We start from the raw sequence: 72,089 nt of genomic DNA on the forward strand, positions 1-72,089 counted from the left end.
CACATAAAAATTCTGGAAAATAGGACTTTTCTTGACTCAGTGAGGAGCTCAAAAATATTAATGAATAGTAAGGTAGGCGTCTATAATCACTAATTTATGTTATTTTTTTTTTACAGTATATATTTGGTTAGTAGTAACGGTAATGTTAAGTTAGTAGTTAGTAATAGTAGTGATATGTGTTAGAAATAATGGCGACAACACAGTGAATACGCAAAAATCTTAAATTCCAAATTTGCGTCACCAATTACCAATTACGTATAAGCTAAACAAGCTATAGCTAAGGCTCTCACTCCTTTTCAGGGCCCAAAAAATTAAATAGAAAAACTGACAGTAATGTTATATCAAAATATTACTAATAATAATAATAATAAGCAAATACGATAAAACGTAGCCCCTACATACAAGAACGGTGATATGTATTATGTACTAGTTTGTTATGAATGGGACCTCTGTAACAAGGGCCCCATATTCAATAGATAAGGATCCCAGTGGCGGCTAATGTTAGTGTTACAGCGTTGCGCAACGACCAAAGTATTTCAAGAAAAAAATAATATTATCAATAATAGTAAAGAACAGATAAATACTTTTAAATACTCGCATATATACACTTTAAATAACGTATTTTTTTACTTCTGTAACTGTCCGTTCTGTTAATCCATTTTAAAAAGCGAAAAATAATCCGTCACAGGGTCTCTAATTTATATTGTGTTGCAGCGAGCATACAACGACCAGATTCCTTCAGCGCGGGAATTGGAACGAATGTTAAGTCTCCTTTTCCCTATCTCAGAAGTTAAAGGGACTGGTCGTTGCAGTGCTTCTGCAACACAGCACGGTTTCCAGTGAATAAGAAGGTTTTTCGCGCTAAATAAGATTTGTAAATTTTATTTCACTAGCAATTAACAAATGAAATTTATTTTTATGCATTCATATTTTTAAATTACATTACCATACTGAAGCAAATCAATATAATGACAATTAAAAAAAGTGATTGCAGAATTACAAAATAAGAAAGAAAATATCTAGTAGAGCAGAAAACAAATGAAAATAGACCCGCATTTAGAAGTTAATTCTTAGCTTATATTGATAATGAAGGGTTCTTCCACAGTAATTTGTGATTCAAATATTAATAAGTCAGTATGTAGAATCGCCCCCTCCCTCTGTGGATAGCCTTGTATTTTAGTATATACATATTTCTTTTATAAAATAAGTATATTTTATACTTTTTATAATTTCCACATAAAACTGTATGATGGGGAACGCCACCTTGAATTTGGGACTAGTTAGCAATGCTCAGGGGCGTAGCCATGAGGGGGGTCCACCGGGTCCGGACCTCCCAAAAATTTCGAAACTTGACTAACATTTGTAGACTTTCCTAACGAACTATACTTGTTTAACAGAGAAACGATTGATGTAAGCTAAATATTTTATTTTACGCCTTATCATGTACAATCTCTCTTTTCTTAAAAACAATTGTTCTATCATTCTTTTGCTAAGAATATAGGTGACAGTTATTACTTATCGTCTTTTCGAATAAAGACTAAGAAAGATATATATTGCATAGACGTATCGAACCCCTCTCAACACACATTTCTGGGTGTAGAACTGGCTGTGCTGTTTCTTTTGATGTTCTTCGATTTTACCTTTTGTTATATATACATGTTGGTGGGTTTCGAGGTTTCCTTTCCAGAACATATCACATTGGTAAGCATTGTTTCCCCTCATGTGGAAGTATATTGTGTTCATTGTGCGTTGCGTAACAACCAAGACGGATGATTTGGAATGTCATATTTTCGTTTACGCACATGTGTGTGTGTGTTGATGTATGAATATGTGACATTTGGAATTCATATACCAGTACCTATTTTGTATCACTGTTTGGGTTTTTATTTATTTATTAGATTTAATTTTATTGTGTGTGTTTTAATTCTGTAAATAACCTACAAATTCTGAATGAATTGTATACCGTGACTTCTGTAAATAACTTACAAAAAACATTGACCAGCTTTCAACTGAGGAAAAACTTGCAATTAAGGCTTAGACAAAACAAGCAAAGGACAATTCAGGAGAGTGTTCGAAAAAAAATCCAGTTTAAATTTACAGGATGTTTTATGGCAGTAATGTTATTTTCACTAGATACATTTCCTCAATTTATTTTAAATTTTCGTGGATAAACTGTGAATAAAGTGTGTTCAATGGACATTTTTTATAACACTAATCTCTGTTACGAACTCTCTTCAGTCAACGCTGAAGAGGAATTTTGATCACTGTCAGGGACTGAGTTTGCTAGAATGAATCGTTCGCAATAATCTAGGAAAAATATTTAGTGAATCTACAAAGCTTCTGAATTTAATATTAACTTTACCTATGGCGTCAGCAAAAGACGAAAAGTATTTTTCTACATGAAAAAGAATTGACACTCTCAAGGAATTGAATGTCCCAAGAAAGGTTATCCCATTGGTTATGCTTTCCATCGAAAAAGACCTGACAATAAGAATACCAGAGTTCAACCAGCATGTATTAGACAGATTTGCTCTAATCAAAGAGAGGAGAATGAACTTACTAATTAATTAAGGTGATTAATTGGATAAAATGTTCTGCATTTTTTATTTTTTAAAAACAGAATTTTATTTAATTTCACATGTCACATTGCATTTGCATCTAAAGTTATGCTGTTTAGTCAATGAGTCCACTTTATATCTTCTGTCTCTTATCGTTCGTACTGCAACACCCAAAACCACAATCCACCGGCCGCCACTGAAGGATCTCATGAAACGTAAATGGTTTGGTCTGCAGCCTACTCGTGCAAGCCTACAGATTTAACTTTGAAGGCTTGGTTAAAGCTATTAAAAGTGCTGAATGCTATTAGAAAATTTTAACTAATCTTTTTGAACTGAAGGGGGCGCGGTGGCTCAGTGGTAGAGCGTTCACCTCCGGTGCTTGGGGTCCCTGGTTTGAGCCCAGCTCGCGCCGTATGGACTTTGTGGAGGACAAACACCGTGCTAGTGGGTTTTCTCGGGGTGCTCCCGTTTCCTCCCACTTTCTTCATTTCACTCATCTCTCATCATCACCGTTTCCTTTAGCCTAACCGGCATAACCGTGGGACGTAAAACTTAAAGATTTCATTTTATTTTTTTCGAACTGACTAGCTTCAAAAATTGAGCAAACTATATATGACTAACTAGCTTCAAAAATGGACGAGCCTCGTACAACAGTTTTAGCTACATTTTAACTGCCTAGGATAGAATCTGAACCGTTAATGCCTCTACCGGGAATCATATTTAAGACAGCACAGGAAACATTGATTTTATGTGTCAATCCGTTTCGATTAATTTTACCACTACTCAGTATGATCAACTTATTATGTGGGAGACATTGAAGAAATCCGAACTAGATCAATTCTATCTTTTTTATAACGTCTCAAAATTCTGCTTCTAGGCTAATGGAGACCATAATTATGATAATTAACAAAATTGTGGAATGAAGAAAATGAGAGAATCACGAAAAAACTCATGCATATGATGTTTGTTTACTATGAAGACCACTTGGTGGAAACTGAGATCGAACCAAGAACCTCATACATAGCATATGAGTACCCTACCACTGACTTACCGAGGTACTAACTAATTTAGATCACTGTATGCAATATATAGATAGTAAGGAATTATCGGAATAATTTGATCGCAATAATTTATACCTTTGTCTTTCCTTTTTGTCTCTATTCTTTGGGTGAGATAGTGCATTCTAAGAAATAAATGTGTATTTTGAATACTCAATGTGTACTCAAATAAATGTGTACTCAAACTAATAAGTATTACTTTTTACAGTTTCTTTTCGTACATTTCTTTAGTATGATTGTATATTGTAAGAAGTAAATTAACACAGATTGTCATATCTCAATATATTTATACTTTTTATTCCCTTTTAGTTTTTTTTATTGTGTAATTTAAGAAACACTCGTACATTTAAAATATTCTGAATATCTCAATCTAATTCATATTTTTTCCTTCCTTTCAGGGTCTATTTTGGCATGATTGCGTATTACAGGAAGTGTATGGCATATATTTTGTATCTTATGATAATAACAAAATTTCTTCTGTTCCTTTATCTTCTTTTGATATGAGTATGTATTATAAGAAATACATAACATAATATATTTATAGCAGGGCCAATAAGAGATGGTCTCTGAAGTTTCTTACCACATGCGGAGGGAAAATGCAGCCCCTACTTTAGTGCTAGTATTACTAACCATGGTAACTTTGTCTTTCACCATTAATTAAACTGCCATTATAGATGAACTGAAAAACGCCTCGACACGTAAGTTGTGGCAACGTCGCTGCGAGCTATCAGAGACCTTCTCTTACTGACCACTCTTTACAATATTTCAATCTAGCATATAATAATTTTTCCCTTCTTATTGGCAATTTTTTGATATGATTGTGTATTGTAAGATATTAATAGTAGACCTATATATTTTGTATGTCTTAAGTAAAGTTTTAAGTAAAGTTTTTCTTTCCTTTTTTTAAAAACAAAACAAGCTGTGCATATAATAATAATAATCAAACATAGTAGAACTTTATCGCCATTTAAGTTTTATAAAGACATAAATCCTGTTTTGTGTATCAAATGAAACACTATAATTATTATATAAAACAATAGAATTATTACTATTGTAACAAACCTTAGGAAATTCCTGTTGTTGACTTGACGTTATTGGAAAACATAACTGAACCAGTAGTTGAAACAGCCATAATAATTTCAATGTTTTTGATAAAGGAAAATTCGATGGTCTCTGTCGAAATTTGTGGCCACAAGTAATAATCATCTCAATTCAGTTACACTGCACTGGTCGATTTCTCGGGTACCAGAGATTCCTGAGACACTTTTATAGTCCCACCAAGCTATCGCAAAATGTTTGCGTGACATGGAAGGAATAAGTGACACCTTTAATTGTAATTCTAGATTGTCTTTTTAAAATTTCGTTAGACATTACGTGTGATCTCTTTTCTTTTCTTGCGTGTGCAAAATGTTTGCAAATATGTGAACGTTAGAAATTGTGCAAAATATATTGTAATGAATATTCTGTCATCTCTCTATCTCTCTAACAACACAAAATAATTCGTAAAAGTTCCTTCCTTGGTTCATAAAAGTTTTGAGAAATATTTTTGAAGTGTGCACTGCTACATACATCAGTTTCCCATCTATGCGTATTTCTACCAACACACAAATTATACGTTCTCTTCTTTAAAAAAAAAAAAACTAAAGAAAAACAAGAACAATTTCTCTCGTGTTTTTATTTATTTATTTATTTAATTTTATTTTTAAAAATATGCGACAAACATTGTAAACATGAGAATACAGTCCTTTCCAAAATAGCATGTTCACCCCCATTTCTCTTTCAGAAGTAAATTTATCCGTGTGCAAATTTTTAAGAAAATATTTTATTCTTGAACTCATATAGAACAACATGCAACCAACATATGCAAATAATTTCTGCAATGGTTGAAGAAAGTAAGTGAGGTGAGTATTCGCTTTTTCTTTTCTTTTTTTTTTAAAAAAAGCAAACTGTGCATATTATTAATAAAGTATATTGTGATTTAGGTTAAAAACACAATGCTAACTGTTGAAAGTAAAGAAACAAATATAAGTGTATAGAAGTTAAATGTATGCCTTATAATCTCAATAAATTCTATAATGTGTATTACTAACGTTTAACTTAAAAAAAAAGTCTAAAAGATGAGACATATAGCAATCAATAGGTCTTATTAAGTTCAACATAATTATAAATGTGAGAATAAAAGCTAATCCGTAGTTTTTGAGAAAATAGACAAAAATAAATTTATTTGTAAACATAGAAGTAGACGCTATACTACATCCAAACCACTTATTGGGGTGAAGTTGACATTAAAATATACCCTTATTTGACTTTCAATTATGATACTAGTAAAACAAAAGCATGTATTATGAATAATGTAGCCTACAGTTATTGTAAGTCTTAAATTTTTATTTTTTAAATTTAACTAAAATATTGTCCAAATATAAGACTTGAATCCGTCAACAGATGACATCAAGCTAAACAAAATTACATTCGAAATCGGTTATAACAACTCCGAAGGGACCAGAAATTGACGGTCGTTATAGCCGATAGTCGCACAAATCGGGTTTTCTATTTCTTGCTCAAAATTTCCTATCGAAGTTTTATTCTGTACACTTAGCACACTTATTCTGAACGAAATAAAGAGTAACTGAGATACAGTACATACAATACAATATTTTTGAAGTGGGACTAAAGGGAATTCTCTTCTAATGTTTATAGAGTATGTACAGCAATAATACTGTGTGTCAATAAAATATAAAAACTTATAATAAGCGAGGAAAATGTAACAACAGTGTAAATTGTTCAATAATGTCGTACACGGTCTTTGCTAATGAATGAGATAAAATGTTGAGCATGCTATTAAACTTACCGTATGTGTTGTATGGTATAAGTCATGAATGGTACATTCTCATTTTAGTTACTGTATTACAAAAAATAATTTATTACAGTACAAAGATGATAAAAACAGTAATCTCTATATAAATTATGTACTCTTGTAAAATAAATTCAATGCTTTTTCTTTTTAAAATGTTGTACAAATGTAATGCACTGTACGTTACACATTAGAAAAATCCAAAATACGTAACCACAAAATATCAAAAAGTAATACTATACGTACAGTATTATTCCAAGTCTGTACTTTAGAAAAAATATTGTAACACATTATCGGAATTTAATTTTGTTGCCTTCCTCTATAACAGCTAAGACAATACTGTTTATTTTTTTAACCAGTTGCTTTAACTTTAGAAAGCAATGCAGTAACGCATATTACAGCATACAGTGCTTTACTACTTAAGGTAATCAGTTATCTTTATTTCCTTCTTGCACTTAGGATGTGCGTACACATTTTGCATTTGACGATGCATTAGTTTCAACGACTCACTATTCGTAAATTCTTCTTTGAATTAACACATTTTTGTAAAGTTTTCATTGCACTCAGAGCTTTGTTAAGTGGTGGTACAACAAATTGTTCTTCTTGTTCGTTTTCATTTTCGTCAATTACCTGTTGGCTTTGGATGTCAGCTACAATTTTTTCTTCACTCGCTGAGGCGCACACTGCAAGATTGTTGTCTACCTCGGCAAAGTTCTCTATTTCACAAGTTGACAAAGATGGACCAAGTTCTTGCACTAATCGCGCCAGAGGAATATCATCCTCCACATCTTCATCATCATCAGCTGTTGCTGAAAACGTGTCGCCCTCAAGTGGTGAAGAAAAGTCTCTGAAACCTGTATGTTTAAATCCTTTAAGTGACATTTTCTTACTCTTCAGATATAATTAAAATTGCGTCAACAACGTTGAAAACTGGTTTTTCATCTTCTTCAATTTTTTGTAACATGTTCATCACCTGAACTTCCCTCTACTGCATCTTAAGAGATTTTGTAACTCCCTGGTCCATACGTTGTAAAAATGAAGTGACCTTTGGAGTTAAAAACACAAGTTTTATGTATTGCAGATTGTCAACTACAGGATGATCTGGGCAGTTATCGACCAGGAGAAAAATTTTTCGTTTCTTTGATTTCAGCTGAGAAGCTCAGTTACGCAAGAACAATTTGAAAATTTCCGATGTCAACCAAGACTTTGCATTATCTTCATAAACTACAGGTAGGGAGTGAATGTTTTAAAAACATCTTGGTTTACTGGATTTGCCAATCACCGAAAGCTTTTCTTTACAAAATCCTGTCATATTTGCAGCAACCATAACTGTGATTCTTGTTTTAAAGGTTTTCCTACACGAAAACAGTTCACCTTTAAATTTCACAGCCTTATATGGAGTCACATTTTAAAACAATCCAGTTACATCTGCATTGAATATATTGTCTGTCTTGTAATCTTCACACAAAGCAGGCCACTTCTTAGATAGCCATTCGTCTGTTACGCCATCAAGTACATCCGCAGCTTCACCATAAATTTTCCCAGCAACGACATCATAACGAGCTCGGAAACGTTGTATCCAAGAGGAAGAACAATTGAAGTTCGAATTATCCAACCGACGAGCAAATTCATTGGCTTTCCCTTGAAAAATAGGTCCATTGATCGGGACATTATTTGTTCTTTGTCGTAAGTGAGACATTAAATTAAAAGATTCCATTTTATTTTACAACTTATCTGGATGGCATCTCACGGAAAGTTAAAAGTTTGGATGAAATATGGAAAATAAAACACGCAGAAAATTCGACTCCTTTGTTCTAATCACCCTGCCTTTTCTGATTTAATTATTGGTTGGAATTTTCAATATTAGGAAATATAAAAATATGAATATTCTACTCTGAATAAATCAAAAGTAGCTAAAACAAAATAAAGATAAAACTACATCACTACTAGAGTTTATTTCCAGAAAAGAGTTTCTTAATAGAATCGTATATAAAATTATTTAGAAACTTAAAAATTAATGTATTTATAAGTCGAAGGTCTCAGTTTTGTTTCCACACTACAAGTATATAAGAATGCAATGTAACATTTCAGTACATTTCTTTGACACCTCATTACCATCAATTTTTTCTGTCAAATATTTTTGACCACTAGACTACAGCCCACCGGCGCCACTGGACCATCGAGGAAAGATCGAAAATTGAAGAAACATGATACTGAAAATACAGTCTTGTCCAAAAACAACCCTCAAAATTCACATATATTTGAAAAAAACACTGTACCCAGAATTTAGTTGGAATTATACCAGACAATGGTGATTTTTTGGGCCATTTGAGATATTTATTTAGAGCCAAAGTATTAGAATTTCCTACGTTTGCCAGAACATAGATATCTAAAAGCAAGGTGGGTAGCCAAGATCTTTTGAACAAGACTATATGTTTAACAAGAGATCAAAGATCAATTCGAAATACCAGTAAAATATAATACTATGATACAATGAAATTGAAAATTTTACCATATTTCAAGAAAGCTAGAAAATGTAGACCCTTGATAAATAATATACGTGATAGCAAATATTGGTTTAGACAACATTAAAAGAAGTAAAGTTCTGCAAGTGCTATTAAATTGAATGCTTTGAGAAGAACCCATCTCCCCATGGAGGAGAAAACGGAGACAAATGAGAAAATCTCGTACTCGTCGGAGGAGATTTAATAGTTCCTGGCGGTGGAACAAAATTGTTTTCATAAATTGGTTTATAGTAATTAGGTATGTGCTGGACATCCTCCACATACATAGCAGGTGGTATGACATGAGGATATTCAGAATGAGTATGTTGGTTGGAATTTTCGATAGGATATGTGACCAAAGGAATTATCCCAACGCCTTTAGTGCTCATTAGCTGAACTGATGATTCAATCCCAGAACCACTGTAACCAAGGTGTGATGTCACATCGTATCCTTGCATAAACTGTCTTTGTATTTCTTGTATATATTCCAGTGCAGAGACCATACGATTTAACCCTGAAAATGATAATGAACTAATTAATATATTAGAAAATATATTACATAGGATGCAAATCATATAACTCCCTTTTTGGTAAGCTAACAAATTTAAACCAAAAGAAGATAGGCAGTTTTTAAAAATATATAGAATTCCGTTTTAAATCAGCGTGATTTAAACAAAATATAATTTAAGTCGTGCCTTCAATTATATCGATACACTGATGTTTCTTGTCTCACTGATCGTTCATTACGTGGAGAATTATTTCAGGTGTGATGGCAACAGTTTCTTGTCGTATCGTCTCCTTAGTAGTATTAGTCCACCATTGATTCCATTTTCCTGTCTAGATTTCCGGCAGACGAACTTGGTGATTTTTCGCGGAATTGGATGGAGTTCTTCACGCATTTCTAGTAAATAGACAAATTTGGTTATTTTCCCCGTAATAATTTGTGTGAACAATGTAATATTTAAAAAAAACACGAATCCTTTTTGAGGAATCCATAAAAAACATGATTTATTTGTTATTAGCCCTTATTCGTTCTTAGAAAGCCCTTAAAAACACGATTAAGTTTCGTTGACGGTTGCGTATATCTTTTGAACCAAGTACGATAAAGACTTAGACTTGAAACAAATGTAAGTGTGTTCTATGCAGATATTTTCGAGATCATGATAAATGTGGAAATTTGTGACGTTTTTGTGTCGAAATAAAGTACTGAAAGTAAAATTTAAAAATGAAAAAAATAAAGAAAATCAATATTCAGATGCAGAAAACTGATTCCTGCGGGTAAATCCCTGTGTATATGTGCAATATGCATCAACAGTTATTCATTGGTGCGAAAAATGTGACAAAGTTGATGCAGTGTTGTTATGTAAAAAGGTTATTTAATGCAAGTCCGTAAAATGGGTATTTTTTGGCAAAAACGCGGTCCCTGCCAACACTGTTATCGTAAAATTACTGCAACAGGTTATGTTTTAGGTTAATTAATGATAAGCAATGAGAATTTGCACATACTTGACGAGTTTTTATGCAAAAATTTGCTATAAAAAATTACTCATCTACAGCTAGCAATCCTGGAAGTCTCGTGGAAAGAGAAGGGTCTTTTACTGCAAATGCTCGAAGTGGCTGCTGCGTTCTTGTAAATACTAATTTACACGCTTCACCATGTTTCTGGACATTTTTTTAAGAGTGTTCCTGGTGATTGATTGAATTATTGTTTCAATGTTCGTCTTCAATTCCTCAATGGTCCTGGGGTTATTCTTGTACGCCATATTTTTTAGGTAACCTCGTAAGAAAAAGTCAGGTGATGTTAAGTCCGGAGAACGGGAGGGACACAAATTTTTGGAGATGATGTGGCCACCAAAAAAGATCCCCTAACATTTCTAATGTTTCGTTGGAAGTGTTGTCATGATATATCGCTCTAATTTTGGCAATTTGAATATTTAATTTACAAATCATATCGGAAGCAGCCAATATATTGAATGATTGCAAACGTATACACACAAAACTGTGAATAGTATAACAGCACAAGTACTGTTACAGTTGTACTCGATTCACTGCTTTGTCTTGCATGGACGTTAGTTTTTATCGTGTCCGAGTAATTTGATGGTCATAGATGTCAACATTTTGACACGTATCTTTTGTCGTTTTACTTTTGGAAAATGGTTGTATCGAAGTAATGGTGTAAAAATAGGTCGCAATAACTATATTTCAGGAATTTTCGATACACTTATAAACAACAATATTTTCGAAGGAAGAAGTGAAGTGTTAAAATTGTTTTAAAATTTGTAGAAACGGGGCATCGAAGAGAGCATTACAGTGGATTATTAGAACTTAATAATGTATTCTTAGGTACCAAGCTTCTTCAATACATATTCTTTCATTTGTTTGAAATAATTCATTATACAAGCTGGAGGGAAAAGAAATCTATTGTCTGAAAAAATATATAATTTATTCTTTATAAACAATTTTCGTTTAATGAAGTAAGAAGGAACAGAATTTCGAAAAGTTTCTTTTGTGGTTCAAGTTCACGTGTCCAAACATTCCATTCACCGTTGAGGAATCTGAAATTTTAGAAAAGGTGTGAGCAACTATGGGAAATACATGGTGAATTATTTAATATAGAGTTTTCAAATTAGCATAGCATATAGTACAGCATAGTAGTATATATATTCCAAGATATTTCTTTCAGCGAACCTCAATTTTCATCAATTAAATTCTGAATTTACAACTGAACAACAAACGATACAACTGAAAGGTTTCGAAATTAATAGAAAAATACAATAATGTTCTCATTGAAAAAATGAGAAACAATAACAATTTCTTTTGTAAATAATTTAGTTCCATAGACAATCTATTCATGTGTGTGATTTTTTAAAAAGTAAATTGTGTAGCAAAACAAAATGGGAACCTTATCATAAAACTACAATATAAGGAATATATCAATGTATTCAATGTTACTTGTAATTTTTCACTCTTGCATGAAACGTTAAACGAACATCTTTATATGAGGAGCCTAGTATCAAAATCCGCCACATCCATTTCGCTTAGTTTTGAGTAATCTCGCAAAACATGCAGTGAAGTTCCATATACATGTGTACAAAGTTCAACATTTGAACTAGTTTTTTAGTATGAAATATTAAGCTTTTAAGCAAAATTCTGTTTGTATGAAATTCCTTTAGATCAAACATATAACAAGCGATATATAACTCAATTTCGGTAAAAAAAAAAAATGGATTTGGCGCCTTTTCATACTTGGCCCATCATATATTCTTATTTGTAGTCTATAACGAAACAAAGATTTCAATTTTATAACAATTTTAGGGAAGACATTTAGGTAGAAAGAAAAAAGGACTTTCAAAATGCTCACAAAACCAGTATCTGAAACTAAATGTAAAATAACAGAGCGTTTCGTTAATACAGAGCGTGTTAATTCTCACATGATTAAAAATATCTTGAAAATAATAGATTTATCTTTGTGGTGGAAAGTTGTCTTAAAAAACTATACGTCGCTTCACCTTCCTTGGATTTGAAATTGTTACATTACGTGAATCCAAGATGATGTACACTCATTTCCAAAATTATTGTCGCATGTCTATAAATATGTTATTGTAGGAATATAATTTGATAACGAATTCGCCCGGTATTTCTTACAATGTTAGTACGTGTATAATTGGCAAAGACATGTATGTGGCAAATTTCATGTCAAAAGAGCAGTAATTAAGAACAATAAAACAAAAATAAAACTTTCTTGTCCATTTAGCCAAATTTTGTTTTACTCACTCTAATTTTCATATTTATAATTCTATTCCTCTGAAATTTGCCACAAATATACATGTCCCGATTATACACATAGTATCAGTATTAAAAGTATCCTGCAAAATCATTATCTAATTATATTCTTACAAGAAGACAGCTATAGATATGCGACAATCATTTTGGACATGAGTGTACTTTAAGATGGTGGCGATAATGGTACTACACAAAATGAAGTACAGATGTATTAAGAGTAATTTTATTCAAGATACGATGTCATTCCCTTCAGCTGTTTTAAATAAAATGACAAGAATATATTCCAGATTTTAGTTATTTATTTATTTAGACTTATACTGTATACCATTAAAGCATTCAAAATTATAGCTCTTCTACGGTACCCATTAATATTATCCCATGGAGGTACTTTTATGGCTTACCACGATTCCATATGGAACAATTTAGAGGAACATATCAAAAGAAATTCCAAAATTTATTATTTTTCTCCACATAAGTAAGGACCATCCTATTTTATGCATGATTCACAAAGAAGTTTGTAATTCAAGGTAAATAAAATTTCTAAGCATTACATATGAGAGCAGTAGGTGAACATATTATTCAAGGAACGACTAGGAAGAAAGAAAGAGACTTGTGATCATCTTGACACATGCCGTGTGTGAACTATGTAATATTTCACATTCATAATGTTGCACAATATTCACGGGCACGGCAGGAATCAACCAGGGGACCCAGCACTACCAACTATAGTATATAACGGTGCAATCGGAGTCTATGAAGCTACATGTATTTGCATAGTATCATATTTAGTAATGATAATTCTTCTTTTCCTTAGCCTTTCATGATTTTGTATTTCGTTTTAGTATTATTTTAATGGATCATTTTCATATCTGAGAACTCAAAAGACAGAACCTATTTTTGATTTGTTTCCTTTGCAAACTCAGCACGAACATTATTAGGATCCGTAAAGTTGATCGTGAATTACTTTAACCTCTCGTTTCAAAGCTGAAACTCGTACGACAAAACAGTATACGATAGAAGTTTTGGAACATATTAATATTTCTTAAAGCGAATTAATAATAATAGTAAATTATTACTTGTTCACTGTCTACTGAATCTTGCAAAATGTACACACATCTTTATTATGAACAATATTGAACTGGTTATAGACATGGGGAGCATGTTTAGACACGAAACGTGTAAAATACACACATACTTATTAATAGCACGCACAATTTTTAAGTGTTGCGGTAGGCATTTTCTCGGATCTCAAGAGTTTCAGATATCCTCTGATCTTATTGGCAGATACAGATAGATCAAGAGCCATGACCTATATATAGCGGAAAGTAAAGATCAACGTCTGTCGGTTCTCGTAGCCGAGCGTGCTAGCGCAACATCCTAGTAATAAAGATCGTTTTCGGCGTGAGTTCAAACTGTGGCCAAGATTTTTTTTAAACTTTCATAACACTTTTTTTTAATATTACTCCAAAAAGTGATTTACCGATTATTTTTTAAATTTTCATAATTTTTTGATTAAAATAAGGTTGTAGTTTTACTACACGGACCCATAGTAAAAGTAGTAGTAGTATTTGATACTAGTAGTAATATTGGTAGTAGAAGTAATAATAATAATAGTAGTAGTAGTAGTAGCAGTAGAAATAATAATAATAATAGTAATAGTAGTAGTAGTAGTAGTAGTAGTAGTAGTAGTAGTAGTAGTAGTAGTAGTAGTAGTAGTAGTAGTAGCAATATTAGAAACAGGTTATAAGCCCCGCAGGGGTTGGGTAGGTTCTGTTCTCTTGCCCAAATTTTTCTGTACATTTTACATGACCAACTTCAAACAGCTGGCTAGGGTACCGCGCGAAAAACAATATAGGGTAGCGCGCGAATATTGAAACTCTTGGAATCGGCGTAAATGCTTACGGTAGGTTCTAACATCACATTTTCTTAGGATAAGTATGTCACACCTCTAAGGACAATGATAAAAACACGGATCGCCATAGTAAAAAAAAAAAAATGGTATAGTCATTCAGGGGATGACCGACAGTTGGGGAATACCGACACTTCTAAGATTAAAGCGCTGTCAATTCTACCTGAAAGTGAAGGAGTTGGCGTAATCAGTACTAAGTGAAACTATGGGGCATATGGAATGTATATCTGTAAAAGTTTTAAAATGAGTAGAATAATTTGACTAGAAAAGCTAAGTTTATGAGGTAAGGTGTGAGAGATACGTGAGAAGTGAAGGGTCACTGTAAAATTTGAGTATGTTTAGTTAAGGTCTTCTTTAGAAGTAAAAGTTGTATTGTTCAGCACTCATGGTGGACAAAATACGTTGAAAGTTGTGCAATCACAAGTACTTGGTTCATCAGTGCAAAAAAATATAGTTAAGTGCAACATATACATTCGGGATATTTTCGACACGCACATTTCGGGCACTTTCGGCAGATGCTTTTTTCCCCTTTTCGTTGTGATTTTTAATAACTATATATCAAAAATACTACATTAGTATTAGCATATAGAAAATAAAATATCTGCGTTCTTTTTCCATTGCATGAGATGCTCCTGGAATTTCAACAAAATAACAGTAGCCATAGAGGCCGTAAAGAATGCAATGCTACTTGCTACCACTTCAAGAACTTTTCATGTCCCTCGATACATTACGTGACAGGTTATTGAAAGTTAACTGCAAAAAACAGTTTGAAACTTACTGAAGAAGATGAACACGCACTAGAAGAAAAGTTAGTTATATTAGACGGGTATGAGTTCATCGTAGAAAATGAGATGTGGTACTGTAAAACGGAAGACAATAGTGTGAAACTTTTAACATCTGCACAGAAAAATAGTAAGGTAGAAAAATCAAAAGGTAGTGACACATAAAAGAATGTACAGACATAAAAATGTTGCAAAACACAGTGACAAAAATGAGAAAACTCAAAAAGAAAATTATTGTGCTATCTGCCGAGGTTAGTTTACGGCAAAAACAATTTCGCTGATTGAATTCAATGTACATAATATTTTCATCGGTTTAACGAGGACTGTGTTCTTCATCCAGACGATCCCTTCTTTGTGTGTCAATAATGTTAAATCTCAGACAAATATGAGTGCAATGTTTAGTCTTTCCTGTATATGTAGTTAACACTAATATTTTAATCTATAAACACACTTTTGGTAACATATGATTAACATAAATTAACAAATACTTTATCATGAAGTACAGAATTTTTCTGCTCTCTGCACTAGCTCACATTTAGTACATAATTTTTTAAAAGAAATTATTGTTTCATATATTTCTTGTAACTGAACAAATTTTGTGATTATTCTTTCCCTCATTTGTAACTCAGTGACATTTTTAAATATTTTTCGAGTTGTAAATAAAGCTATTCTACATTCCTAAACTTATAGATTCCCGTTTTGTTTAAAGTCCATGAACTACTTTACGAACAGTAATGTGCGTTGCGGAATTATTAGTGACACTATAATAGTAGGTAAGGTTTTAATGTTTATGTCGATATTATCCCAACAACCTGCTGTCTTCCCCATAGAGTTGGGGAAGTTCGACACTTCTTCATCGTTCATTTCAATTGTGCCTCCACAGCCACACATTGTTTTTGTGTAACATGTATTGTATCTGTCAACTAGCTGAAATTATATAGTTAATCATCGGCTATAATTCGTTTCTTTAATAATTCATTACAATCTTGTAGTAGCGTTAATGTCCTTAGGGTGTCGGTATTGCCCCAATTGACCATATTAGATATCAAGAAGCAGTTTCTTGATTCGGGTTCATTGGCACAATAATTGTGCAGCATAACAATGAATAGGGATTGAAAAGTACAACTAGCTCTCCGCCATGTATATTATGGTCTCGTTAGTTCTTGTATCTCGACGTAACAAAAGTAAAATCAAGAATTTGGGTTTGTGACCTAGGTTGCTTTTTGGTTCTTTTCAATTGGAAACAGATTTTAATGTGAGAGGGTGGGAAAGACAAACGATGAATTTTGGATAGGTATAAGTTTACACAGCACTTATCTGGAACACTTGGCGACTTTCAATTCATGACTTTCTCGAAGTAATTTTGTCTTCCTTCAGAACATGGAATTCAGGTTGTGGACAGCCGGACGGCTTAAATAGAACCTTGACACGGAAGTAAAATTAAAATACTATTATAGCGTTGAAAAGGAATCCACTACACTTATGGCTTTAATATTGATCATCACAACTATGAACGGTAAGAGACATTAATGTTTTTTTCTTTTAATATATATTAAGAATAAGTTTCTGCTTTGACTTATCACTCTCTTATATCACTTCCTGTATCAGTATCGAGTTCGCATAGTATGGAAATCTATAGTAGTTTCACAAGTGAAATAAAATTAGCTTGTACTTGAACAACGCTGTATATACTCCACCAGTTACAGTTCTGTTATATTACTACTAGCAGATTGCTCGTTCTTCGTACGCGGAGAATACGTATAATTTAGGACATAAAGGACAATGAGGGCTGAATTTGGATTTAAACAGCATTTTAAGTGTCACTGTACATCTCAGCGATCCCAGAAACTATGGATTCAACACTAATATCAGTCATTTTAGATCATTTTTTTAAATATCTCCCCGCTCTGCATCTCCCCTAAGTTGCACTGTCAAAGTGAAATAATAAAAACTATCCCAAGCCCGAACCTCATTTATGTTGAAAATTTGATCGGGATTAGTCGGATGGTTCAAGAGTTATTAACTTTATTTATTTTCATATATCTTCCCCTCTCCTCTCCCTTCCCTAAGTTTTACCGTCAAAGTGAAATAATAAAAAAAAACTTTCCAGGCCTGAACCTCATCAATATGGAAAATTTGTTCGAGATTAGTAGAATCGGCCGAGCTATCCTAAGAACAACAACACTTCTGAAACTTTTTTCATTACTGTTACTATATATTTACTTTACCTTCTTTGAGCACGTGAGTCTCTGTAGAAATGACCATACGGAACCATCCATATTCTGCCCAAAATTCAGAGCCTTTGTTCAAGATAACCCCATATTCTTTCAATGTATTGAACAAATCTGAAATGGAAAAGAGATTAAGAAACAGTAGGTGAAATGTAAGATACAGTTCCTGAAACAAAAACGTTTTCCTTGAGATGTTGAGGTCAGTTCCACTGTCGAACATTTGATTTTACAGACGATGTAACACTTTATAACCAGTAGTGCCCCCCCCCCTTATGTCCATGACGCACCCCCCCCAATTGTCTATCCATAGGTGTTCTTCCATGAAAAAAAAATATTTTCGATTAATTTTTACACCCCCTCAAACATATTTATATAGATTTTTATCCCCCCAAATATTTCAATGCCGCAGTTTGCGTCATAGCCCCCCCCCTTGTGGGCACCCCTGTTATAACTAAGTAACTCTATGCCCTATGAAAGCCAGAGGTTCAATGCTGCGTTCACGAAAGTTCTCCATTGACTTCTATCCTTAGCTAACTGGACCCAGTTTCTACTTTGTATTCCTATTTCTGTTAGATCCATCTTAATATTGCCCTCCCATCTAAGCCTGGGTCTTCCTAATGGTCGTTTCCCGTTTCGATTTTCAGTTAAAACTTTGAAAACATCCCTACTTTCTTTCATTCCAGCTATATGACCTGCCCACCTGAGCCTCCTAGATTTGATTATCCTAACAATGTTTGGTAAACTGTATAAATGGAAACGGAACGGAACGGTATTATGCAGTTCCTCGTTATGAAGTTTCCGCCATTTCCCATTCCCATTCCTCTTGGATCCGAATATCAGTCTCAGGATCTTGTTCTCAAATACTTTCAGTCTATGTTTTTCCTCCTGCCATAGTGTGATACTTTCTACAAAATAAATTTTGAAAATAGAATTTAAAAGTCTATTTGGAAAGGAACAAATAACATATGTCAATCAGTGTAGCTCCACTTTCTTTCTGCAAAGACATAAATTTATTGATCATCCCACGTAAATGTATATTTTACAAGGTGAATGTTGAGAAAGAGTAGAATTTTATTGTTGATTCTATAAGTACCTACCTTGGCTACTTTTCTACATAGTTGCCAGGAAGCTCCTACCATTTTGGTAACGTGGTATAAGCTTTTGTAGGCCCTCAGTATAGAAATCTGCCACTTGAAACTTCAGTCAGTCGAGAATTGATGTCTTAAGAACTATAGTGTCATTGAAACGTTACTGAACAAGCATTTTTTTTGGGGGGGGGGTGAAGTAAGAAAAGAAATCACTACGGGCAAGTACGATAGTACTAGTGGTGGGCACAAAAACCGGTTTTTCGGTTTTCGGTTTTTAGAAAAACCGAAACCGGTTTCTGAAAATTTTCAAAAAGCGGTTTCGGTTTTCACCGAAACCGGTTATCGATTTTCTCCAAAACCGGTTCGGTTTTTTACCTGGTGCGGTTTCGGTTTTCTTCAAAACCGATTCCGGTTTTTTTCCAAAATTTGTTCTATTTCTGACTAGAATGGTGTTTCGTTGTTCTCCGGAAACCGAATCCATTTCCACACAAATAGTTTTATGTGTTTTCGAAAAGTTTTCACCGAAACCAGTTTCGGTGAAAAACCGAACCGGTTTTGGAGAAAACCGAAGTCAGTTTTTCGGGTTTCGGTTTTTATAGAAACCGGTTTTCGGTTTATATAAAAACCTGTTTTGCCCATCCCTAGATAGTACATACTGGGTGATTTAAAAGTTTCCATCGAAATTTTTGAATTGTCTCAACACTATATACAGTTGTGTGTGGGTACGCGTTTATCAAGAGAACTCCAGACTGTAACATTCCTCTTCCCCGGTGATTATACATCAGCTGCATTCTCGACGGATATCACCTGCATTCTATTCTTTTACGTTGAGAAATCTATTGCACACCTCACCTCACATACGGCGGAGTTCTCTATGACGGCAATCATTTCTACTTACTATTATTCGCATGTATGCAATTTCGTACTGAGATGTATACTTCTGTCGTAGACACAGACTATTAAGGCATGCTTCCATGTACGTATACATTGAGAAAAACGTATGTATTGTTCGTAAAAACGTAGGTTACATATGTAAGTTCTGTAGTTTTTGGACTTAACGTACAGCAGACGTATAACTGAAAAAGTATATTTTATATACACTTTCCGTACAAGTGTTCTGGATAATTGTACTTCCCGTACAAACGAAAGAATATAGGCGAACAGAATCTTACACACAGATAGACGTATGTAACATATTATTATTATTATTATTATTATGACGTATGTAACATATTATAGCTTACGTAATTAACATACGTATATATATGTAATATACGGAAGACTGTTAGATGTCATACATCCTGCGACGGCACGATATAACATTTAAGCGGGAAAAGTATATAGCATATGGATAACGTATGCTCCGTACTGATTGCCGTAGTAAATATAAGGATTCTGTATATTTGTACAATATACCCTGTCTGGATGACGATTTGTTCTCAGTGTAGTTTCATCATTGTTTTCAGTTCCGAGTTTAAAAAAAGTTCTCCCTCTTTTCACATGCACCTCGTATATACGCATTTTGTATATAAAAATGCTATTTTGTTTTGTCGATGGCTCTACATTTGAAAATAATCATACTATTTCTTATAACAACCTTATTAAGGATTAATTTGCCTTAGCATTTGTCTGTTTTTTTCTTCTTCCGTTAATAAATTATTTATTAAAATGGTGACGTTAACACTAATATACAGTGAACTAGTACTTACATGTTTCACATGTTGAATTCCTTGGTAACATGATGTTACCAAAATCAGCCCAGACGAAAAAACCTGCTGAAGATGGCTTCAGATGTACTCCGTACGGTTCTAAAGCTGTACGCACGGTCTCCACAGCTTCTCTTAACTGACGGCGTACACAGGGAATGTAGGTGCCGTAAAGCCACGCTAAAAGTAAAGAAAATACGAGCATGTAAAGTATAAATATGCATGTTTTAACAATAAGAACATTCAAGACAATTGTATCCTTTGATTAACATTTACAATCGTGTCGTTGATATTGAATTCAAAGATATGTAGCCAAGTCATTCAGTGTAGTGTTGCCAATTTAGAGATTTTATCGCTAAATCTAGCGATTTGACAATATATTTTAGAGACAAGATTTGTTTCGTTTACTATTGTTAAACTAGAGATTTAGCGACTTTGGAAGTGTATAGCGAATAAACTAGCATTATTTCCATTACGATTAAGTTTTATAAAGAACTTTTCGCAGTACGTTTAGTGACGTTATTGTTAACGTTGTTGGCAACACTGATTCAGCGACTAATTAGACAATTACGTATCTTTGATTATTTGGTACAATGTTAGCGGAAGAAAAGAACTTATGGGAACGAATTGACTTCATTGACTTAGTATTCGAGAATTAAAAACTACAATAAATTTGTGGTTTGTTATGTTCACTATTCGACTTATAAAAGAATCATTAGCAACATCCTATTTTTGAAATGTATATGAAATTTCCAGAAGTGGCTTGTATATGACACTGGCTATGTTCCTTTTTTCTTAATTTTCTTTTAACATTTACGTTTGAAGTTGCGCGATCATTTATTTACTTATTTATACGTAGTAGGGTGGTCCTTAATTACACGGTGAATTTTTTTTTCGAATTTCTTTGCTCCCAACCCCTAAATTGGTTCCATGTCGGACCCAATTTATCCATGAAAAAATGGGCTCAATCGAAGAATATTTAACCGACCCCAAGCGACCTAAACTTTGAATGCATATCCAATATGTTAATATATAGGAAAAGTCTGAGATAAACCCTTCTTACTTTAAAGCGGCTGGAGGGAAAGGGACGAAATCTTGGATACAGCATTGGGAGTAATCCACATCTGACCCTGAGAAATAGCATGATGGCGGCCATTTTGAAGTCCGCAATTTTGTATTCGGACCCAAAATTTTAAATGGAAATAATGTTTTGTGACATCGTTTTTGGGTAACCTTTCATTATAAAAACATGTCTTCCTATATTTTCAACTTATCTCTGGTCAATGAAGTCTTTTTAGCTTTGAAATAATAGTTTATTATCTTTCAATATTGTTTTTTTTTCTTTATAGGTTACTGAAATATTAATAAACTATTACATATATGTTGTTATATAATTACATCCCATCGAAATACACACCAGCCTATATTGAAATTATTTATATGAAATGAAATTACATAAATAATATAATGAATGTTTAAAATGATAAAAGAAAGCTGAAGGCTGTGGATAACTAGCCAAATTTCACTGCATCATTAAGTCAATTTTTGTAGCATCTGGATACTTTTTTCTGTATTCACTGACTACCTGCAATATGTATTGTTTCTCTTTTTCGTTCTTTGTTAAAATGTTCCCGTATTCTTGTACCAGTTTCACACCTCTCTCTGCAACATCATTCACCACCACAATGTTTTTCAATATATTCAACCCACGTTGAAAGTTCACATCTTCTTTCCAAGTAGATGGGCATGTTTGCAAAAAATGTGTATTTATCGAAAATCTTGAGAAACATGTCTTCGAATCTGCGGAAACGAAGTCTGAGAATTCTTTTCTCTGAAGCTGTTGACTTCTGAACTATTTATAGAGTATCGCTTTATTTGGTTTTGTGCATCACATTCTTCTGTACTCCCTTTTATATTAAGAACCATTTTTTCTTTCAAATGTTGTGGCACTTCATCATCAAAGAATGCAAATGTCGCAGTTTCTGGTTTAAAATTCTGTGCCCGAATCCAAGATGGTGGACGTAAAGATATGCCTCATCTCGGTCACTACTCAGTATCAGGTATGGATCTACTTCTACAACCTCTATCCAAGATATGAGGTTTGGGTACAAAACCTCGAGGCCAGAACCTCGCGGCGACAACCTCGCGGACCAAAACGTCGCCTGGCCAAAACCTCGCCTCCCGAAACCTCGCGGCCCAAAATCTCGCCGGGCCGAAACCTCGCCTGGCCAAAACCTCGCCGCCCAAAACCTCGCGGCCCAAAGTCTCGCCGGGCCAAAATTCCGCCTGGCCAAAACCTCGCCGCCCAAAACGTCGCGGGCCAAAATCTCGCCGGGCCGAAACCTCGCCTGGCCAAAACCTCGCCGCCCAAAACCTCGCGGCCCAAAGTCTCGCCGGGCCAAAACCCCGCCTGGCCAAAACCCCGCCTGGCCAAAACCTCGCGGGCCAAAATCTCGCCGAGCCAAAATCTCGCCTTGCCAAAACCTCGCGCCCCAAAATATCGCCATACCCAAAATCTCACCTGACCAAAATGTAAATGTTCCAACAGATGATAAGGATGTCGGTATACAAGACGCTGTTTCAGAAGAAGTATCACGGGTATTTGACCAAGTCCCGCGATACTATATGAAAATTCTATTTCATTATTAGAAGATTTCAATGTGAAGGTAAGGCGAGATGATGTTTTTAAACTGGTTATAGGGAAAGAAAGTCTGCATAAGGAAAGTAATGAAAACTAACGGGGTTAGTTTCGTGAACTTTGGAACATCCAAAAACTTAAAATTTTAACAAAAATCTAATAATATTTATGAAAGTATGAAATAATATATGAGTTTTTGCGACGTCCCTTGATTATGTCCTGTAGATTAAAGGAGACGTAGATGGCCAGGATAAAGGAAATGATCGAATAAAGAAAGTGGGAGGAAACGGGAATAACCCGAGAAAGCCCACGCACACGATGTTTTGTTTCTTCTTCTTCTTCTTCTTCTTCTTGTTATTATTATTATTATTATTATTATTATTATTATTTTGATTATTATTATTATTTGTAATGTGGAATTGCATATTAAGAAACTCATAGAGTAAATTTTAAAGAAAAGTTTCATTCGCAGCGAGGTTTTGGCCACGCGATGTTTTGGGTGGTGAGGTTTTGGCAACGCGAGGTTTTGGCCCGGCGAGATTTTGTCCCGCTAGGTTTTGGGCGGCGAGGTTTTGGCCACGCGAGGTTTTGGGCGGCGAGGTTTTGGCCACGCGAGGTTTTGGCCCGGCGAGATTTTGTCCCGCGAGGTTTTGGCCGGCGAGGTTTTGGCCAGGCGAGGTTTTGAGCGGCGAGGTTTTGGCAACGCGAGGTTTTCGCCCGGCGAGATTTTGTCCCGCGAGGTTTTGGCCGGCGAGATTTTGGGCGGCGATGTTTCGGCCGCGAGATTTTGTCCGTATCCCAGATATGATTCCTTTCCCTCAGTCATTTTTAAGTTACAAGAGTTTATTACAAACTTTTGCCGTATACTATACATTGTAAATGCATTCAGATGTTTAGGTCGCTTGGGGGTCGGTTAAATATTCTTCGATTGAGCCCATTTTTTTCACAGATTAATTTGGTCCGACATGGAACCAATTTATGGGTTGGGAGCAAAGAAATTCGGAAATCGAAAATTAAGGACCACCCTAATACGTAGTTCTGAGCATTACCGGCACCTATGGCTTTGAGCCTATTACGTATAAGAAACGACGTCCTTCGGTGAGCACACTATCCGGAGAGGGAGTTGAAAGAGCAACATCATGTATGTTAGGCAGCATTCGCCTGGTGTGAATGAAGAAAACCCAGGTAAAACCTCATTTAGGGTAGAAGACCTGAAAAAGTTGTTACACCCTTTCAACCGAGTGCCCTCACCGGGAATCTAACCCTGGATCGCTCGCACTATAATAATTAATAATAACAATAATGAAGACAAGTCAAATTGTTTTAAATACCTATTCGAGTTGCAATAAATCAGAAAAAATACCGAGAAATTAAAACTGCAGTAATGGTTGAAGATGCAGATTACTAGCCTAACCAAGATTGACGGAACATGTAACTTAGGTGGAAAAAATATACGAAGAGCAATAACTGTTAGCTTGACACCCTGTAAAAAATATTTGATAAAGCCATTTCCACTTTCATCTCTCTGAGGATAAGGCAAGGAAACAATGAGGCATAAGAAATGGGAGCTGGATATAATACGCAATTTTCAGTAGAACCGGATAGGAACATTGACGAGCTTTCGTTTGTGCTGGAACGTACCTCTCAGGTGATACTATGGTATTAATTATTTTGCAAGGTTATACACATGTCCCAACACCACCTACAGGCTGAAACAAACTTCAAACAAAGAAGATATCGTCCACTATCATCAATGATTGCCAAGTAGTGAAGATTGGGTAGGTCCAAAATTCCCGTTTTACAATTGTAGCTCTACCCTAAAAAGACAGAATTTTATACTATGTTATCCCCTGGAGTTTCGTGCAGATGTTTAGGAGAGGTTGGTCCCACTTTCACGAGATTTTTGTTCTAGTAGTGCACTTGACACCTTAGCCATAACCTACTCCAGAAGCAAGTCCTTTTCTGATTTCCAGGGAGCCCCCGGATTTGGATTTGATTCTTCCATGTTGTGGTCTTACTGTAGGATTTAGTGTCTGGATGTGTCGGGGCATCTCCATAAAGATAATGTCATTCACATGAGCACTAACTATAACACATACACCAAAAATTAATGTTGGCAATATCGCATACAAAGAAAATTTGTTCTTTTAGCAGAAAGCCAAACAAAAATACGACAATACTCTAATGGTGGCATCACCAAAGAGAACATTTGATACTCCAATTTTCATGATGAGATACACAGCACAAATTTTCTTTCTATGCGATATCGTCAGCACTAATTTTTGCCGTATTGTTATAATTAGTGATCAAGTGGATGGCGCTGTCTTCACAGGTCCTCCTGACATCAAGAGAGGGCCGTGGGATTAGCTTCATGCTCCGGTGCCGAAATGAATATATCGGTACATTCCTACTTGCTTTCCCAGTATGCTGGGTGCAGGAGCCACGACCCTACCAGGGGAGCCGCCGCTCCCAAATGGCCATTGTCTTTAAAGGGAGAGTCTACATCAGCCATTGGGTCTGGTAATGTATGGTTATCCTCTCCCGTAAGAAGAGGTAGTTTCGTATTGTTCGAACGACCCTACCGAGGAAGGGTGTGGGTGTCCCTTCTAATTGTGGTTTACACATACAATTGGGTTTCTGACAAGTAGAATAGCTACAACGTGTAGGTGGTACCTAAACACGTAAAAGATAGGTAGCCCCATATTGTTTGGGAGGGTCTACCAAGGGAGACACGGCTCTCAAATGACAATGTCTGCCTTGAGCAGACTGTCTACATCAGTCATTGGCTCTCGTAATGTACGATGTACCTCTACCGTAATTAGAGGAAGTCCCGTATTGCTTGGACGACCCTACCGGGAGGGGAGTGTCCGATTCCTGCCTACCGGGGGACTGGAGGTGGGGTAGGGGCCAATCCCAGGAATCTGGGTAACTGCTCTGATCCCGCGGAAGAGGGGAAACTCTGCAGGATATGGGTTGGCGCCAAACTCAAATGGTGACTTAACACGTACCATTGGGTCCGGGATGAGATACGGGAGTATCTCGACGTGTGCGTGATACCTCTACACGACAAGGCGGTTGCCAGTTGAACTAGAGGTAGGCAGGGCCAGGATTGAACAAGCCTCCTCGGGCATTGCCTGGGGCCCCGGATTTGAATTGCACTCTACTGAGCTGTGGTCATAACGTGAGATTCGGTAGCTCACGGGAGCCAATCCCAGGAATCTGGGTAACGGTGAGCATGGGCGGGAGGTGAGCTTGACTTATAACGCTCGGGCGTCATGCCTGCACAGCATGGTAAGACACTCGCTAGCAGTCTGCCTCCACCAGTAGGTTAACTGGTAGACACTCAGGACTTCGTTCTGGCCGCGCAGTGGGCGTATCCCACTCCCTCAGAGAATGGGGGTAACATCGCTTAGGCGAGTCAGGATTAGGGGTAGTGATGGGCACTATCGAATACTTTTTCCTATCGAATGATCATTCGATAGTTGTTTTGAACTATCGATAGTTTTTATTCGATAGTCCGATAGTTTTTTCATTCATTCAAATATCATGTTCTTAACGTGCTTCTCTGCTACCTAAACATTCATTCGATAGTCTGCCTGACAAATGTACACTGGACTAGACTCCCTGGAGTCTCTAGGGAGAGGTCCACAGATTGACAAGGCGGTTAAGGAGGGAAGAGCGTTGTTTACAAGTAGAAGCAGAAGCGCGGTACCGCGTCGTTCGAATGAAAGGTCGGCGACTAAAGAAATTCGTTTCTCCTTTGCAGTGTTTATAACAGATTTATTCCTCAGCTACTATTCAACCCAATCTCTGGTTTATTTTATTTATTTTTTTTTTATTATTTTATGATGTTCATGCTATTATATCAAACAGTAAAAGTGGAACAAAAAATACATTTCGAGAATGCAAAGATTGCTTGGCGATTTTTTTTTTTTTTTTTTTTTTTTTGAAGCAGTCTTTACTAACGAAAACCAGGAAAAACCTCACTCAGGATGGCTGAACAAAAAAAGATGTTACATCTTTTCGACCGAGTAACCCCACCGAGAATCGAACCGGGGTCCGCTCGCACCAATGGCGAGAGCGTTAGCGACTACGTCACGCAGGGCCACGTGGTAGAATTGAAATAAGAATTGCAATCTCCTTAATTGTTGGGACTGCAACAGTATTTGTGTGTAGAGTAGACATAACCCGATAAAGAATATCTATTTTTTTAATTTTCATTATTTTTCCCCTTTTTTATATTTGTCTATTCAGATAGCTTATGATGCTTCGCCTATATTGGCGAAACTCTGTCTTCAACATTGGGGGGGGGGGCTACGATCATTCCTTGTTTTCTATTTATGTTTTAAATATTTACGATATAAAGTTGAAAAACAATACAGAATCTAGCCAGGGGGTCTGTGACTCCTAAAAATTGAAATGTGTTGTAATAAAATGGAACTCACACCTGTTAGGCAAGAAGTATTTTTTCGGTTACTAAAGCAGTTACTAAAAAGAAAGCAATTAGAAATTACACTTACGTGTGTAAATTTAAATGTTTTCCTACTTTACTAAATTTCTGCCCTGAGGCTAGTCAACCATTATATAGGACTACTTGAAGTGAGAGAAATTTCTTCTTTGTTAGGACACTTTTTCAAGAGCAGTTGTACTTCAAGTGGCGGAAAGTTCCCAGCACTACCACCAATTCCATATTTTTTTTTTAAAAGTAAATGTTATTCATTTCTATGCTTATAAACATCAATCCTCTCCCAATTCTGGTATTTAAGAAACTAAAAAACCTATCCCAAAATGTTCCTACATCCGCCACTGCGAGTAATTTATGACTCAAATTGATTTGTGTGTGTGCTGTCAGTACAAAGAGTTGTCTAAAAATGTATTGCAACATTTGATGCCTTTCCCTACCACTTATTTATGCAAGCAGACCTTTCCTGCTCTTTGCAGTATTAGAATTTTAAAGCGAAATCGTCTTAATAATGGAATCAGACCTAAGATTGGTGGTGACAAAAATTATTCCACATTTCAGTGCAATTATGGAAAAACACAAAGAATTTCATTTCTCACATTAGTGACCCCACAGATTTGAGAACGTTGTTTATCAAGTAAATTTCCTTTTAAAAAAATTGATTTTCAGTCTTAAAATTACGGTATTTTCAACTGAAATTTCGTTCACTAGGAAACAATCATGTATCTTTAGAATAAATTACCTATTGCATTATTTTTCTTTAATAATTCTAATTAGTATATTTTAATAGCATGCGAAATTTCAAATTAGCATTGCAAGGGGGTCCGCAGCTCACTTTCCGAATGAACAGGGGGTCCGCGTTATCGGAAAGTTTGAGAACCACTGCTGTAGAGGATCAGGGGAGCAGAGTTGTCTTCAACACTGGAAGGAAGTCGGACAAAAATCATCACATTTCTCCCGAAAAAGCACATTTCAAATCGAATTATTGGGGGGACATGTCCCCTTCATTCCCCCAGGATTTGCGCCAGTGCCTAAGAATACTAATATGATGACTGTGTATGCCAGTCAGAAAGTGTCCTCAAGCCACTGGTATCATAATGTCCCTTGCGCTAACCAACCTTCCGCTTATCTCATAATACTATGCAAAAAAAAAAAAAAAAAAAAAAATCCACTTAGAGGCATAACTGTTGGGCACTAAATTAGGTTTCATTTCTACTTTAAATTCCCTAAGAAACCTATTTTAAAAACATCATTAAGTTAAGAACCTATAAATATTTTCAGTCCAATTATGAAATTATAATATTGCCAGAAGAAGAAAGATTAGTATTTTCAAAATTTTAATTACGGTAAGTAAAATCACAAGATTTTCCTCTTCGCACCATATACTACATATATTTTATCTTTATCATAACTGGTGCGCGCTTGAAAATTGCTGAGATTAGATGACAGTTGTCCACGTAGGGTAAATTAACTGTCCTCTTAGATCGGGGCATCTCTTTTCGGGGTGCAATACCCTTCGAAATGGAACTTGAAGTGGAATTATACGCCCCCTCTCTCCTCTGGTGACACGATAACGTTGTAAAATGAGCATATGTATGCAGTCACTTCTTTCCTCAATTCTCCGTTGCCTGCCATTGGCTGAAATTCATTCGATAGTTTTTAACAGTCTACTATTGGTTGAAATTCATTCGGTAGCGAAAAGCTAGTAGTGATATTAAGCCTTCTTCAGGGCCTCATAGAAAGACACTACGGCTCCTGAAGTCTTAATATAACTATCTATAGTACGAAACATTTCAACAGGCTGGAATTCACTCGCTGCTGTTCAGAAACATTCATTCACGTGGCCGGAATAGGGGGTAATAACACTTCTGGTTTCTCCCTTTCAACATACAGCAAAGCAGCAGGGCCGCCTAACGGTAAACTATCGATAGTCTGGTCTGGAGAACGAAAGCAGCCTGTCAGATAGTTAAGCTCAAGTGTTTGCCTCTACAAAGAAAAAAAAATCATTCGATAGTCTGTCGGGCCTATCGAATACATTCGATAGTACAAAACTATCGAATAATTCGATAGTATTCATTCGATAGTGCCCATCACTAATTTAGGGGACAAATCCTGACGGTGCACTTCGTGCACGAGGATTTAGGTCCAGTATTGAGCAACTACGGGCGGGGTGCAGTATAGGCGGAACCCGTTCATTAAAGAGACCGAACGGTCACTAGCATACTCTCCATGCATGCAATTAAGCAGGGAATAGTAGACCACTAGCATCAACTCCTACTTGCTACAATGTAGCCTTCACCAGTAGATACAACTGATAGATGGACCTTAGCTCATTGAGCTATGAGAGTTTCCCATTATTCTTATTCGAAAGGTATTTCCTAGGTTAGTATACACTAACAACTACGGATGTGCTTAAAATGATGATATCATATACAGTGTGTAACAAAATCTCTTGCAATAAGCCACCTTTGTTATGAGTCCAAATACTATAAAAATATAAACAGAGCTAATTTGCTGGAAGAGATTAGTTTTCAATCTTTAGTGTTAATTTTTTTCAAATCGGGCAAGTAGTTTTGGCTCTACACTTGTAATCGCCCTAATAGGAATTAAAAAAGAAAAGATGCCAGTAATACTGTTACAATAGAAACATTATTTCAGGCAGTAATTGAACGGAAATCAAAAAATATTACGTAGGGAAGAGACAAGAATATTACAAATCCTGGTTGCAATCATTAGTATCGTGGGTTAGGCAAGGATATAGCTGGGACGAAATTCATAACACGTTGAAAATTGGTTTCAAAAGAAAAGTATCCACGGTGTATTACATCAAATTGATCAAATTATTTAATCAACAAGTAGGAAACATTTGACATCCTATAAGAAGAATAAAATTAACTATCAAAATTAGTAATTTTATACTTTTTGTATTGTGTCATCACAATTGAAACATTATATATTGTATTACCTTCGTCTCTGAGAATGTTCAGTGATGCTTTAACCATGAAACGAGGTATAGCTGTTAAGTGACCATCTCTTTGTACTAATTCCTTTAATCTCTTATTTTGAGTAATCAAAATACCAATCCGGAAACCAGATATTCCAAATGCCTGGGGTAATTAGAAAGAAATATACATGTTCTATTATGATTAGTAATAATTTAGTTTATTAAATTCTTTGTAATTTTAGAAGCAATAATGTTATGAAAATATCTTGAAGCAATGACTTGTTTACAATAATAATAATAATAATAATAATAATAATAATAATAATAATAATAATAATAATAATAATAATAAAGTTATGCGTACAGATAATTACTTACGTATAATATAGTTACACACTAAAGAAAAACATCTTGTGACCTAAAATTTAATCGACTTCTGGTTAATAGCTACTTAATTTCAAATATTGTAACATTTATTCTTGACTGAATGTTCGGATTTGAATCAAGTAAGTTTATGATTTGAATTCGACTTTAACCCCTTCGGTCCCAGACTACCAACCTTTTAAAACGATCCTCCATCTTTTTTGTAAGTTGCATATTTTTTAATTTATTTTTCAGAATTTCATTTTTTTATTGTTTTACAAAAAATACTATGTGCACATTTGTAATCACTACTATGATATATTTTACTGCGTTTTTTGCTATACTACACCTTTCTCTTGACATATTAAATTGTTGTGACACAATAAAACAACGGCTACATTTATATACTTAAAATAGCATGACCTGAATACTTTATTATTAAATACAATATTTATATTTAGTAATATTTTTCTTACATTTTTCTCCTTTCTTGATAACATAACATGACACATCAAATTGTTTTAATGACTTTGAAAAAGATATGACTTCTTTTTTCATTTCAACATGACTTATATGAGGTTTAAATGTTATTATAGTCAGGCACACACACACACACACATATGTATAACAAAAATAGACAAAAACAGAAAGTGATTTTTTTTTAAAAAAAAAAAAAAGTAAATTTAGGAACAAGCTTTCCAATTATTAGAAGAGTTCATAACTCGAAAAACCCAGGTTTAATCATTTTTAGATGTATGACCTAGAATGAAAGAAAAAAGTATGGAGGGGCTTCCTTAAAATGGCCATACGAGACATTCGAATTTTTGCGAGGCCTCAAATTTAGATGAATTCTATGAGATAGGTATAGAAAAAAGGGTGAAAAATATTGCCCATAGTAAGAAAGGGATCATTTGTTAGTAAATGATACTGGTAGGAGTAGCACAAGAGTGTATACGAAATATTATGATAGCTAGTGGAAATAAAATGGAAACAACTGGAAATGAAGTTTGATTCATATGTGTAGTAGAAATTGGATATTGGGTATTTGTGATCTCTAACAATTATCGAAACAATTATACAATAGTTTATTGCTCATACAATGCGATGTTCCGATTCACTGCTCCGATTTAAATTGATTTAAGTACTGAAATCAAATGATAGTAATTGTAGCAGTGAATCGGAACAACTTAAAACAGTAGACAATGATATATTGACATACACAAATACATAATACGTATATCCTCCATAAAATAGATTCCCTTTGAAACAGTTTAAAGAAACGGAAGTATACCCTACCTAGCCGTAAGAGTAAAGTTGAAAAGATACAGTATATTCCACAAATCAGTCTACTGGCTATGGAATATAGCTATTATGTAATTTCTCCTAGGAACCATTACAATGAAGTGAATAACTTTAGTTATATAAGAACGGACACATTACATTATTTGCTAAGTAAATACACAACTGAAATAACATATCTTAACGAAAAACTGCAAATTCATCATTTCATGTTTCTAATAGTATGAACAAGATATTAACACAACACATTTTTGAAAATATGCATATTTTGAGTAATAAACAAAATTTAATCGTTTAGTAACCTTAATTATATTGTTTCGAGATTTAGAGTTTTTCTTTTAGATAGCAATATCGAAGCTGAAATCTAACTCCTAATTTCTATTTGTGACCAAATTAAAGAAAACTGCAGGATTATGGTCTTTAAATGGCATCAATAAATTTATTCTTATCTATGTTAGGTGCTTTCATCAATGTTTTGATTTTTCGATATAATATCCTGTCTACATAAGGATTTCTTAAGCAAAATTAGATCACAACGTAAATATACTATAAGCAAGCTGTCCAGTAAACGGTTATTTATTTCAACGTTGTCACAGAAGAACCAATAAGGAGTTACTATTAAGTATTACTGTAATATAATGTATAGGGGGAAAATGGTACAATAAGACATTGGAGTACAGTGAGACACATGAAGTTTTTAAATAATCTATAATTGTAGATTGCAACTGTCAGCAAGAAATAATGGAGAGAACCATCGTTGTTTTATACGATAGATGCACTACGGTCGATGGCAGAAGATAGTTGATCATAAACACATTTCATTAGTTTTCAAGTTCTCAATTGCGTTGTGAGTAATATAAAACAAGCGTTTCCAGTTTGAATGGGATATATTGAGACAAACTAGCAAGAGATATGAGATGATACATGCCTCACTGCATCCCAAAATCATAAGAAAAGGTTCTTTATTTTAAAACGAATTATTGGCTAATTCTTTTGAGAATAGTTCTAGAAGTCCTTCTTCCTGTTTGAAGTTGTGTTCATTTAGAAAAGAAATTAATAAAATTTAAGACTTAACGACATAGCTTTAAAACTTCTTAGAATTTTAAATCTATAGCTTAGATAGATTTATTATTGGTAAATGCACTACCGGTATATATTGGGTATGAGACTAAACGACTTTAACAACTTTTTTAGGTTTATGCACGTCTATATAGAATACGCGTAATGAGCCAATTTGTAAGTGTAAATGAAAGTACAAATATTAGTGCGTTCATAGCATTTCCATGATTATGTGTATTACTTGAATACTAAATGAATTATAAACGATTAAGTTGTTTGTGTCTTACTGTACCCCAACGTCCCCTACCAATCATTTTGCTATTTTTTACGCAAATTTGGAATAAATAAACTGATTAATGAATTATAAGGAATTTGTAATATATTAACGAATTATATAAGAACTGTTAGAATACCAAAAATAAATGTTAACTGTAATGAAGGAATAGTGTGTGTCATCAATCAAGAATTTGGTTTATAGAAATTCAGAAACGACTCTTCAAACAACTCTTACTGGTGTAAATTGAATTCATCAGTGCATCAAAAATTTCAATCTAAGAAAATTTTATAATATTGAAGGTCTGTCTTACTTCAACTGTTGCGACTGATGCTTCATTTTATAAAATTAAAATTGATGAAAGTTTGAATATGCATCGACAGTTACAATATATTAAAATCCACTTGTTATATTTCGTGACTCATTGGCTGTAACTAAATGTTAAGTAGTAGCATTACTTTCCTTTCAGGTGGCCAAACATCAGAACAAACTAACGACTAGCATAAACCTGTCAAATATTCACTACAAACTTTTACTGATTACATTCCGAACTATCATAATCCTTCCATATGTGCAAAGTAGCAACACAATAACTATAAGAACGAAACCTGATGTTCCCCTTCAATATTCACAATGACTTCGAAATAGTTATTGTGTTTCTCTGAAAAAGAAATGTAGCCAGAAAATAAACCTTTGCATAATATTTCAGATACTTTTACTCCAACTGAATGAGTCCTACCGCTCAACAAAATTTATTTTGCATGTTTCTTGCAACATTCAGAGACCACGTTAGTAACTGTTAACGCTGAGAGTTGACAGACACAGGATTTCCTTAAAATGAACCCTAATGGTCTCTTGGACAAAAAATAATATAAGACCTGGTCTTATTTTTGAGGAAGAAAGGTTAGACTGAAGTGAACTTGCTTTCGAAACTATCCATCTTGATCTGATATCAAAACTTATTGTTTATCAAAGACATCAACAACTTAACTAAAACTTTTCTTATATCTAATAAACTTCTTGTAAGATTATACGTATTATCCAGTGTGAAAGTGACCGCAACACATCTATTTTTACCATTCTTCCAACAAGGCCAAGATTCACTAAAATGAGAATCTAGTTACTTCTAACTTCACTTATCATTGAAGAATCAAATATTTAGTAAGAACTGATTTTGATCTGTTGATCCGTGTTATTTTACAAGACATCAAAGCTTCCTGAACTAGTCTCTAACTAGTCACATTTTGTGTAATATTTTTAGATGGCAAATTTATAGCTGTTTAATTTACCTTACTAAATCCCCACACAACGTGTATCTTCTCAGAATCAAGAATGTTATCAATGCTTAGAACACTTTCAAATTTCGTATTTGGATCATAAACAGTCAAGGAAAACAGTTCATCGGAAATAAGATGCATATCATACCTGAAAAACGAAATTGTCTTCTATTAACGCACTTGTATAAACTATAGTACATTAAAGCTGTACAAATTATATAATGCTCTGAGAATTCTGATTTTTAGTAGTTTGTCAGGTGTGTAACTGCGGGGGGATAAATTGGAGCAGCATCCCCCAAATTTGGTTCCACTGCTATGTGTTTATTAATCTTATGTAACACAGTAAAAGATTTTTTATAATGAAATATGAAAAACCAAGAATAGATATTAGGAATGATCCAAAAATGTATCAAAAGATTACGATCTTGGCCAATAGTGCTTTTGGACCAGGGGCCACAAAATTTTTGAACGGCTCGTAAATAGAGTTTTCTTCTCTTTTCGGAATAAGCACATCATACTGAGTTAAATGATAGCTTATATCTGGCAACACTAATATAGTTCTCCAGATATAAAGCGTTCAAGAAAATTTCTAATTGAAATATATTTCATCTTTTGATGCATTTTTGGATCAGGGGCCACAAAATTTTTGAACATTCTCTAAATAGAGTTTTCGTATTTGTTACGGAATAAGTACATCATACTGAGTTAAGTGATAGCTTGGGTTTTTCTACACTAATTGTAGTTCTCCAGATATAAGGCGTACAAGAATTTTTTGATTGAAATATATTGGATTTTTTTTTACGCATTTTTCGATCAGGGACTACAAAATTCTTGAACGACCCCTAAATCGAGTTTTTGTAGTTTCTTACGAAATACACATCATACTGAGTTAAGTCCGAGTTAAGTCCGAGTTTGGTTAAACTATATGTAGCTCTCCAGATATAAGAATTACAAGAAAGTTTTGCCTGAAATATATTAGATCTTTTGATCCAAAAATATGTAAAAACCAAACCACATCAATACAATAAAATAGTTAAAACCACTGAAATTAATCATTACTTTGTTACTCTCATTTGTCTAAGTAATTTACAGTATTACAAATTTATTACTATTGCATAACAGTGTATTGCTTTACGTTACCTATATAGACTTGTTTTTTACTCCTCTAGTCAAAAGAAAACTATATCACAAATTGCTACGCAATCATCCTATGAGTCGTGGTCACATACTTTGCAACAGACACATTTGACGTTCAGGATACATACATATTGAGAATACCAATTACATTAGAAGCTCCCTTACGGTTACAGTTTGCGTCTTCAGAGTGGAAGACCTGGGTTTGATTACCTGTGGGAGCTCATATGGTCTGAATCCCACCTAAAACTGTAGATCCATGTCTCAGCCTCAATTGCATAGGCGGCGCCACACTCGGTGCAGTGGGTGCAGCTGCATCCATTAACGTCGATTTTAAGAATTTCTACAATAATTCTTTCTATTATGTATATTTACTGTTTCCTATGTTTTCATGTATTTGAGTGACTTCTTAAATCTCTCATAATTTACTTGCTATCATACAGTGTTTTTCTGGTCTTTTTTTAAAAGTAAAACTTAGGGATTATTTTTGAGATCTTAAGGTGTATAGAGCGTTCTGGCAACAATGTTAGGATGTATTGGCTGACCATCTTCGGCGAACAGTGCAATGTAATTGCTAGTTGAGTTGTTATTGTATGTACGAATGTCAGCGTGTTAATTTGCTCTTAAAATGTTTAAATCAAAACAGTAAGCAACTTTGCTTGGGTGGATAAAAATCACATCTTCAACCAAAGCTCTTATAATTGATGCCATTGAAAAAAAGTACCCTTGTACACTTAAAAGTTCTGATATTTCTTTGATAAATACAGAACTCACATACACGTGTATCCATGTATGAAGTTTCTTTAAATATGTACATAAAAGTTTTTGTTGCGTACCATGTTAATATTTTTTATTATGTCTTATCCCTTTCCAGCCTCTACCCACATTACCAAAATCCTGGCGCCGCCTATGCTCGATGGTGACAAAGTCGCTAAACTTCAATCTATTCAAGCAAGTTTATGAATCAAATAGCAAAAAATCTCATTTTGACTTTATATTCAGTAGCTATGTAACAGATATAGTGCTTAAACATGATCAAATAAGTAAGAAACATTTCGTACTATGGAAAGAAAATAATATATTACTTTCTACATAATGTGTAGCTTACCGCCTGCATATCATCATCAATTCCATAAGTAAATCCTTAGAATAAGCATCGCCCAAAGGATTGTTTGGATTCACGATGACAAAACCTTTAACATTCAATCCTCTGCTCCTCAAAAACATAATTCCTTCTTCCACAGCACTGGCTGTCAATTTGAATTCCTACATAAATCCAAGAGTAACAAACTTTTATATTCTGCTACCATCTTGTATAAACTAGCACTTAGATCACTATTACTTACTGCATAACAAATCGACGTCCCGAAAAATTAGAATGTCTCGTTTCGTCGTATGGTCAATTTAAGGAAGTGCCCTCACACCCAGTGGCGTAACTAAAGGTTTGGGGGCCTCCCCGCAGACAGCGTGGAGTAGAGCCCCTTCTCTACGTCCAACCTTACGATTTGGGGCCCCTGATGGCTTGAGGCCCCCCGCAATGTGGGGTCTGCGGGGCCCTTATTTACGCCCCTGTTCACACCTTTCTTTCAATTCTCAGTCAAACATCTACAAATGGTGAAACATGCGTTTAACTATAACACTAAATTTCGTACATCTAACCTGAAAAGATTCCGAGTTATGGACTAAGGTTGTCAATTCTCCTGGACAATCGGTGATAATAGTGTACTCTTAAGATTGTGACGTCATCGCTCGTCAAAAATGTGAACAGCCTGATAGTAGTTACTTCACATAAAATTGAGCGATTCGGAGTTCGAATTTAATAAGTGTAGTTACTTTTGAAGCATTTATTAAACATACTTATTCCAGTTTGGTTGAGTCAGCGCATGTAATTTTTGTAGTCTGTCATCAATAATACATCGTATTTAAAGCAGAAAAGCAAATATAATTGGCAATATAATTAAGGCATGCACAAAATATACTTGAAAAATAAATATGACTAGTAAAAGAAAAGTTACCGGACATTTAAAGTCCGGTTTGAGATCGTACTGGACACTGGACAAGAAGGTCAAAAACCAGACTGTCGGGTAAAATACCGGACAGTTGGCAACCCTACTGATTATATATTAGTCTACCTAAAATTTGCTATTCCAGTTCAACGCAAAATACCTATTAAGAATTGTGAATGGTGAGTTTGTGAAGAGTTGTAGAGCTGTGGGTTGCAAATGACGATTTGCCTCTGAGCACGCATATTTGAGATGAAGAAATTGAAGTTACATTGAACGTTATTGGTACACAAAATACATATTTTTAATGTTAGATACACATTTATTTATGTTCAACTATTCAACAAAATCGGGAATTTCTCTTTCCTAAATTCAAGACGAGACGGGCTGTAGAAGCGAGAGTTTGTCCATCTACAGGGCCTGAGAGACCAATAGGCTCGGTTCAGACGTGCAGAAAAGTCTGTTGCGGGTCCGCAATAGACTCGCAGCAGACTCGTGCGGGCGTCTCAGCCCAACCACTTCACATAGACATAGAAAACAGCTCATTTTATTTTCAGCTGCAGTTGAATGAAGATGGAAATTAAAAGAAGAAAACGTTCTGTTTTTGTATACTTAGCCAGTAAAATCCTAAGGAAGAAACAGAGACAATATTGGCTTCATCCGTACGTAAGCTCACGACTGCTTAAAGGTGAATTTTCTTCCATGTTTATTGATTTGCGCAATGACGAAGAAAAGTTCTTTAATTATTTTCGCATGAGCATCACTTCATTTGATGAACTCCTATCGAAAATAAGTTATAAAATTAAAGCAGAAGATACTTTCATGAGACTTGCGATACCACCAATTGAAATGTTGGCTGTTACATTAACGCAGCGTTTTCCAACCGGTGTGCCGCGGCACACTGGTGTGCCGTGAATGGGCTGCTGGTGTGCCGCGGGGAAATCGAAACAAAATTATTAATTCTATAGAAATCAAATTGCAAGACATAAGGGAAAATGTATATTTGTATTTCACATTACTATGAACCTCTACTATGAATCTACAATTTTAAGTTTAATACCGTGTTACTCTTGTGTACAATTTTTATGTTGAAAAAAGTATTTGTTATCATCGTTGTGGCTATTGTTGCTCCTTTATTGTTGCACACTATTTCGTAACTTGACATTTTAAAATATCATTCAATACTTTCGACAAAGCAAACATGCATACAAATTACCTACATTTGTGTTTTAAAAGTAAAAGAGATTTGTTTGTTCGGTCGTTATTTAGTGATCTATCTTTTTAGTGAAAGGTTGGATACAGTTTTCGAAAAGAAAGCGTAGTTTTGCAAACCTGAGTCCAACATTTCATTGAATTGTTTTCTATTTTTAAATTAGAATGAAAAGTAACCATAATGATTAACCACGGGGGGAAAACCAGTGATCGAGCTTTCTTCTCTGTAAGAAAGATAATTAATCACAGAAAAAAACACGCTTTTATGTCTATATGAGTGTGCCGCGAGAATTCAAGTTACACCCGTAGTGTGCCGCAAGTTGAAAAAGGTTGGGAAACGCTGCATTAACGAGTTGATTTTGAGTTTAACGTCCCGTTCAGCAGCGAGGCTATATAAGACGTGGACGTACTGATTAACGTGGAATCCGAACCACATGTGCTCCCGACGGGAATCGAACCCGCGCGTACGCTGACCGCTTAGCCACGGAGGAGCTCTGGCTGTTACATTAAGGTAAGTTAATTATGTTAACTAATTATCGTTTGTAAGAGCACAGAAAGTTAAACATTCGGAGACCTATTCATAGACATTTTCAGATGTTATTAGCGGCCACTGGCATAGTTTAACAATTGCGTGACTAATTTCGATTTTTTGACATAGTTGGTGGCTTTAAATTATAAATGAGACATTTATTTGAGACTTCCCAAATATCCCGCTCAAGAGGGGGCGTTTCAATAATAGTAAAATTTCCTTTATTTATTCACAAATTAGCGAATGTGAGGATTCGCTTCAGTTAGAGATATAAAATTTGGTATGTAAACTCATAATAAAAATAATGGAGCACATGTTTCAGTGTCTTTGAAAATTTTCTCTTGAAGGGGAGATGGGGGATTTTTATAGTAGTGGGGTCCGGTGGCTCAGTGATATGGTTCGATCCCAGCTTGCGTCAAGTGGGCTTTGTGATGCGAGAAGCACCGTGTGCGTGAGTTTTCTCGGGGTTCTCCCGTTTCCTCCCACTTTATGCATTCCACCATTTCATTCATTTATCATCGTCATTATTATTTCCTTTAGCCTACCCGATATAAGCGTGCGGCGTAAAACTCAAGGATTTCATTTCATTCCTATAGTAGTGACATTTCCCGTTATATATTGAGAAAGTGTTCAATATGAGGACTCGCTTAGATTGGAGATGTGAAATTCTTAATATAAACTCTTAAATAAAAATAATGGTTTTAGTGTTTCCGAATAATCCTTTTCTAAGATGAGAAAAAGAAAACATTTTTATAATTGTGACATTTAACGATAGAAGGTTTTGAGGAAATCCCCAATACGTGTAGCACACCACAAGGAGGCAATGCAGCAAACGGAAGCAGAAACAGATGGGCTGATTATTTTGTAAGCGACATAGGTAGAGTTCCATGGCAAGATAACTTTGTTAAAGTTGTTCTTATGTAAGAAAACATTCAGTTGTTATCTCTAGAATAGCAACGACGTGCACAATATTATCAATTGTACGAGAAACAAAAATATTTTTGTTACATCTCGAGCATGCTTTTTATTTTTTAACCACATGAGTACCCTGATGTTCAAGAATTTTCGTGTTAACTCTATTTTTTTTTTAATTAGTACATTAACAAATAAAGACAACAATTGTCAGCCGAAAAACGATGTTTTTTTCTTTCTTTTCTGTTCTGCTATTATGTTGATGGTTGTTTTGGACTTCAGCGTCCCTTTTGAGCACAGAGGCTATATAATACGTGACCTCGACCTAAAGTATAATGCAACGTACGTTATAAACAGTCGGTTCATTCCGGAGTGAGTGACAAGAAATCTCATCAAAGAAACTGCATTAACAATAAAGGCTTGTTCTCCAAGCGTATTTGTTGTCTATTGTTATCACAAAAAAGTATTAATAGCCTCGTTGCTGGAAAGGGACGCTAAACGAAAATCAAATGTAAATACTACATGAATATTAGATTTTTACATTGAAAAGTAATAATAATACATACCAATGCTGTTTTTTTCTTCTGTTTTTTCATTAAATTTCTCACATAAGGTTTCACACACCTTATTCCATGCATCCCGTTTTTTATTTCTATATCTATACATTTCGCACTTTAAATTCCATATCTCCGTGATATTTTTGTATTTTGTTAATGAATAGTTCTTCATTCAGTTCTTCGCTTCCCATTTCTGCGGGCGCGGGAAAGTCTGCACGTGTGGCTTGACTCATTGCCAGCAATTGTTTTCCGACCCGCTACACCTGTGCGGACTCGCTGCGAGCCAGCAGTCCCCGCAACTCAATTTTTGCCCGCTGCGGGTCCGCAGCAGAGTCAATGTATTTCCGGCTCGCGCGGGTCCGCAACAGAGTTTTCTGCACGTCTGAACCGAGACATAGTCAGTGCAATGTAGCCTTATAGATTGCGCCCATAAATTGACACAGAAACTAAAACTATTTATGATAGTTCATTAACGTCAAAATGCCGTTATAAATGGTAGTGTTACCGTAAGAAAATCCCATAACAATAATTGTTTTGTTTATCCGGTTACAAAAAGAATAATGTTTGAAACTGAATGTAAAGACATAAGAGCCATCTTCTTCAGAAGAATAAGGAAATATAATTTAAATGTCAAGGAACCTAGAAAAACCGTGTACATGTTGTTTGGAAAATGGAATAATTAGTTATTATTAATGAAAGAGTGACTACGTATAAATGGGTCAAAACCGCGTCTTCCTCTAGTTATATTCAAGACGTAATTTTTGAGCCTATTCAAAAAGTGTCTTATTATGTGAAATTCGATCAAATTTCACAACCAACACCATGCATATATATCCCAATTTATAATTCAAAGTATTAAGTGTAATCTGAAGTGATTTTCAAGAGATGTGAATTAAAATATAAAAATACAAGTTTTAGGTATCCTTTCAAATTACATAGAATTACATAATAAAATGTAATGGTGTGAATTTATATTTTAAGGCATGAAAATATATTTAATTTGTTCTTTTCATTTCAACATATTTAAGTTAATGCTCATACAACTCAAAAATATTTATATTATTGAACTGTATCGGCACTGGAGGCATAATTAGGATATATCTTTAGCGTATATTGTCCAAATATTCTGACTCAAAATCTGTCCACCAAACCGTTTATCCCAGTGGCTATATTATTCGCTAACATTGTTGTAAACCAACGTCGAGATTAACATAACCTTAAATATTGGTTATGTTAACCCCTGGCGAACAGAGACATATAGGATTGAACCCAGAACCTCAAAAGGGGACCAGGTACTCCGATTCATCCTGTTCAAATAAGAACTCAAACGTTGAATCCATCTTGCAGACACATTTGTACACTCAACAGACCAATAGCCGCCAAAACAATTCATTGAGCTGTGAACTGTTCTGAATTGTACTTTGAATTATATGTCTGTGTCTGCTGAAGTAGTATAGCAACATACAAGTGACGTGTTTTATAAACTCTTTACCATCTAAAACGACAAGTTATCTTTTGGTAATTATAGTATTTTATTCTACTAAAACTAGTGTTACCTTTGCTTGTAGTGGAATACCGTAGACTTGAATTCCTGTATTGTTCGCTATAAACCTTGGAATGCCATAATAAACTGGAGTAGGTGTTAAAACAACGTCCCCAGGTTGAAATAGATGTTTAGCTACAGAATTCAAAGCAGTTGCACCTCCATTCAAAATGAATAGCTATAAAAAAATAAAATGTGCAAAGTTTGAATAAATTCATATAAAAATAATAGCATTCACTTTATATTTACAATGTCGTATATTCAGTAAAAATGTTAATCTTAACTGGATTTCGTTTACCTACATTTCACAATCATATCTCTTGATTTTCCTTTCAAACATTTCACAAATACAACTTCAAAATCTGCACTTGCTGCCTTGCACAATGTATTTATACTAGTGAGAAAGCAAAATATTCGAGAAACAGAATGTACAGTAAATAGTAAAAACAATGGAAGAATGTAATAAAATATGGATTTTTGAAAGGTATTAAGACCTTTTTGGTACAGAAAGTGTTTATTTGCAGCCGTAGTATAATAGCATGGATAATCATACCAAATTTTCAAAATAAACAAAAGCTATAATATGGTTTAAATATATTCTCAATCTGCTCGTGATTATGTCTATCACTTCTAGTTGCTATAGAGGAATAAAATCAAACGTGATAACTTTTTCTTGTGGTACTGAATCCACATAAAAAAATGCTTGTAGCTCTCTATTTTCGATTATGCCATCAGTGTTGTAACCGGAAATCGCAAACTTTCAGTACTTGTTAATTGAACAGATACACAAAGTTCAGGACTAAACTCATTCTTGGGACGTAGAATCTGTGTCGTAGAATCTGTGGGACGTAGAAAAAAAACCGCTTTGGCCGTTTTAGATCTGTAAAAATAAATATTGAAACCGGTAGTAATAATGCATTTCAACCACTTCCGCTTTTCGAAGACTGGAGCGGCTAGTTTGTGGTATGTCCTCTTGAAACACTGAATCAATTGAAAAAAAAAAAAAAACGTTTATCGCTAACTATTATCACTCTTGTTCTTTGGCTACCAAGCTAAAATGCATCTTGATATCTCTTGCTGTATGGAAATTGCTTTCGTTTTTGGTATAATGTTGTGCTTGGTGATGGCTTGCTCTCCTAAGACCCTGAGCCGATTGCTAAAAACAATTTGTTTCTATTTATTAACGGTTTTGTTCTATGGCGGTAAAGTTGAAACCTTTAAGGGTTGATTTCAATCACTTTCAGTTTGAATAGGGGGTTAATAGAGGAGAAGGAATTTATTTCTGGGATTGTGAACCGATGTATAAAACCGCTTCTCAATATCTATTACCGTTTTTGCTGTATGGATATCAATAATGCAAGGGTTCCCGCTTTCTAGTGTATGTTACTTCTATGAACACACTTCACAACTGTAAGCACATGCTATTGTTTACAAACACAGTTACAAGCAGACGATAGTAGGAGGAAACAGGAAGATACAAGCCGGTCTGGAAGAAACCGAAGACGGACGAACCTCCCAAAGGACGCCCATAAAAGTGGACCGCAAGAGGACCAATGTATCAGCTCTTGACTGATCAATTAACATTAACATGATTTTGAGTTTAACGTCCCGTTGAGCAGCGAAGCTATATGAGATATGGATCTACTGATTATCGTGGAATCTGAACCACATGAACTCCCGGAGGGAATCGAACCCGGGTCTCCACGCTAAAGGCGCGTACACTAACCGCTTGGCCACGAAGAAGCTGATCAATTAACCTACAACATCTTTTCCCGAGGTCGATTTGAACGAGAAAGTATTTAATCGAACCCTATTTCTAGAGGCCGTTCTACGCAAAGGAGATACCCTAACTACAGCCTACCTCCCGAGGCTGCCTTCAGGGAAGGAGGTTCCTTATAAACCGTCTCCCGAGCTTGTCACGGACAGAGGAGACTTCTTTAAGAAACACACTCCGAAAGCTGCAATAAGCAAAGGGTTTCGGTACAAACTTAACTGCGCCTTAAATATCCAAAGCCACTGCTGTGTGCTAAGGATATAACTGAAATTGGAAACGCTTTTATTAATATTACAAAGAAACTTTGTAAATTATTTATAGAAACTTATTTTTATAATAAATTGGCGAAGGGCTTATCCAGGACTATTTATTGACTCTACCGAAAAACATTTCAATATTGAAACCGGAAGTACTAATAAATTTTAAACACTCCCGGTTTCAAAAAGTGTTGCTCATAGTAATAGAATGTTCTCTTGAGACACTTAATTGATTGCAGAAAGCCTCCTGTCGCTATCTCTATTTTCATTCCATAGCAATAAATGTTGAAACCTGAAGTGAAACTATATGCAGTTTGAATAAATAGTTAACGTATAAGAACTAGTTTACACTTGGGACGCTGAATCGATTACAATAAACCGTTTCTTGATATCTTTTACAGTTTTTGTACAATGGAAACAGGCCCGCAAGCAGCCAGAGGTTTGGGGGGTCATGGATATGTTAGGGGGGCAAGTCATTAAAAATTCTTTGCACATATCTAAATAGTGTTTTTGTGTTGAGGTCTGGAGGGACCACAAAAAGTTTATGGGAGTCAGCCCCCCTAGACCCCTCCAGTTGCGGGCCTGAATGGAAATCAGTACTGAAACCGGGAAAGTAATAAATTTCGATTGCTTTCGGTTTTGGTAGACAGTTGCGGGCTGAAAAAATACGTTCCTTTGATACACAGAATCGACTGCGTGAAACCACTTGTTATAATTTTTGTTCTATAGTGATTAAGGTTTAAACTGAAAATGGTTACTCTGAAACACTTCCGGCTTGAATAAAGGGTTAACGAAGGAGATGGAATATATTGTTGGGACGCTGAATCGATTAAAAAAAAAATCTCGATATTTCTGACCATTTTTGTTCTGATATCTGTTGATAGCTGGATGATTGGACAGCCGTTCTATAAGACTTCCAATACTTATGAATAGTATAGTTTGGAAGTTTAATGACAGATACTTATTTCAGCATTTCCCTAGTTAATCTAATATATATATATATATATATATATATATATATATATATATATATATATATATATATATATATATATATATATATATATATATATATATATATATTATAAGAGTTCATAAGTCGAAACATCTAAAGTCAGAGTCATATAATTTGGTACTTGGATTTCTCATTTAATACGTATAATAACGCACATGTTTTTAGTCTTTTAATGAACCGAGAAGGGGAAAAAAGCATTGAGCAGGACGCTATGATATGTCTATAATAAGGTGACCATATCTGGGAATCCCTTAACATTACAGATACAGCATTTAGTATGTAGATTTTTCATTTACATTTATTTAAGAGCTGTTTCAGTGTCTTTTATTTATCGTAGAAGAGAAGAAAGAGGTGAGATAAATAAACGGATTTAATTCCAATTATCATAGTTAATGCTCTATATCTTGGAATCCATTAAGGTAACAGATATGAAACTTGTGTTTGTACTTTCTATCTAAAATAAATAAACGTGTGTTTCAGCGTTTTTAGCTGTTTGACCCAAAATAAAAGAAAATGGGTGGAGGAGCTTCCAAAGGATGTATATACGAAAGGTTCGAATCTTGTCCGAGACTTCGACCTCAAACAAATTCTACATGAAAGTCCAGAAGAAAGAAAATATTGCCTATAGTAACAGATGGGGGCATTTGTTACTAATTCAAAACATGTAGAAAAAGAACGCAAAATATTACCTGTGGTAACACGTTGGGACATTTGCTATTAATTCAAAAGATGCAGAAAATAAACGCTAAATATTGCCTTAGCAACACGTGGGGGCATTTGTTACTAACTCAAAAGATGTAGAAAAAGATCGCAAAATATTACCTGTAGTAACAAATTGGGGCATTTGCTACTAATTCAAAACATGTAGAGAAAGAACGCAAAATATTACCTGTAGTAACACGTTGGGACACTTGCTATTAATTCAAAAGATACAGAAAAAGAGAACAAAATATTACCTGCAGTAACACATTGGGGCATTTACTACCAATTCAAAAATGTAGAAAAAGAACGGAAAATATTGTCTGTAGTAACACATTGGAGCATTTGTTATTAATTCAAAACTGTAGAGAAAGAATGCAAAATATTGGCTTAGCAACACGTGTGGGCATTTGCTACTAATTCAAAAGATTCTGAAAATGAACGCTAAATATTACCTTAGTGTAACACATGGGGGCATTTGTTACTAATTCAAAATGTGTAGAGAAAGAACGCTAAATATTACCTGTAGTAACACGTTGGGACACTTGCTATTAATTCAAAAGATACAGAAAAAGAGAACAAAATATTACCTGCAGTAACACATTGGGGCATTTACTACCAATTCAAAAATGTAGAAAAAGAACGGAAAATATTGTCTGTAGTAACACATTGGAGCATTTGTTATTAATTCAAAACTGTAGAGAAAGAATGCAAAATATTGGCTTAGCAACACGTGTGGGCATTTGCTACTAATTCAAAAGATTCTGAAAATGAACGCTAAATATTACCTTAGTGTAACACATGGGGGCATTTGTTACTAATTCAAAATGTGTAGAGAAAGAACGCTAAATATTACCTGCAGTAACAGGTTGGGGTTTTTGCTACTAATTCAAAAGATGCAGAAAAGAACGGGCATCGCAAAATATTGCCTGTAGCAACACGTGGGGTCGTTTGCTACTAATTCATACAGATGCAGAAAGGGTGAAAGCAAAATATTATATGCAGTAACACCTGGGTAGATTTGCTACTAATTCGAAAGATATAGGAGGAACGCAAAATAGTACCCACAGCAACAGGTAGAGTCGTTTACTAGTTTACAATAGCTGGACACAAACCTAAGTAAAGAAGTTCATATGTAAGTCTTTACGATGAAATATGCCCAGAATGTTATAAAGTGGAGTTGATTCCCATTTGCATTATACGGGTCGTATATATTCCGCTGGTTGCAGAAAATTCAAGTACAAATGGTGAAGAATCATTTAAGTACACAAAAGGTTTGAGGGGACGTTGACTCATTGGTAGAGCGTTCATCTCTGATGCTAGAGGTCCTTGATTCGATCCCAGACCAAATGAAGTTGTAGTGGATAATGTTGTATCCATAGATTTTCTCGGAGTTCTCCTGTTTTCTCCTACTTATTCATTCTATGAATTATTTCATCATCATTCATTTTCAGTAGCCTTCTGTTTCCTTTAGCCCAGAGGGCAGATTCGTTGGACATTAAACTAGTAAAGAAGAAGAAGAAGAAACAAACATTATTTTCGTATTAATTACAAATAAAATATACCTACATTCTCAGCTTGAAGAGGTTTCGGTGTTCTGAAGTGTTTTGTGAGAAAATGAGCGATATGTCTTTTGTGTGCAAGATCTCCTGTAAACTCAAAGTAGTGCAAATCATCATGATCAAATCTCACACCCTGAATTCCGTTGAGACGTTCCAGAACCATGTCCTCTAATAAGTGACTGTCTGCAGAGTCAAAATGTATTAGATTCTGAAAAAAAAAATATGGAAATTATTTGTAATATTTTGGATTTGTAATTAATTAACTAAACCTCACGTGAAATAATGTTAGCATTCTTTACATAACATAAAGATTTTTTATTAACTTTGACAATCCAGTAAAATTAAATAACATTCCAGTCTTAGAAAAACAAAGGGGTACTACAAGACTCCATTGATACAGTAGAATTATGAGTTGAGTTGATTTTGAGTTTAACGTCCTTTTCAGCAGCAAGACTATATGAGACGGGACTTACTGATTAACGTGGAATCAGAACCATGCCAAAGGCTCCCGCCGGGAGTCGAACCCGGGTCTCCGATGCCAAAGGCGCGTACGCTAACAGCTTAGCAACGAAGCAGCTCACAGTAGAATTATGTTTATGGTTACTATTATATATATTTGTGTGTGTGTTTGCATGTGAAGAGGAGGATAAAATCAAGAAATGAAACTAGATCTAAAAGCATTGTTACCTAAGTTGAGGTCTAAAGTTTTATGGATAATAATCAAAGTGTTTGGAAGATAAAGCTGTTATGTTACATTTTCTGAAACATTGCATTCTGGCGATTCATTCACGTCTTATGTGTTAATCATGCTACGTAACACATTATATAGTGAGTTCTCGTCTGAGTACAGATATTTAGAAACGATGAAGGCAGTATGTTGACGGACAACATTGTGAAAGTCAATTTTCCCGTCATATTCAATTTGTTACATATCACCTTTACCCTCCAAGCGCTTCAATCTATAATACTTAAAAGGCCAGTTAAACATTAAATCACTCCCAATGCTTTTAGTCTTTCTAATGAAGAAATGGGACTAAGACTAAAAGCATTAGGCGCTCTTCCTAAGGTTGAGAGCTAGAGCTTTTATGGATATTAAAAATTATGGTCAATAACAGAAACGTCAGTTAAACATTAAATCACGCACACTGCTTTACGTCTTTCTAATGAAAAAATGGGACTAACAAGGTACATTCGCGAAGTGTCCCTCGGGATTCGTGTAAAATTGATTCAAATGCGAAGTCCTCAGCGGCAGAATGTGTATTGTACTAATTTTAGTGACCCATACCGGTAATTTGCATATTTATGGGCCTTCATATATCCGTAATTTAATAATACACTACTATATACACAAAATTGCTTTTCATTTCTTCAAGTGAAACTGAATATGAATGTGGGCATATGCAAAACAAATTGAATCAAGTACTGTTTCCCTACACATATTGCCTACCCCGGCCGCCATCTTGGATCCGTCACATTGGATTCAACTTCCGATTTTTCAAATGGGAATATGTGCAATTGATTAATCAAATTCATGTACAATTTTCTCGGAAATTCATTGGTGTAGTGAGTTTTACAATAGCTTGTACTATTTGCAAGATATTGCATATAAAATGTCAGGCACTTCACGAATATTGAACCAAATAAAAAAGTTGTGCAGAGCAATGTAGTCTTTAACGTGATTTATTTTTGATGAAATATTCCCTGAACGTACATACATACAGTCACAAAGAAGTGAATACGAAAATGGTAAGCCCACCCAAATCTGCTCGTATCTGGATTTACTTTAGGCCTTTTGACCGTAATACAATAGTTCCTTGCTATAGTTTAACATGGAAGTAATAATAATCACTCACAGAAATGTAATAAGATTATGACACCAATGTTGTAAAGAGTTTGTTTATATCTGCAGTATTTCTCCAGTTAAAAATTGTTTTGATTTGTCAAAATCAAAATCGTAAGCATAACTGATATTATTCTGCAATGTCTATTGGTGAAGTGCCTGTACTGATTTAACATGCAATACCTTCAAAACGGAACAAGCTATGGTAAAATTAACTACACCAGTGAATTTCCGAGAAATTTGTATATGAATTTGATGCATCACTTGTACCTATCCCCATTTGAAAAACCGAAAGTTGAATCCAATATGGCGGATCTAGGATAGCGACCGGAATGAGTAAGATGTGTCAGAGAAGCAGTACTTGATCCAGTTTGTTTTGCATATGCCCACATTCATCTGCAGTTATATCTAAAGAAACTAAAAGCAATTTTGTGTCCGAGCGTTATAGTAATGTATTATTGAATTCCGGATATATGAAAGCCCATAAATATGCAAATAACCGGTATGGGCCCGCTAAAATTTGTACAATGCATATTGGGCCGCGGAGAACTTTGCATTTGATCAATTTTACACGAATATACTTTGCGAATGTACCTTGTAAGACTAAAAGCATTGGGAGCTCTTCTTAAGGTTGAAAGTTAGAGCTTTTATGGATATTAGGAATGATGGTCGATAATAGAAACGTCAGTTAAACATTAAATCACTCCAATGCTTTTAATCTTTCTAATAAAGAAATGGGACTAATAGTAAAAGCGCTGGGTGCTCTTCCTAAGATTGTGGGCTAAAGCTTTTTGGATATTACAGAAGTAGTTTGCTATAATCCATTATAATTAATAGTGCCCAGTGCTTTTAGTTTGAAACCAATTTCTTAATTTTACCTCACCAGCAACAAATCTCCTTTTTAGTGTATTTCATAAAAGGAAGCTTTTCCTTGTATGATTTTGTCTTGTAAGACATAAACTGCATATATTATGTATAATTACCTTGAACAAAGTTATAGCAACCATCGTATAATATAATTTTTTTGTCATTTGTAATGTATTTTAACCCTTTCACTGTGGAAGGCGACGGAAAAAAATTTCCCTAACCTGCGAATGTCGATTATAGTCGACGTGTTAAAATTTGTCTGTATCTTGGGTTTGTCGATTGTAGTCGCCAAAGGTTTTCTGTGTGATTTCTATTGTTTATCGAAAACAATAGAACACAAACAAAATGAACGGTACAACTTTGGCGACTACTCTCGACAAAGCCAAGATACGGACAAACAAATTTTAACACGTCGACTATAGTCGACATTCGTATGTTAAGGAAATTTGGTTCTGTCGACAAAAGTCGACTTCCTCTGTGAAAGGGTTAAGCAAAACACCAAGTAACAAATGATCCTAGAATTAACACATTGTGTGAACATTTATAGTTATATGCAAAATATATTTTATTATTATCGTACTATATATAGTAAACAATAATAATAGTAATCAAAATTAGTAGACTTCGTCATGAATTGAACTTTATGTAAGAATGCAAATAATTTCGTTAACCAGTGTTTTACCAAAGTTTTGTGCACCAGGTGCGAAACAATATAATTATTTCTGTAACAAACCTTAGGAAATTCCTGTTGTTGGTTTCTCGTTTTTAGAAAACTTAACTGAACCAGTAGTCGAAACATCCAGACGAATTTGAATGTTCTTGATAAAAGAGGCATCGATGGTCTTTGGTACAAAGTTTTAACCAGAAGTAAGATTCATTTCACTTCACTTGTATTGCACTAGTCGATTTCTCAATTATCTAAGGTCCTTGAGGCACTTTTATAGTCCCACCTATAGGTCGCAAATTGTTGCGCGTAACATAGAATGGAGAAGTAGCTCCCTTAATTATAATGTTATATTTGGTTTTTAAAATTTTCTTTGGCACTTCTACCAGTGTAATAGACAACATGTGTGATATCTCTTTTCCTTTTTCATATGCTTAATTGATGGTCTGTATGTACTGCATGGGTATTTTTATATGCGCAAAATGCTGTAGATATTGCAAATTGTATACATATGTATGTTAAAAGTTATGCAATATTATATGTGAGCAGCTCAAGCGAACATAATGGTATGTCACATCTCCTAATTTTCGAGTGAACTGGAAATGAATTGACCATTCCCATACAATTCAATGCAATGACACGTAGCAAACAAACTTCCCCTGGCATTTGCAGGTGCATTTTCAAAATTAAACTACCCACACACTCCTCTGTGGTTCAATCCCAACCCATTCTACTTAATAACTCAATTTCACCGAAAGTGGCGCTTAGCATTATATTCGTCTGAGCCACTTATATATTTTGTCATCTTCTATCTCTGTCTCCAAGGACATGAGAAAATTCGCAACTTCCTTAGTTAATTTTTTTTTCAAGAAATAACTTTTTGTTGTGTTCACTAATAGTTTTCCTCCTATGCATATTTCTAACAACACAAACAATATTTTCTCTTTTTTTAAAGAAAAAAAAAAGAGAATCATTTCTACCCATGTAATTTCTGAAGACATGCGACAAAATTTTGTCAACACAAGGATTAAATCATTTCCAAATTAACCTAAGTTTCTCCTACTTTTCTTTACAAAGTTGTATAGTCTACTTTTACAGTGTACAATCATGATTCTTCCCCCTACCCCGCTAAAAATGACAATAAAAGGAAACAAAAAAATATTAATTACTGGCTTGAGACTCAAAATGTATGCTTAAAAAACACAAAAGATATGTTTCCTTTATTCACGATATACAACCTCAGAAAGAATGACAGTAAAAGGAAAAGAAAAAAATGTTAATTACTGGGACGAGATATTCCAAATATATGCCATTTATTTCTTACAATACACAATCATACAGACAATAAAAGAACACTGAAACGCAAGAGAAAAGTACAAATTATTGGCTTGCAACATTGCCAATATATGCTAGTTGTTTCTTCCATTTTTTTTTTTTTTTTTTTAGCTATGTAAAACCATACGCAATCCAATACATGCAGATAGTATTTAAAAAAAAACATTGAGGAAGTATTAGTTTTCTCGTTTTTTTAAAACAACTGTATCTTAATAAAGTAGGGACTATATTGTAATTTAGGTTTTAAAAAGTTACAATATCAACTGTTGAAAGTAATGAAACAAGTACATAGAAAGCTAAATGCATGGCCTCCAAAAATGTCAATAAATAAAATTAATAATAAAAGAATTTTAGGAAAACCAAAAATGGATCAAAAGATGGCGATCTTGCCCAATAATTAGTTTTGGATCAAGGGCCACAACATTTTTGAACGGCCCCAAAATCGAGTTTTCGTATTTTCAACGGAATAAGTAGATAGCTGAGTTAACTGATAGTTTGGGTTTGGCTACATTATTGTATATAGTTCTCCAGATATAAGGCCCCACAAGAAAACTTTTGTTGAAATATATTGGATCTTTTGGGCTAATTGGATCAGGGACCAGAAAAGTTTTGAACGGTCCCTAAATCGATTTTTCGTATTTTCTATGGAATTAGTACATCATATTGAATTAACTGATAAGTTTGGGTTTGGCTACACTGTATGTAGTTCTCCAGATATAAGGTGTACAAGAAAATTTTTGGCTGAAATATATTGGATCTTTTGATCAAATAATATAGCTAGAAATGTTGGTTAAAAGATTGTTTTTAGCTTAACTACATATACTATGTATAACGGTGTAGCCAACAAATTGTTCTTGGGGGGGGGGGGCATGTCCTTTACAGGGTTGCTTTTAACGTACTACAAGAAATTAAGTCAGCTTTCATAATATGAAAGCTTTAGTAATTCATGATATATATATATATATATATATATATATATATATATATATATATATATATATATATATATATATATATATATATATATTATGATTAATAATAATAAAGTATTTTCAGTATGGTAACTTTGAAACCACGTTCTTCACAGTGCGTGAAGTTAGAATGACAGGTTGTTGAAAACGTACCAATACTTTTCACAAGAAACCAAAAGTTGTTTATGAAGATCCATTTATTTGACTCTACGTTTATGTAAGAATAAATTGTTTTAAAAAGGTTTTATGAATAAAAATTTGAAAAAAAAGAACAATATTAACCGACTTCATCAAGAGCGTTAATAAGCAGAAAGTGGGAAAAGCACTAAAAATGGCATAATGATAAGAACAAGCATTTAAAAGAAGAAAACAATTCATTACTATTATCTATAAAAAATTTGAAGTCTGTGTTAAGGCAAATAGATTCATGCCTTACAAATATAATTTCCAAACTGATTTTATATTGACGATTAATATGTTTGGAATAGCACAGACTTCAAAACAATTTATAATTGCATGGGTTTTGTCCGAAGTGAAGTTTCCCCGTCGTGAGTTTTGATGATTTACCTCGAAATGATTTTCCACTCGTGGTTATTCCCCGTAATACCCAAGCCCAATTCTAAAGTTGAACTCAGTGGATCTACCTGAATCGAAAACAAAATGAATGAGACTGCAATGAGTGTTTTTTTTCTACTGAAAAATACGAAGAAACAGAAGACTTGATGTATTCGTGCATTCGCGTGCATATAGAAGTCTATGTCTATAAAAATCCATACAAAGTCCCAAGCCTGGGTAAAATGTGAGGGAAAGTTAAGTATTGACATTGTTGTGCTATTTATTATTTGCAGTAATTCACTGAGTAGTTTGTATTATACATTTACATTAGTAGTGGTTTATATAGTTAAAGTGCGGTCTATATTCACAATTTATTGATTTGTGCTATGTTACTGCTGTAGTTTAACTTCAAACCTGGATTCCTGTTAATAGTAAAATATTTAAATGCAATGATAATTAATATTGTGCATTAAAAAATGGCAATTTCGTTCTCCTGTGATTGATTCTTTACGGGAGAAAACCACAACAATATTCTTCTTTCAAGGAAAACCTATAAAATTAACGTTCTGGCAATCATCACACTGGGAAAAACCATCATGAAGCCAAATTCATAGATAATATTACTGAACAACAATTTTCTGTTTTTGAGTGTTTTTTAATCATAAATAACACATAGCATAACTGCAATTATTATCTAGTTTTAGTAAGTTTTAAAAATTAATTTCTACTTTTAAGATTAATTTTTACCACTTATTCGTTACACCAAGTTTATTTAGATATCTAAACTAGAGGGAGTGCACTTACTTCATATAAAATGGGGTTAACCTACGAAACACGCGTGAACAAATATGTTTTTTTATTGGTCGTCACAGAATTATACGTGAACTACTCACGGTATTATCACTATTATTCTTGGGTTGTATCCCTTCTTAGTTCCGTTCACTGTTTTATATTATTTCCTTTTCTCTTTTTGATTGGCCAGTTTGTCGATTTCTTAAATATGTTTTTCGATCACGTTTTTCTTCTCCCTTCTATACATCTTAGCTTCTTTTTGTTGATTGAAGTACTTCTTACAGAAACTTCTCGTTTCTTCTGAAACATTCTTTTGCATACCATATTCTTTTCCAATATGATTTGTCTACATTCTTCATCAAACCACTTTTGGTTTCTGTTTCATTTTTGTTCTCCTATGGTCTTCACCACTGTTTTTTACTTATGTTTTCTATTTTCTGTTACTCTTTCTTTACATCTTTAAAATTTTATCTTTCTTACTTGCTTCATTGGATTTTCTTCATGATTAACGTTTGGTATTCTTCCTTTTCTGGATCTTTCTTAAACTTATCACTATCCTATTTTCTTACTGGTTGAGAATTACTTATTTGTTCTCGCTTGACCATATAGTAATCTGAGTCACAGTTTAGGCCTCAGTAACTCCTTACGTCTGTATCATTGAGGATGTAAGTATGTCTTGTTAATATATAAACATGATCAGTTTGATTTATTTCTGAGTTCCCTGCGATTTTCCACGTATTTAAGTGGATATTTTTCTGTGGAAAGAGTTTACTTAAAAGTACTAGATTATCTTCAGGCTTATAATTAATCCATTAAAAAGTCAGGATTAAATTAGGTAATCAGTTAAAATTTTGTTAGTTTGTTAATCTAATTATATAACTTTGGCAGGAAATATTTTTTTTTAATTGATAATGGTTTTGGATTAATGCAGGTACATTTAACCCAAAAATGGTCTCAATTTGCCTTGAAATCGAATTCTTGGACCCATGGACTTTGTTCACAATTATTGAATATTGAATGGTATCTCGTATTTGGTATGATTTTGGCATGATATGCACTTATCATTATTACTACGTTTAGTATATTTCTATACATAAAATCTCAAAATTGTGTTCGTAGAACTAACAGATACACAAAAATTATGTTTAACAGAGATACATAATTTCATTTATTTTTCTCAATTTTATTAATAATCAGTTTCACTTGAAACCGCTAACTTGTTATAATTGATTAATTTTTCATGTCCTTAATTTTATCCATTATTTTTTATATTAATTCTCACATTTCAAGATAATAGCAAAAATTTTCAATTTAAATTTTAATTTTAATCAAGTAAGTTCGAAGTTGATTTTAATTTTACATGTTACTTTTTTTGTTATGTTAATCCTTAATTTAATCAATTATTATTTCTTTACTCTAATTTTTAATTTTAATTCCTTTAAATTTTCATTATTTTTTAAACTATGATTATTTCTGTATGCAAATTGTCCTAGTATCAATTTATCATTGTTACTTGTGCTGTATAAAATATTTTTACCCGCTATTTTATGCAATGAGTCTTTTTCGTTAAAGATCTGAGCGTTTCTAGTGGATAGTATTTTGGAGGTTCTTTCTTTTCTTTTTTTTCATTACTCTTAGAGTTCTTCGTGAAATTTATCTTTATCTATTTCTTCTTTTTCTTTCCTTAGTGGGGCCGCTGTGACTCAGTGGTATAACGCTCACATCTGGTGCCTGGGGTCCATGGTTCGGTTCCAGCTCGCGCCAAGTGGGCTTTGTGGCGGACCGTCATGTGCGTGGGTTATAGACAGTCAGTGATTTCTGAAACTATAGGTTGCTCTCAAGAAGTTGGTTACTCCTGCTGTTGATAATAGTAAATATTACCATTAAGCATTTCTGTGCGGAAGGCAGAAGACTCTGAAGAATGGCAGAAATTAATATCCAGATCTTCAAATCCTTTGGGTCATGATACTGAGTCACGAGTTTAACGACTAGAGAGAGAATAATAATGTGGCTCCGTGGTGAGAATGCATACTTTCGGTAAGTATGATTGTAAGTTTGACCTCCGCTCAAAACACAGGTATCTTCTAGTAAATCCAATATCATGAAGCCATTAGTCACTTAAACTTAACTAAGACAACATTCATGTTTATAATTGATTATGTGAGTCTTAATGTTGTTGTTTTTAACTTTACAGGCAGGAATCCAGTACATACCAATTGAGAAATCTCTCCAGATAACACCAGGCATTGGTTTGAAACCAAAAATGCTGTGCCCTCACAGGAATCAAGTCCCGAACCTCATGGATAAAGAACACACATCTGCTAACTGTTCAGCTGCATGGGAACACGTCTTCTTGAATTTAAACTTCCAGGTAAAACCAACTTGTGGCTACAATTCCTTCTCTGCTTTACTTGAATAGCAGTAGAAAAATCTAAAAATAAATAAATAAATAAATAATTCTAAAGTAATGCTTATATAAAATGCATTAACAAGAATTTTAGGAATGATTAAAAAATGGATCAAAACATTCTCATCTTTACCAATAATTAGTTTTTGGATCAGTGGTCACAAAATTTTTGAACGGCTCCTAAATCGGGTTTTCGTATTTTTTACGGAAGAAACACACACTGAGTTAAGTAATAGTTTCGGTTTGGCTACACTATATGTTGTTATCCAGATATAAGGCATACAAGAAAATTTTGATTGAAAGACATTAGATCTTTGATCCAAAAAGGTCAAGAAAATCTTGTCTTCCTGGGAAAAAATCAAGAAATAGGAGTAAAACTAAAGGCATTGGGTGGTATTCCTCGGGTTGAAGGCTAAAATGTTTAAAAAAGTGACTCGCTATAACCCATTATAATTAGTGGATTCAATGTTTAATGCAATGAGCTTTTCATATGTCCACAATTAGAGATCTATTATGTTCGGTAGTAGAAATGTTATATAAAAAAAAAAAAAAAAAAAAACATTAAATCGCGCCCAATGCTTTTAGCCTTAGTCTTAGTCCTTCATTTTACCCCACCTAAATATGGTTTAATGATGTAACCATATTATTATTATTATTATTATTATTATTATTATTATTATTATTATTATTATTATTATTATTATTATTATTATTATTATTATACAAATATCAGTTATTTGCTTATCTTGTTCATTGTTATTTCATATGAGAGATCATAGACAATAGCTAGTATTCTTGTTTCCCAGTCGATGTTTGTTTGTTTACTTGCTCGTTAAAATTTATCGTACCTTTTTAGCACCGAGGCTATATGAGACGAATCAACAGCTTATGATAGACTCCAAACCATTGTAACTAACTAACTAACTCTATGGCCTATGGAATCCGGAGGTTCAATGCCGCGTTCACAAAAGTTCTCCATTAACTTCTGTCGTTTCTACTTAGTATTCCTATTTCTGCGAGATCCATCTGAATAGTGTCCTCCCATTTGTTCCTAGGTCTTCACAATGGTCGTTTTCTGATTGGATTTCCAGTTAGAAATTTCAAAGCGTTCCTACTTTGTTTCATTCTGGCTAAGTGACGTGCCCACCTGAGCCTCCTAGATTTGATGACCCTAACAACATTTGGCAGGGGCGGACTAAGAGCCGTGTAACCTAGACGACTGCCAGGGGCGCCACAGTCAGGGGGCGCCAAAACGAGCCTCAAAAAGTAAATTTTATAAGGTGTTTACTACTGACTTCTTTGGATTATATTCTTGGAAAGTAGCGTCAATTACATAATCTTTTTCCATTCCACAGAAGCTGTATCGACAAATGGAGACATGGCATGTAGAAGAAAATGTGGAGGGGTAGTTAGTATTGTTTCAAGCGGGCCATGTTCTTTGTGAACTTTTCCCAGACAATGAATATTACTGGATTTTATATTTTACTCCTTCAAAGTGGTAATGGAGGGTGAATAGTATATACAGCACTTACTGTTGATTTATTTGAAACAGGGTAGATTGATTTAAATCAGTCTGATTTGAATCACAATTTAAATCGAGATTTAAATCACTTGATTTTTTAATAAAAATCGTTGATTTAAATCGAATTCCGAAATAAATTAATTTAAAGTGAAAATAGTAAAATCCCGTTTCTGTTCTGCAATTTCGTCTCTGGACCTTGTTCTCAAATACTTTCAGTCTTCATTCTTCCCTCAGAGTAAGCGACCATGTTTCGCAACCACACAGAACAACAGACATCAACATGATTATCGTTTTATATATTTTAAACTTCAAAATCCTCAACAGAATTCGCGACGACAAAAGATTTTGAACTTAAGAATAACACAAATTCCCTGCTTTTCTTCGGCATTAATTTCTTCGTGAATATGATTTTGGTCTGTAAATATTGATCCTAGATATTTGAAAGTATCCACTTTGTCGAAAAGTATTATCTAATATTTTAACGCATCCATAATTTGCAGTATTTCGATCCCAACGAACTTCCATGTATTTAGTTTTCTGTGCATTTTTTAAAATACATGTCCCTGCAAACGTTTAGTAATACCTCTGCATTTCTTTTTATTGTTCTTCTATCATCCCCTATTCAATTTACATCATCAGCATACGCCATAGTCTGGTGAATACCATTCAACTCTAGGCCCCGATTGCTATCTTTGATTTTCCTGTTCCAGGACAAAATTGAATAATAATGGTGACAACGCATCTCCTTTCAGGCCATTCTCGACGTAAAAATTCGTGGACAAACATTTTCCTACCCGGACTTTACTTTGAGATTCATTTAAAGTAGGTTTTATAACTTTAGGCGAAATTTATGTACTTTATATGTATTTCGTGCCGCAAACTATTTCCGATTTTTCTTTTTAAAAAATAGACCCAATGCCTCTGTCAAATATCAGTAACTTTTGTGAAAGAAGTGTCATATTGATAAACGTTGCTGTGTATTTTCCTAAATAGGTTAACGATTGGGGATTAATTCAAAATTCAACCCCAATATTTTCACTTAAATGGCATAATTAACATTTAATACTAATTCCTAATGTTTTTTTCTTAAGTTCGCGACTTGTATTATACGAGGAGAAATATTTGATTTAAATAAAAAAATCGATTTAAATAAAAAAAAATCAACAAAAATGATTTTTTAAAAAGTCGATTTTTTCCCACCCAGCTTAGAAATGACACCGTCGCGGCAAACTGTCGGCCTTTGTTGAAAGTAGTGTCTAGGAAGTGTTATTGTTTCGCTATGTACAGTCTGCTATGCTAAATCATTCATTTCGACAGTGTTTGCGAAATCAAATATACCATTCTGCAACAACATAGGAGGGGGTTAGAAGCGACAATACCAAAAAAAAAAAAACATTCAGTGACTACCTTTGAATTCTTCCTCGTGCCGCGTAAAACACGTTCAACATATGTGAAATGTATTTATTAGTGTTTCACGTTATTAGAATAGATTGTTACATAGTCGGATATATGGTAGCATGACTCCAGATGTTATTGATACAACAAAACAATTTACAATATAAGCATGTCACCATTCAATAAATGCTGTTCGATATTGTTTTTGTTTATATAATACATATCGGTACATAATAATAATAATAATAATAATAATAATAATAATAATAATAATAATAATAATAATAATAATAATAATAATAATAATAATAATAAGCACAATGTAATTGATATCATATGTATATTTTTAAGTACTAAATATACCTATATCATGTACTTGTGTATTAATTTTTCTTTTTGAAACATGGGTTTAAAATATTTAAATCACTAACAAAATGTAAAATATAGGCCAGAACTAGAGGAGAGGGGCAAGTCACTTTGCCCGGGTGAAAATTTTGCCTTGTTCCGCCCCTGATGTTTGGTATCCGAACTACTGTAATGCGTTCAATTTCTTTAGGTCTCCCACAAGGTATCGAACCCGGGAGCATGTGCACCAAAGGCGCACGCGTTAGTCACTGGCCCAGTGGAAAGGGTTGCTACTTTGCAGTCGATAGACTCATTCAGGTTTGAAAGTGCGTTTGATAGACTCACGGAGTTATTTGATATTCTGATTGATTTTTTTCTCCTCAACATTAACCGATGAATGTCGGACTGCTTCGTTTAATACATTAAGGTTCGATCCCTGGCCCAGTAAGTTTATGGCGGACAACACCGTGTCCCTGGATTTTCTCGGGATACTCCCGTTTCCTTCCAAATTTTCATTCTACCAGTTATTCCATCATAATTTACTTGATTTAATCATCCGTTTTCTTTAGCCTAAAGGGCATAATCATGGGACGTTAAACTTCAAGATTTAATTTCATTTTAGTTTAATACGTTAACCCTGCTAAATACGTTAACCCTGGTAGCCTTGGTGCTGAACATGATATTAAACTTCAAAAAAAAAAAAAAAAACTCTTAAAACTAAATATATGAGAATGTACTCCAGAACACAAGAACACTATGGAATGTTTAGAGCACAAGGGGATCAAATTTACCAAAGTTGTAAGAAAAGAGAGATAAAGTTTGTATGGTACGCTAAGGTACGCGGAAAAGTTAACGCTATATTTTCACATTATAAGAGTTGTTTCCAATATCTGGACATGAATCTTTTAAACTCTGAAAGGTGCTTCAGATAGAACTCTTAAAGATGAAATATGTCTAAAATGACCAAAAGTGGAGTTGATTCCTTTGTTTCTTACATTATGAGAGTTATTTACAATATCTGGACGTGAATCTTTCAGCTCTGAAAGAAGCTTCGGATAGAAATCTTTTTAAAAAAATATGTCCGAAATATCCAAAGTTGACTTGATTCCTTCATGCACTCACCGCGCCGTATTTAACTTTTTTTTCTCAGTTATATGTCTCCCTAATGTAAGAATGCATTAATTCGCATATTGACTGCACTAAACGTGAAAGTAACTAATTGAAGATTTTTCTGATATTCCCACCACAGAGAAGAAGCATTTCAAGTTCCGATTGCAATTATTTTTTGCTGGTTTAGCAGGTCAATAACTTAGGAAAAATACATTTTATGAGGAAAGGATTTTTCTTATTAACTGTACTGTATTAGAGACTTATTTTCGAATTGCGGAAAGTATTTTCTGGGCTAAATATATATAGATTGAGAATAATCCTCGTCCATTATGAAGCAGCTAGAAAAGCTTTCTGTTTTATAGTAGCGATGTTTTTGTTCAGAAGTTTTACGTCCCCAACATGTGATTATGTTAAATAGTATTATTGATTAACATGAAACGGGACCGATGCAAAAGGTGTTGTGGTTATAACAATAACTTTTTTTTTTTTTTTTTTTTTTTTTTTTGGAAAGTTAGATATTGATAATCTGTACGCTAACATTTATGAGCATTTTGTTTATAGTGAAATGGAAGAATAGAATTTTAGAGGAATGAGTTTAATGTGTTTAATTTTATGTTTATTTGTGTTAGTTGAAACTTTTTAAACACTAGCTCATGACTAGGCATTGAAAAATATGAAATGAGTACATATCTTAGACTTATGATGTAAAATAGAAGTTTTGTAGGTGATACATTTTTTTGTTTGTTTTTTTTTTTTTAAGGTGAGATTGGCTTTAAAACGTAATGATTTTTTTTTTTAATTTTCGTCCAAACTATTCTTGACATAGGAAAGGGAAGTAGTTTTGGTTTTTGACTTGAGCTGAGGTTCTGAAATTTTTGTATTTGTGGTGAAATTATAAGTACGTGTACTTACGAATATATAAATATACAGTATATATTATATTTGTCAATGCATGAACTTACACGATGATTTGTGAAAGGCAGGGCCGGATTAATAGGGGGCTTAGGGGGCTATAGCATCGGGTCTCCAGGTGGACCAGAACCTCCACTCTGATCAAAATCTCAAGTGGCTATCTAAAAAGAATCATGAAGATACAATCATCATCATAAAATAAAATATGACAAAAAAAATATAAAACAGATTCTAGTAACTTTCCTACTCTACTTGCAAATAAATGTATTAGGTGAAGTCAACACGAGCTACATGTTTTTTCTAGCCCCGAACTTCCAGACGGGTTAATCCAGCCCTGGTGAAAGGTAGATTAGTTTAGTACTTGGAAACAATTTTAAAGAAGAACTATATAGCAAATATTGTTACAGATAAAGAATGCATGAATTAATTGCAATTGAGTTTTGAAATATTTAAATATTTTTTACTGTTTTTTCTAAGTTATTTGACGAGTAATGAACTAAAATATAATTACGGACAAAAGTTTAATAATTGAACTGAACAGTGTATGCGACAATAATACATAAATTTTTGCCAAAACAAAAATATTCTGTTCGTGTTATGGGGGTGCCTGTAAGAGATGCCCGTTAATCGAGGTTAAACCGTATTACAATATTTGGCCTAGATTCGTAGACGCATTTCCTAAAATTAGCCCTAAATTGACAAACATAATTTAAACATTATCTTTTGCATACAAAAACATACAAAAACATTCTTAATCTTGAAAACAAACTATTTCTAGGACATAACAAGTTGGTTGTGAAAAGTACCAACTCAAGTATTTCTTTGTTGCGTATTTAGGTGTCTTGATCGTATTATGCAATTCTAAACAACATCTATTACGTTTGTAGTCTATCTTGCATAAACAAAGGATGCACCGGAGATATAAAAATAAAAAATGCATCTTCAATGGATGTTCTATGGAACTTTCATGAAAACAGGATATGTATTCATAGATTTTTTAAAGAAAACTCGCGAGACTGAATTGAGACTGTGTCTGACTGTAACGACAAAAATGATAGTCGGCAAACATGATACTGAGATAGAATGTTTTTCTTAAGATAACAAATACGTAATGCATTCAAAACACTGCACTAACTGCATACAAACTTTGTAGATATATAATGCAAAATTTCGTTCATGTTTTCAGTGTAAATTCTCCCATTCAACAAATTGCGAACTCAATATTCCGGAAACGACATACAATTTGTACCTCTTAGGGGCAGTTCGTTTTGGTAAGTTTCGTTTTGTCCTAGTAACCTCATTTCATTTATTAGACTTCCATACTATGTTATGAGAAGTATTGAAAGTTTTATAGAACGGCTTGGTATGTCCGTCTGTCTCTATGTTGTCAGGTACTGTTTTATAACATGAATTCAGTGTCCCAAGAGTAGGTTACTTCTCCGTTTTTAACCTATATTTCCAACTAGAAGTGATGTAAAACTATAATTTTCAATTTGAATTGTTCATCACAAAAACTATGGTAAAAGGTAATGATGAACTGATATCTAACAGAAATACTAACAGAATACCCGTTCTTCGCACGGGGAGAATATGTTTCATTTTGGACATAAATTGTTGAATTTGGATTTGAAAGGCATCGGAAATGTCACTGTCCATCCCACCAACCCCGTAAACTATGGATTCGACACTAATATTGGTCATTTGAGATTATTTTAAATATCTCCCCCCCTCCCTTCCCCTAATTTGCGCTGTCAAAGTGAGATGATGAAATGATGAAAGGATAAAAGTGGGGGCGCCGTAGTTCAGTGGTAGAGCTTTCACTTCTGGTGCTTGGGGTCCCTGGTTCGATCCCAGCTCACGCCGTGTGGACTTTGTGGTAGACAAGCACCGTGCTCGTGGGTTTTCTCGGGGTTCTCCCGTTTCCTCCCACTTTCTAAATTTCACTAATTTCTCATTATCACCGTCTCCTTTAGCCTAACTAGCATAATCGTGGGACGTTAAACTTAAAGATTTCATTTCATTTCATTTTCCTTTTCGTTGAAAATTTAGAAAATTGACTTAAACTATTGCTTTTGCAAATACAGTAGAAATTTTCGGGAAGTGTTGCTATTTTCACTGCCAGCTTCTCACTTTAGGTAGTGTATATTTAGAACGAATTGGGGTGCACTGCACTTCCTAAATCCAGTCTTATATACTATATATATATATATATATATATATATATATATATATATATATATATATATATATATATATATATGAATTCACCATGTAAAAGACCGGTGCTTCCCACTATTAATTCTATGTTGAATTGGAAAGTGGAATAAATTTACAACTTTTGCTTTCAAAATTGATTCCATAGTATTAAAAGAAACACAGTAAAATAAAGTGTAAAATGGTTCCCTGATATGAATTTACTCTCCCAAGTACAGATTCAACCTTGAGTCTAATGCCTCTATTGAAACTGGAAATAATAGACACATACTACCATCCCCGGTTTCAATATTGTTACCGATAGAGCAAACACGGACGGGAAATTGTTTTCTGATATGAACTTCATGTGTTAAGAATAGCTTCAACCTCTCACATTGAAATTGAAAGTTCTAGAAAATTGCAGCTTCCGGTTTTAATTTACTTTCAAAAAGCAAAAGCAGTAACAGATATAAAAATGTTTTTTTGGAAATAAATACAGAATCTCAACAATATTTTCAATGTTTCACTTACTCATCTCTATAAATTGTTAAATAATTATTGATAAATAATTCCACTATTCAAACCAGAAATGAAGATATATATAAGTTCCATATTTCTTTTCCCATCATAACGAAAAAAAAGTATTTAATATCTGCATTCTTAAGAAAAGACATAAAGGGACATTCTGTTGGAAAGAAAAGGGCAAATCCATATACGCAAACATCGATAAACGATTTTACAAACAGCCTAATACACGTAAAGTATCACACAAACTTTATAAAATTTGATAACTTTTGTTCCTGAGAAAATTACTACAAATTTGGTAGGCAGGTTTCGCGTCATACTGCATTTTTAGATACTTCCGATGAGGTGTCAGTAAATTTGGACTCTTCTAGGGATGAACAATATAGACTATATACAATACACACTTTTCGTAAAACTCTCCAAATTTCTCCATAATTTTGAAGCCATGAGAAATGCTTGTGATGTCATTCGAAAACCTGATTCATTCTTAAGCCAACTATGTACGAACCACGTTGTACTATAGAGTGGGATACAGTTTATGGCGTGTGGGCTAGACGAATGAAACGAAGGTTGTGAGTCGACGTTGCCATGTCGTAAATGGGTGTGGCTGAGCAGATGCACTACAGCGTGAATATGTGACAGGCACATCTCATTATTTGCTTGGTGAGTCACTTAGTTCATGCGTAAGTTGATGTGATTGTGTAGAAAGACGTGGCAACACCACAAGCCCTTCATTTGGTAACAACGTTTAAAGAGATCTCAAAGCACCATCTTCGAATGCCATAAACACTGTCCCTTAGCATAGCAGGAGGTTTCATAGTAAAACTCTACAAGAAATTAAAAAGAACAAATTAGTTGTATTATATCAGTAAACTGAGTGTTAACTATACAATTTCCAGACAAACTTACAAGCGGTTATTCAATAATTCAAATATTTATTTTACAGATTCCCTTTGGTTGTAAGTTACAAAATGGCAGCTTTGTTAAATCATCTGCTCTCTACATTCACATTGGTGGTTATCCTGTATCCCATTGTTGCCTTATCGTTGCCTACAGAATGCAAGAAATCATGTGGCAGAGAATTACCTGACCGGATAAGAGATGTCTGCAATGGGTCATATCGTCTTGTGGATAGTCTGACACACGAAACCCATAGTAAGTATTGCATCCATTGTGTAGCGCTCTGCTTTAAAAAAGAAAGAAATGTAAAATATTCTGCAATATTATTAATATTTGTAAGAAAGATGAGGCACATACCAATCGAAAGGTCTCATTAACCTGAATAAAATGATGCATATGTATGAATTCTTATGCGTAGTTTTCGAGAAAATTGATAGAAAATTTTGTGTGTAAAACTATGACTCACGTGTGATCGATGACCACGCCATCTATTAAATAAAACTGATACTAAAGTATGCTCCCATGAAGCTTTTTACTATGACACCAGCAAGACGACAGCATACAGTAGTTAAAGAGATACAGCTCAATTAGTAATTAAGGCTTAAAGTTCACTTTGTGTTTAACTACAATGTGGTTCAAAGATTAGTCATATGAGTATATTAAACGATATCTCAACAAAAGGATACGCTTGCGGGTTAATTTACAGGCGTAGTTTTCGAAAAAAAAATCCTGAAGAATGACGGAAACTTGTTAACGGCGAACTGCACATGATATACCGTTTACCAAACATGATTAGAGTCATAAAATCTAGGAGGCTCAGGTGGGCAGGTCATGTAGCCAGAATGCAAGAAAGTATGAACGCTTTCAAAATTTTAACTAGAAGTTCAATCGGAAAACGACCATTAGAAAGATCTAGGTGCAAGTGGGAAGACAATATTAAGATGGATCTCGCAGAAATAGGAATGCAAAGTAGAGACTGAATCTAATTGGCTAAGAATAGAAGTCAATGAAAGCGGCATTGAACTTCAGGGTTTCATAGGCTATAGAGTTAGTTAGTTAGTAATAATATTAATAACAATTAATAAACCAATAGTTCTATTAATCTAAATAATCTGTATAATGTATATACTATGTAACACTGTAATTAGGCCTGTGCCTGTTGTGTTATATGTCAATATTTTTTTTAAAAAAAAAAAAGAAGTCTTGTTTGAAATAAATATAAATTGGTGAGAATATGGTTTATTATTATTAACATGAAAAATAAAGATTTGAAAATTCAGCTGCAACTCGAATAACAGAAGGGGATACCGAAAAGCACTAAGAAAGAAGACATGTGCAGTATGCATGCTTACGAAAGGGGATAGCAGGTTAGCCAGGTTGAAAACCACTGCAAACAACTTGAAAGCATAAAATAATAGGTGTATATTATTTCTACATTGTTCTCAAAACTATTTTATAATAATAATAATTATTATGTATATTGTTACAGACGATGACGAAGGTATCGTGGAAACATGTTGTAATTCATGCTGTACTGACGCTGAGATTGATGCTTATTGTTTACGGCCTAGGAGGGAACGTCTTGAAACAAGGTAATTTTTTATACACCTATATATACTTAGAAATTTTATATGTAGACTAATCTTAGAAAGGAAATCGCGCTGACTCATTTATGATTCCTCATGTTACTTAAACGTTTTTTTGGACTTATAATCTCATGTTTTAGGTACTTAGAATTGAAATAAAAACTTGAAATTAGGTATGCTTGCATGTTTTCGTTAGCACTATCTAAGTAAATTAGTAAAAATAAAAAGATCCAACTTTAGAGTGGTTTTATAGGGAACTGAAAAATCTTTCCCATGTTATTTGTATGGAACACCTTTTACACCCCCAAATTATTGAGCATTTCCTGTAAGGCTACAATGATTAAATTTGATACGATTGTAGCTTTTTGGGACAAACCCACAGGAAAATTGACAAAAGTGAATATTTTTAATTTTTAGGGGGTCTAAAGAGGGGATGAAAATTTTCCCTATGTTATTTAAATGGGCCTTTTTTGGACTTAAAATCTCATGTTTTAGGTACTTAGAATTGGAATAAAAACTTGAAATTCGGTATGCTTGTACGTTTTCGTTAGCTTTATCTAATTGAATCATCAGAAATAAAATTTCCTAACTGTAGAGTGGTTCTATGGGGAACTGAAAAATCTTTTCCATATTATTTATATGGAACGTCTTCTACACCCCAAAATGTTTAGGCACTTTCGGCAGGATTAGAGTAATGAAATTTGACACGATTGTAGCCTTCCAGGATTAACTGACAGAAAAATTGAAAAAAGAGAATATTTTAATTCTTTTTAGGGATTTACAATATTTTTTTAGGGATTTTTGGGATGATGAAGAAATTTCCATGCTATTTAAATGGGCGTTTTCTTGGGATTCCAAATCTTATCTTTTAGGTAGTTGAAATAAGATAAGAAACGATAGAATTATGGGTTCAAGAGGTGCGAAGCCGTAGGACGAGCAAAGACAGCATGTGGGGACGAAGACCCCGGATGGGCAAACTTAGGAAATATGAAGAGCAAGTTTACGAAATTCTCCCCCAGCTAAGCAAAAGATATATATAGATATATATATATATATATATATATATATATAGATAGATAGATAGATAGATAGATAGATAGATAGATAGATAGATAGATATAGATATAGATATATAAACTTTAAATATCTTCTTAGTTCAGATGCAACATGAGATAAAAACTTTATGATTTCCAACATTTTTCGTCTTCTTACTTACAGCACACGTAGTTCAACTCAGCAGCAAGTTGTAGCATCTAACAATGAGCAATCAAATACTCCTTCCGAAGAAATGGCCGTAGCTCCAGAGCAACAAGCAGTAAGTATTCATCCTGTAGTTATTAGGTTCAAGCAGATAGAACTTATTACACGTAGGTATTATAATGTTAGTGCAACCGTTATTCCATACGATAACTCTTAAACGGAAGCGTATCATTATTATAATTTTGCATAGATCTTATCCCGGCTGAGCTTATTAATGGAGTCATTGCGTCAACATGTATAACGGGTAGCGTTGATTTACGTCCATCCCTTAGTCCACACGATACTCCTTAAACAAAAGTTATTTTTTCGTAAAATTATAGGGTGAGTTCGTCGATCGAGTCAATCCTTGAGCATGTTGTCGAGTAACGGTGACTTTAAATCTAGCTATCCATATCCCATTTTCTATTATTCAAACAATGGTGTAAAATTGTAGAATGCTAGAAGTTAAACACGTCACCGTTAGATGGCGGCAGACATCATCCAGTGATTGAAACGTACCGGAAACTTGAAACTTCTAGCGTGTAATCCTTTCAATTGTTTATCAGAGTTTATTTAACTTTGCACTGTTTAAATAGGAAGTATAACGACAATGATATATTAAATGGCAAAAAGTCAGGATTACCAAACGTCCTTTCTTCCCCGGATATTTCCTCTTTTTCTTCCTCGAAAATGCCTTTGACAAGGAATCCCTTGAGCGCGATGTCGCAAGTGCAATCTCTAGTAAGGCTCATTTGAAAGTATAGTGTGAACAATGATGGCAGAAAAATTATTAGTTGCTAATGACTCAGCATGTGCATCAGGAGGGCGACAGAAAATACGTGTCCTGAAGATGCAAGGATCAACCTTCTATGGGATATATGTATTACACTTCACAAAATGAACATCGTCGACATTTACGAAATGTTCAAAACAAACCATTAGCTTGCACCATGAACACCGAAGTCAGATAGATAAAAATCTAACTTTCAGTGATGTAAACTAAAATACAGAAAACCCACTAAACGTACTACTCCTTGTATACAAGAATTAATACGTTAGACAAGCTCTGTTCCACTTACTTCGCAACGACAACTTGTTAATTCTCACCATTGAGACTTCCCTCAATAAATGTTATCAATACATGTATTTGTAAAAATCCTTGATGCACCGGAATATATATGCCCTGTTCATTTAACAATAACATTTTTAATATTCTATTCACATTCACGTACTGGAAAGGCCAAATTGTTACAGGTATAAAAGTAATAGTGAGAGGTTTCATTTTCCGATGAAGGCTTTTCTTTCTTCCAAATAATTGCATACAAGCGTAGCAGTTCTATTTTGCAAAAGTTCATTTTTCTTCCACCAGATGGTAGGCTATATCAGGGTAGAACTTGGGACACTGACTATAGGAATTCTATTTTAGATTTTTGTTTGTGGTTCTTTTGCTGATAAGCTACGGTTCTCTTATTTAATATACTTTTTAATTTATTTATGAATGACTACTTGGGGGAAGGGGCTAGCTGACTCTAGCGCAATTACCCGTTTGGTTATCTCGATTGTATTAACACACAACTTAATCTTTTGAAAGTTGTTTACCTTACGTTTTCTTTCCATTACAGAATAATGAAGAAAGTGATGTTACATCTGATGAAGAATTTTATGTAGCGGGTCGAATTCATTCCAATTTTACCTCAACGTTATTCAATATGGGCTAAGAAAAGAAAACAATCAACCATACAGCATTAGTAATAATTCTTATAGAATGAAATGAAGACTTATGACCCTTGTATTAGAAAAATAAGAACAATATGTAAGTTATCAGATATTTTATAACAAATTTACAAGTGTATTTATACAACACCGACAAGGGTACAATACAGTTTTCTGTTTTCTCCAAAGGAGTTTGGGTTTTTGCTGAAACCAATGTGATTTTCGCCAAAGCACGTATCTGTTCTTATTCTTGTAGCAATCATATCCAAACAAGCTAATCAAAGAAGTAACATAGATAATAGAAACCGGTTTGATAGATAACCGAACCGGTTTTGAAAACCATTGTAATAATGAAAATGAACTGCAGCTCTTACCAAAGCTATTTACATAGCTATAATTTTTATACATATTTATTTGTGCTGTACATATATATGTGTATGTAAATAATAATTGTGTTACTAATAGAAAATACTTATTTATGAAAACAAATACTGACATTGTCTCTTGATGTAATATATATTTAATATTTAAGATTGACATGCATTTTTGTATATTTATAAAAATAAATATTATTTAAAAATTTAATTGTGAGTGTCTTTTTCTACTTTTTTTAAACATATACTACCTAGGTAATTCACATTATTGAACACTTACGGTAACTTACATTATTCTGTTATTATAAGTAACTTACATTATTATGTTATTATCCATGCAATAAATAGCAAACGCCTGTTTCTACGTTACGTTTATAATAATAATAATAATAATAATAATAATAATAATAATAATAATAATAATAATAATAAAGTTACGCAAATAGATATCGCTATTGTGCAATCGCTTCATGATAAATGTGGTATGGAGTTCTAGGTAGTTTGTGAGCAAACTAAAAAACATAATGAATTTGTTAAATCTAAAGAATTAGAATTAGAAAATTAATTTTAAGATCAATTTTAACCTATAGTGTATAGTGGGTCTATGGCAGATCCGTAGATACTTTTCACCTTATATTATTGATTGCTTATTTTTTTTAATATACTGTAGTTATCTAAACAAGCAACTAAAATTTCAGGACGGGGCTGAAGCTACGAGCCTGTTCAATTGTTCGCAGTTATTCGATCCAACTATACTTTGAAAGTGCACCTGGTTCCATACCTTTGATACCGTGTCTTCACTGTTCGCCTTTCCCCATTTTGCCTTATGATTCTTATCCTAGGAAACGTCAATCAAAAATT

General features: G+C 34.1%; 2 protein-coding genes across 2 annotated transcripts; one reads left to right on the forward strand and one right to left on the reverse strand.

The window, feature by feature from the left end:
- Positions 1 to 9,084: 9,084 nt before the first annotated feature.
- Positions 9,085 to 50,830, reverse strand: LOC145670024 (1-aminocyclopropane-1-carboxylate synthase-like protein 1). Its single transcript, XM_081738367.1, has 9 exons — positions 50,807 to 50,830; positions 47,991 to 48,191; positions 42,690 to 42,854; positions 37,029 to 37,186; positions 34,799 to 34,934; positions 30,536 to 30,677; positions 20,474 to 20,650; positions 17,674 to 17,790; positions 9,085 to 9,485 (listed from the first exon to the last, which is right to left on the reverse strand). Exons 1-9 carry the CDS (start codon positions 50,828 to 50,830, stop codon positions 9,085 to 9,087), a joined length of 1,521 nt encoding a protein of 506 aa, XP_081594493.1.
- Positions 50,831 to 66,373: 15,543 nt separating this feature from the next.
- Positions 66,374 to 71,337, forward strand: LOC145670725 (uncharacterized). Its single transcript, XM_081739504.1, has 4 exons — positions 66,374 to 66,571; positions 67,806 to 67,908; positions 69,121 to 69,217; positions 70,764 to 71,337. The coding sequence occupies exons 1-4, from the start codon at positions 66,388 to 66,390 to the stop codon at positions 70,857 to 70,859; spliced, it is 480 nt and encodes a 159-aa protein (XP_081595630.1). The 5' UTR covers positions 66,374 to 66,387; the 3' UTR covers positions 70,860 to 71,337.
- The last annotated feature ends 752 nt before the right edge of the window (positions 71,338 to 72,089 follow it).

The sequence above is a fragment of the Thermobia domestica genome, chromosome 14, assembly GCF_964235325.1.
Source record: "Thermobia domestica chromosome 14, izTheDome1.hap1.1, whole genome shotgun sequence".
Lineage (NCBI taxonomy): Eukaryota > Metazoa > Arthropoda > Insecta > Zygentoma > Lepismatidae > Thermobia > Thermobia domestica.

Bases quoted from the DNA above. Each gene is read 5' to 3' on its own strand.
- LOC145670024 (XM_081738367.1), bottom strand. From the start codon at position 50,830: ATGGTTGCTATAACTTTGTTCAAG. The intron at 42,855-47,990 runs GTAGGTATATTT...ATTTTTTTATAG, and splicing joins AACCTCTTCAAGCTGAGAAT to CTATTCATTTTGAATGGAGG. The intron at 20,651-30,535 runs GTAATACAATAT...CTTTACTTTTAG, and splicing joins GAACATTCTCAGAGACGAAG to CGTGGCTTTACGGCACCTAC.
- LOC145670725 (XM_081739504.1), top strand. From the start codon at position 66,388: ATGGCAGCTTTGTTAAATCATCTGCTCTCTACATTCACATTGGTGGTT. The intron at 66,572-67,805 runs GTAAGTATTGCA...ATATTGTTACAG, and splicing joins TCTGACACACGAAACCCATA to ACGATGACGAAGGTATCGTG. The intron at 67,909-69,120 runs GTAATTTTTTAT...TCTTACTTACAG, and splicing joins AGGGAACGTCTTGAAACAAG to CACACGTAGTTCAACTCAGC.